This window comes from Rhododendron vialii, chromosome 5a (genome assembly GCF_030253575.1).
Source record: "Rhododendron vialii isolate Sample 1 chromosome 5a, ASM3025357v1".
Lineage (NCBI taxonomy): Eukaryota > Viridiplantae > Streptophyta > Magnoliopsida > Ericales > Ericaceae > Rhododendron > Rhododendron vialii.
In genome coordinates this window covers 33,625,122-33,697,210 of record NC_080561.1, presented here as the reverse complement: position 1 = coordinate 33,697,210, position 72,089 = coordinate 33,625,122, and the positions used below count along the sequence as shown (strand labels likewise).

At 37.9% G+C, this 72,089-nt stretch overlaps 1 protein-coding gene across 3 annotated transcripts; it reads right to left on the bottom strand.

The window, feature by feature from the left end:
• Positions 1–20,833: 20,833 nt before the first annotated feature.
• Positions 20,834–67,867, bottom strand: LOC131327268 (protein ILITYHIA). 3 transcript variants are annotated; one of them, XM_058360334.1, is made up of 60 exons: positions 67,490–67,867; positions 63,879–64,255; positions 63,652–63,783; positions 62,390–62,771; positions 62,057–62,203; positions 61,758–61,942; positions 61,523–61,649; positions 61,353–61,426; positions 60,683–60,759; positions 60,511–60,547; positions 60,270–60,436; positions 59,857–60,040; positions 57,258–57,335; positions 56,943–57,062; positions 56,791–56,850; positions 52,858–52,983; positions 52,679–52,763; positions 52,424–52,593; positions 50,959–51,261; positions 50,758–50,874; positions 50,546–50,647; positions 50,318–50,467; positions 47,512–47,676; positions 47,075–47,251; positions 46,318–46,440; positions 46,081–46,161; positions 45,873–45,989; positions 42,119–42,291; positions 39,330–39,407; positions 39,077–39,224; positions 35,785–35,907; positions 35,636–35,692; positions 35,436–35,546; positions 35,147–35,338; positions 34,891–35,064; positions 31,827–31,937; positions 31,660–31,729; positions 31,460–31,538; positions 31,091–31,193; positions 30,840–31,010; positions 30,612–30,734; positions 30,421–30,534; positions 28,465–28,571; positions 28,316–28,367; positions 27,921–28,027; positions 27,776–27,835; positions 27,576–27,690; positions 26,997–27,107; positions 26,784–26,921; positions 26,585–26,707; positions 26,368–26,439; positions 25,454–25,566; positions 25,091–25,249; positions 24,718–24,814; positions 24,453–24,635; positions 23,611–23,805; positions 23,360–23,539; positions 23,132–23,264; positions 22,894–22,972; positions 20,834–21,264 (listed from the first exon to the last, which is right to left on the bottom strand). In XM_058360334.1, the coding sequence occupies exons 1-60, from the start codon at positions 67,608–67,610 to the stop codon at positions 21,222–21,224; spliced, it is 7,878 nt and encodes a 2,625-aa protein (XP_058216317.1). In that variant the 5' UTR covers positions 67,611–67,867; the 3' UTR covers positions 20,834–21,221. The 3 variants fall into 3 exon arrangements, with proteins under 3 accessions (XP_058216317.1, XP_058216318.1, XP_058216319.1); XM_058360335.1 differs by having other exon boundaries at positions 52,861–52,983; positions 67,490–67,836; XM_058360336.1 differs by having other exon boundaries at positions 52,864–52,983; positions 67,490–67,836.
• Positions 67,868–72,089: the final 4,222 nt, after the last annotated feature.

The window sequence follows — 72,089 nt, the reverse complement described above, 5'->3', positions numbered from 1 at the left end:
AAGAAAAAGAAAGGGAGTTTAAGTTACCATTTTGCCCTTGGGCCGTTTTGTGCCTAAACTACCATTTTCATGTATTAACCGGTGAAGTTAATCTTTTATGTTAATTTTCTTTGAATTCTTACTTTTGGATCAGATTTTCATTAGTTTAATTTAGTTGATTAAAGTAGTTTGAGTCTACTATATTAAGGTTAATAGACTATTTTACTCTTTGGGAAGTAATTATATTTTTATACTTATTCTTTTTGACTAATTTCTTTTCTTTTGACATTTAACGTCTTAGTTGGTCGGTGTTTGACTTTGGTTTTACTTTATGTTTAGGTTCGGGTGTGCAAGGGTGAACCAGTAGGACGCGTCTAGCCTTAGCTACGTTGGCAAGATGAGAGGTGAAACATGCGAGGCTGATTTAGTATGCAATCCATCGGGTATCTTCACTGACTTTTTGTCTTCACCTTGCTTCTCTTGAATCTCATCATGAATCCTAGGTTGTGCAGTAATTGTTGCGCAGAATGCACTCATTCCTGCGGTAACTACTTCTACCTCCAACTGATTCATCTCTTTTAGTAACACCGGTTGAGCGGTTAGTAATTTGTTCAATTGACCTGTCGCCTTACGACTCAAGGCATTTACAACCACGTTCGCTTTTCTGGGATGATAGTTGATGTTGACATGATAATCCTTAATTAGTTTCAACCATCTTTGTTGTCTTAGATTCAACTCCTTCTGAGTGAAAAATGTACTTCAAACTTTGGTGATCCATGTAAATCTCAAATTCTACCCCATATAAATAGTGTCTTCAGATTTTCAATGTGAAAATGACTGCTGCTAACTCTAGGTCATGGGTAGGGTAATTCTTCTCATGTGGTTTCAACTGCATGGAAGCATACGCTAGTACCTTCCCGTGTTGCATCAACACACATTCTAAGCCTAAACATGATGCATCACTATAGATTGCAAATCCTTCTACTCCATTCGGCAATGCGAGTACTAGTGCAGTCGTTAATCTCTTCTTTAATTCTTGGAAACACTCTTCTCACTTGTCAGTTCATACAAATGGTTTGACCTTTCGTGTCAATTCGGTCATAGGCACGGAAATTTTCGAAAAGTCTAGCACGAATCTACGATAATACCCTGCTAGCCCTAAAAAGCTTCGAACTTCTGTTGTAGTGGTTGGTCTCAGCCAGTTTTGTATGCCTTCAATCTTATCTGGGTCCATAGATATCCCATCTCCTCCAATTATATGCCCTAAAAACATTACACTCTTTAGCCAGAATTCACATTTCTTGAATTTGGTATACAACCTCTTCTCCCGTAGTGTCTCTAAAACAATCTACAAGTGTTTTGCATGTTGCTCCTCATCTTTCGAGTAAATCAGAATATCATCAATGAAAATGATAACGAAATCATCAAGATACTTTGAAAACACTCGATTCATCAAATCCATGAAAGCTGCAAGTGCGTTCGTCACCCTAAATGGCATAACCAAAAATTCATAGTGGCCGTATCGAGTACAAAAAGCAATTTTCTCCACATCTTCCTTATTCACCTTCAATTGATGATATTCTGAGCTTACATCGATATTTGAGAAAACTCCAACTCCTTGTAGTTGATCGAATAGATCATCAATCTGAGGTAGCGGATACTTGTTCTTGATCGTGACATTGTTAAGTTCTTGATAATCGATGCACAACCTCATAGTTTCATCTTTCTTCTTTACAAATAGAACAGGCTCACCCCATGGTAAAGTACTACATTGGATAAATTCTTTTTCCAATAGCTTTTGCAGCTGTACCTTCAATTCTAAGGGCGCCATTTGGCACGATGCTTTAGAGATAGGTTGGGTTCCCGGCGCCAGTTCAATAGTGAATTCTATCTCTCGTTCAATAGGGGTTCTTGGAAGGTCTTCTGGAAATACCTCCAAAAAATCGCAAACTATGGGAATGTCGGACAACGTGAGACTAGACGCGGTTGTATCAATCACATTACACAGGTATCCCCAGCACTTACATCTTAAAAGGCGTCAGGCGCTAATGGCAGAGATTAAATAGGGGGGTATGGTTATTTCGCTCCCTTTGAATTGAAACTTCTCTCGACTCGGATCTTGAAAGTCTACAATTTTTCGATTACAGTCGATTGTTGTGAAGTTCTTGGATAGCCAATCCATGCCGAGAATAACGTCAAAATGTCCTATGTCCATAAGTACTAGATCGACGGGTAATCGTTGGTCCCCTATTTTGACATCTCAGTTTCTAAGAATTGAAGAACAAATGGTGCTTTTATGCTAGGGTTGATGGATCAGTAATTGATACCCTAGCGGTTCGGGTCGTCTAGGGAATTTTGAAGCTAGATTTAACGATACGAACGAATGTATTGATCCCGAATCTACAAGTACATATGCTGGTAATGAACAGATTAGCATATTACCTGCCACCACAACTTTCACATTCCTAGCATCTCCTAGCACTAATGCAAATGCCCTTCCTTGCTGTTGGTTGTTAGCCACTTGTACCTGATTGTTTCGATTCTGTCCCTGCGCATGGTTTGGATTGGCCTAATGGTTGTTGCAATTGCCCTGATTATTGTTGCGGTTAATATTGTCCTCCTGGTTATGGTTGTTTCTCTGATTGTTGTTGTTATTATTTCTCTGGCCTCCACCTTGCTAATTTCTGCCCATGGGTACTGCATTTGCCTCTGTCAGCCTCGGGCAATCCTTCCGAATGTAACCTTGTTGTCCACAGTTAAAACACCCTGGATTGTTGCCTCGGCAAGCCCCATAGTGATTCTTCCCGCAAGTCGTACATTTGGGTACTCCTCCCCTTGAGTTCCTATTTTGCAGATTCTCTTAATTTCCATTCCTAACGTTCGGTTTCTTGTTACTGTTATTGTAGTTGTTTCCTCCACTTGTAGACCTTCCTCTTATTATCGTGAAACTGGCAGAGAGATACTTTCCTTTGTTCTACTATCATCGCCTGATCGAACACTTGTGCATATGTCTCTAGCCTCATAGGTTTAATTGCTGTTGCAATATCTGGCCTCAATCCATCTTCAAACCTCCTTGTCTCATCTCTTCACTATCTACCAAATGCGAAGCATATCGGGACAACCTTGTAAATTTAATAGAATACTCAACTACATTCATTTTTTCGCCTTGCTTCAGTAGTTGAAATTCAGCACTCAGTGCATCTCGCGTCGTTCTTGGAATGAACCTCTCCTTAAACAATGCTTCAAAGTGAGTCCAACTTAGGTTTGGTTCTGTTGATTCTACAATCTGCCACCAAGTATCAGCATCTCCTTGGAGTTGATAAGTAGCAAAACTCGCTTGTTGTTGCTCGTTACATGGTAGGATTCTGAAGATTTTCCTTAGTGATACTAGCCACGCCTCGACCTTAATTGTACTAATTTCTCCATTAAAGGTTGGGGGTTTCAATTTCAAAAAGTCTTTAATGTTAACTTCTCGTGCAGGTTCGATTCGTTGTTCAGGAGGCATGTTTGGAGGTGAGGGAGGGGGTCCTTATGGAGGTGGATTCGGCAGTCCTATGGAGGTGGAATAGGCGGGCCTTGGTTTTGGGCATTTTTTTGTAGGGTTGCTACCGTACCAACTAAAGCTTATATCATTCAGTCCATACGATCTAAACGTTCGTCCCCTTGCGGTTGACTTGGTGATGCGGTATTACGAGTATCCATTCTGTTCTCTTTCACATAGGGTAGAAGGATACAATCACTAACTAGTTGACAATTGTCAATAGAAGATTAATTTAACCATAGGGATCATACACATAAAACCAGATACTTAATTATAACATCAACAAGTTCGCAGTTACATATTCCCAACTATATGGGTCTACTACAACAACATGAAACCAAAGTACTCATAACATACTACAACAACATGAAATCGAAGTACTCATATCATATTACAAGAAGTACTAAAATACTAACTGCATGAGTCCACTACCACAAAAGAAGTCAGGTTACTAACAAAACCATCCCCTAACTATAAGGGGTGTGACGATTACTCTCCTCTACTAAAACAGTGGCTCTCTGTTATCCAGTCCATTGACCGAATCCTCTGACCCAAATGACTGTGTGTCCCAGTAAGCAGCCTCGGCCGTGTCCTCATCAAAAGGCGTCTCCTCAGGGTCTTCTTCTTCCTCTACATTAACCTCATGGACAAGTGGGGGAACCAAAATTGGTGCAATATCAGGGGCAGCTACCAATGCAAGCTCAGGTGCAGGTGCGGGGATTGGCACCTCTGGAGCAACCACAGGTGCCGGTGGGAGAATAACAGGAGAAGCTATCAGGTGTTGGGGTGGCCTTTGTCCCAAATCTGCATTTTCTTTTGTTCGGTTTAGGATCCTATCAAAAATCTGTGGGTCAAGCACGTACTGCTAACATAGCTCAACAATATGCATTCGGGTTTCTACTCAATATAAAGCTTCTACCTGATTCATCATTTTGTGGTGCATAGGTCTAGCTTGGAAGACATGGGAGATTTCATCATAGACTATTTCCTCGGTAGCTATCTCATTCCTCAGACGATACAAGCTAGGGGTCAGTGGTGTGGCTTGCGGATGTGAACGTCAGTAACTCATGTGATGATCTCCACGTAAGTCGTATGTGTCAATAGAGTCCATCCTACAATTACAAAATCAATCCTAATCAAAATCACAAAATATTTATTTTAAGGTGTGATAGGTCTAATGCCCAAAAGTTCCACATATGTGTTGACATAATTACATTTAATCTTATTAACTATACAAGTATCACATAAATGCAAATACATATGTGTTAATCCCTATACCTTTGGATTTTAAATAAAGTTCCAAAACCTGGCTCTGCTACCACAATTATCATGACCCAAACCAATGAGATATGGGTCAGTGACCGACCAGTGCAATTAAGTCACTCTAGGTCTAAAGTTGTAAACAGTTAAGAGAAGATTTATTTAAAACCACTTCTTACTAGTTGCCTAAAGACTTAAAACTTGAGATTATAAGCGTAGCATTTTTATTTTTATTTTTGTAAAAGTTACGAGTTTTCATATCGCAAAATATCCAGAGTTCTAACGTGTGGATGCGAAAAGTCATACGAGTACATAGATTACATAGCATAAATTATCATAGACCGGAACAAATCAGCTAACAAAAACTATCCTATATAACAGATCTTAACCACAATAGCACATCTGAAAATATACACAACAAAAGAACTTCGACTTTAGGAGAAGCTTAGTCCATCTACTGTTGCTGACCTGAAAAAGGTTGTTTTGAAAATTCATAATCTAAAGCTCGTGTGAAACATGCACTATCTTTATTATGCTTTGTTTTTAATGTCCAAATCACCTTTGCATGCTATAATGAAAAAGAAATTTCTTATGAAGTAATGTTGAAAAGGAATATATAATTTTCTTGTCGATGCATCTGAACATGTGTCCCTACTTGAGGATGGTAAAAAGACAAGGTGGAATTGGAGTAATAAGGTTGGAGGATATTGATCAGATATCTTGATGATTTGACGTCATTCCCTTTTACGTAGAGGTAGCTCCTCTAAATTTCTTATTAAAACTTGTTGATGAAAGATGCATGAAATCGACGAATAGAAAGAATAATATGATATCTTGCATATCTGGAAGGTTTTCTAATGTAACCTATAAATGATAAGATTTCATTTTATCGATTTAACTTTGGGTTGATGAATCCATGACGTAACAAGGATGCATGGCTTTGAGAATAGAAGAAAGAACTTGTTGTTTTCTCAAGAAGTGTTTCAAATTAAACTTTGAGTTCGATAGTCATGTATTACACAAGCTTTAGCTTATGAATTTTCAAAACAACCCTTTTCAGGTCAGCAGCAATAGATAAACTAAGCTTGTAACGATCCGCTCCATCTTTGTACAATATTGTCCGCTTTGGATGCCCAAAGCCTATAGACTTCCCAGTAGGTCACCCATCCCTGGACTACCTCAGGATGAGCACGCTTAATTATGAAGTTCCTATGCGCTTTGGCCCGCCCTCACGGCTTTAAAAGGCCTTGTATAAGTAGGAGGGATCTTTTCTTATAAACCATGACTTGCCCCCTCCCGTTCGGACAGAGCCTGCCATCCTGCAGTACCGCTGGCCATCAAAAAGTGGGGTGTCACAAAGCTTCTCCTAAAGTCAAAGTTCTTTTGTTGTGTATATTCTCAGATTTGCTGTTGTGGTTAAGATCTGTTATATGGAATAGTTTTTGTTAGCTGATTTGTTCCGATCTATGATGACTTATACTGTGTAATCTATGTACTCATATGACTTTTTGCATCCACACATTAGAACTCTGGATATTTTGCGATTTGAAAACTAGTAGCTTTTTCAAAAAATAAAAATAAAAATGCTACACTTATAATCTCAAGTTTTAAGTCTTTTGGCAACTAGTAAGAAGTGGATTTAAATAAATCTTCTCTTAACTGTTTGCAACTTTAGACGTAGGGTAACTTAATTGAACTGGTCGGTCATTGACCCATATCTCGTTGGTTTGGGTCGTGACCGTTGTGGTATCAGAGCTACAATTTTGGAACTTTATTTAAAATCCAAAGTTATAGGGATTAACACATATGTATTTGCACTTATGTGATACTTGTACAGTTAATATGATTAAATGTAATTATGTCAACACGTATGTTGAACTTTTGGGCATTAGACCAATCACACCTTAAGAAAAATATTTTGTGCATGATTTTGATTAGGATTGATTTTATAATTGTAGGATGGACTCTATTGACATATACGACTCACGTGGAGGTCATCACATGAGTTATTGGCGTCCACGTCCGTGAGCCACACCACTGAACCCTTGCTTGTACCGTCTGAGGAATGAGATAGCTGCCGAGGAAATAGTCTGAAATCTCTCATGTCTTCCAAGCTAGACCCATGCACCATGAAATGATGAATCGGGCAGAAGCTTTATATCGAGTAGAAATTCGAATGCGTATTGCTGAGCTGTGTCAGCAGTACGTGCTTGACCCACAGATTTATGATAAGATCGTAAACCTAGCAGAAGCAAATGGAGATTTGGGACAATGGCCACCCCAACACCCAATAGCTCCTCCTGTTATTCTCCCACCGGCATTTGTGGTTGCTCCAGAGGTGCCAATCCCTGCACTCGAGCCTGCACCGGTAGCTGCCCCTGACATTGCACCAATTTCGGTTCCCCCACTTGTCCACGAGGTTAATGTAGAGGAAGAAGAAGACCCCAAGGAGTCGCCTTTTGATGAGGACGCGGCTGAGGCTGCTTACTAGGACACACGGTCGTTTGGGTCAGAGGATTCGATCAACGGACTGATAACAGAGAGCCACTATTTTAGTCGAGGAGAGTAATCGTCACACCCCTTATAGTTAGGGGATGGTTTTGCTGGTATCCTGACCTCTTTTGCAGTAGTGGACTCATGCAGTCAGTATTTTAGTACTTGTAATAATATGGTATGAGTACTTTAATTCATGTTGTTGTAGTAGACCCATGCAGTTGGGAATATGTAATTGCAAATTTGTTGATATTATAATTAAGTATGTGGTTTTATGTGTATAATCCCTATGGTTAAATTAATCTTGTATTGATAATTGTCAACTAGTTAGTGACTGTATCCTTCTACCCTATGTGAAAGAGAACATAATGGATACTCGTAATACTGCATCACCAAGTCAACTGCAAGGGGACGAACGTTTAGATCGTATGGAGCGAATGACACAAGCTTTAATTGGTAACCCTACAAAGAAATTCCCAAAACCAAGGACCGCCTATTCCACCTCCACAAGGACCACTAAATCCAGCTCCACAAGGACCCCCGCCCCCACCTTCAAACATGGCTCTTGAAAAACCAGCCGGACCCGCACGAGATGTTAACATTAATGACTTTCTGAAACTGAAACCCCCAACCTTTGATGGAGAAATTAATACAATTAAGGCTGAGACATGGCTTGCATCACTAAGAAAAATCTTCATAATCCTACCATATACCGAGCAACAACAAGTGAGTTTTACTGCTTATCAACTCCAAGGAGATGTTGATGCTTGGTGGTAGATTATAGAACCAACAGAACCAAACCTAAGTTGGACTCGCTTTGAAGCATTGTTTAAGGAGAGGTTCATTCCAAGAGCAATGCGAGAAACACTGAGTGCTGAATTTCAACTACTGAAGCAAGGCGAATAGATGAATGTAGCTGAGTATGCTACTGAATTTATAAGGTTGTCCCCATATGCTTCGCATTTTATGGATAGTGAAGAGAAGAAGACAATGAGGTTTGAAGATGGATTGAGGCCAGATATTGCGGCAGCAATTAAACTTATGAGGCTAGAGACGTATGCACAAGTGTTCGATCGGGCAATGATAGTGGAGCAAAGGAAAGTATCTTTCCACCAGTTTTACGATAACAAGAGGAAGGTAGGGACAAATGGAGGAAACAACTACAATAACAGTAACAAGAAACCGAACGCAAGGAATGGAGGTCATTGGAATAAGCAAAATAGGAACTCAAGGGGAGGAGAACCTAATTGTACGACTTGCGGGAAGAATCACTATGGGGCTTGCCGAGGTCACAATCCAGGGTGTTTTAACTATGGCCAACAAGGTTGCATTTGGAAGGATTGCCCGAGGCTGACAGGGGCAAATGTAGTACCCGTGGGCAGAAATCAGCAAGGTGGAGGCCAGAGAAATAACAACAATAATAATTAGAGGAACAACAACAATCAGAGAAATAACTACAACAACCAGGGGAACAATATAAACTGCAACAATAATCAGGGCAATCGCAACAACCATCAGGCCAATCCGAACCACACAAAGGGGCAGAATCGAAACAACAATCAAGGACAAGTGGTTAATAACCAACAGCAAAGAAGGGCGTTTGCATTAGTTGTAGGAGATGCCAGGAATGTGGAAGTTGTGGTGGCAGGTAATATGATAATCTGTTCATTACCAGCATATGTACTTGTAGATCGGGATTGGCACATTCATTCGTACCATTAAATTTAGCTTCAAAATTTCCTAGACGACCTGAACCGCTAGGGTATCAATGATCCATCAACCCCAGCATAAAAGCACCATTTGTTCTTCGATTCTTAGAAACTGTGATGTCAAAATAGGGGACCAACGATTACCCATCGATCTAGTACTTATGGACATAGGGCATTTTGACATTATTCTCGGCATGGATTGGCTTATCCAAGAACTTCGCAATAATCGACTGTAATCGAAAAATTGTAGACTTTCAAGATCCGAGTCGAGAGAAGTTTCAATTCAAAGGGAGCAAAATAACTGTACCATTCTACTTAATCTTTGCCAGTAGCGCCCGACACCTTCTAAGACGTAAGTGCTGGGGATACATGTGTAATGTGATTGATACAACTGCGTCTAGTCTCACGTTGTCCGACATTCTCATAGTTTGCGATTTTTTGGAGGTATTTCTGGAAAACCTTCTAGGAACCCCTATTGAACGAGAGATAGAGGACTATTTAACTGGCACCGGGAACCCAACCTATCTTTAAAGCACCGTGCCGAATGGCACCCTCAGAATTGAAGGTACAGCTGCAAGAGCTATTGGAAAAGAGATTTTTCCGACCCAGTACTTCACCATGGGGTGCGCCTGTTCTATTTGTAAAGAAGAAAGATAGAACTATAATGCTGTGCATCAATTATCGAGAACTTAACAAAGTCATGATCAAGAGCAGGTATCCGCTATCTCGGATTGATGATCTGTTCGATCAACTACAGGGAGCTCGAGTTTTCTCAAAGATCGATTTGCGCTCGGGATATCATCAATTGAAGGTGAAGAAGGAAGATGTGGAGAAAACTGCTTTTCGTACTTAATACGGCCACTATGAATTCAGGGTGACGAACGCACCTACAGCTTTCATGGATTTGATGAATCGAGTGTTTTCAAAGTACGTACCTTGATGATTTCGTTATCGTTTTCATCGATGATATTCTGATTTACTCGAAAGATGAGAAACAACACGCAAAACACTTGCAAATTGTTTTAAAGACACTACGGGAGAAGAGGTTGTATGCCAAATTCAAGAAATGTGAATTCTGGCTAAAGATTGTAGTGTTTTTAGGGCATATAATTGGACGAGATGGGATATCTGTGGACGCAGCTAAGATTGAAACCATACAAAACTGGCTGAGACTAACCACTGCAACAGAAGTTCAAAGCTTTTTAGGGCTAGTAGGGTATTATCGTAGATTCGTGCTAGACTTTTTGAAGATAGCCGCGCCGATGACTAAATTGACACCGAAGGGCGAACCATTTGTATGGACTGAAGGCTGAAGCCTAAAAAATACCTCTCTTGCGGCGTGATAAAAGACCGACTTTTGCGGCGAGATAAAAGACTAAAATCTAAAAATGATCTCACTTTTGTGGCGTGATAAAAGACTAATTCTTGTGGCGAGATAAAATACTGAAGCCTAAATTTTAGATACTTTGAAGTTCTTAATTTTTTTAACAACTAGTCTAAGGGATATAAAACTATGATGAACCTATATGTTTTGCTTTACTCACCTTTTAGGTTTCTTGGAAAAACTTACGTTTGTCCCCATTTGGTCATCTGGTTGGGATATTTGGATGATAGTACACAAGTTACATTTGTCAGAAATCAAGGATTTAAGTTAATTAAAACCTAACTTTAGATATTGAATTCTGTGTTTAGATGGTAGAAATTCTTTTTGTGTATGCTAGAAATTTTAACTAAGTTATTTCGGATGCCTTCAAAGTGTTTGACACATTAGGTAAAAGAGCAATCATGTTATTTTGGCTTAGCTTTATCTGAAAATGATTAAAATACAATTGGAAAGTCACCATTGAAATTGAAATTCAATATAAAAAAAAATCCACGTGAATTAGTTTATAAAAAAAATCTAAAGCTTGGCCATAATGTCATAATTTGCAGGTTGTGATAATTTTTATGAAAACTCAAATCGCACACTGACTAAATTTACCGACTAAAACTAATTTTTTCACCACAAGAAAATTCTTTGGCTGCCAACCACTAGTTTTGATTGGCAAAAAGATCTGTTTTCATATTTTTAAATTGTTTTAAACAATGTATATGTGTGTGTGTATTTTTTATTTATTGTAATATCATGTTAATTGCATTTCATTAATTCAAAAAAATTTAAGAAAAAGAAAAGTTTTCTCACTTTAGCAAGTAAATATAAATATTTTTGTTTTCCTAATGTAACAGAAGTTCTTAGCTTGCTTAGTGGTAAGTGCTTGGAAGATCAACCAAGGGTGCACAAGGGTGCATGGGTTCAAAACTCGACAACGCCAATACAAGATGGTCTAGCAGGTGCCAAGAAAAGATCACGCTAATCATTTTGAACTTTCAATCATGATTTATGTCCGTGATCTAAAGTATGAGACATACGATCTCACCCGAAAAGATCACGTTTTAGGACGGTGATTAAAGACATACGATCACACTATTAAGATTTTGAATTTTTCATCACGGTTTATCACCGTGATCTAAAGTAAAGAATCTACAATCACACCCAGAAAGATCACGGTTTTAAAACCGTGATTAAAGACATACGATCACAGTAAATAATTGTGATCATTATCGTTTATATCAATCATTAACATTGGCCCTGGCGTCATCTTAAGTGTACCTTATCAGTATCGTATTGGTAGTCGACGACATTGCATTTGTAAAACAAGATTTCATTTCCAGTGTATAAAAAAAAAAAAAGTAAAACAAGATTAAAAAGTTTGTTCTTGTGCGAAGAGAGCTAGTGGTAAAAAATACTCCAGTAAACGATCCTATTAATTTCTGAAAATAAACAACTAGAACAGCAATCAATAGAAATTACAGGAAATGAATTAAACAAGACGTACGAAAACTGTACATACACTGAGAATTGCAAACCAAGGCCCGTGTTTTACACCGTGCATGTCCTTAAAATAGATTCGCCGTCACGCCCCACCACATGCATCAATCCCACGTGCAGCGCACCCAATGTTTGGACATATGAATGGGAGATGCTGCCAAGCAGCACCCTGCAAAGCGGGTGCAGAGCGGCTGATCCGGCCTCTCATCTCGGCAATCAACGGTTCGGATCTTAACCGAGTAATGGACGGTTTAGATTTGCATGCGCTCAGATTCAATTCGAGTCGTCTGTGCCGAGATGAACAGCCGAATTGATCGCTTTGCAGCAGCATCCCCTGTCCGACCCTTGCATGCATGCATATCAATATCCACATAAAACTAACAACTACTCTCAACTACTAATTAATTTCTGCAATGAAATTATTAGATCGATGCTCAAGTATAACGTCACTAAGGCAATATTCATAACGCCGCTAGGGTAATATAACCTAACGCCACTAATGCAATATTCATACAGCAATTAAGGCGGCATTCCCAAGGCCACGCCATATATGCCACGCCACAAACGGTGGCGCGACTCACTCATATGCACAATTTTAATATCGAGTGGCACGATAATGTTTCATTGACAAGCTTTTACCCACGGTTATCACACCTTGCCGCACACATTCTTTTTAGTGTAATGCTACGTATATTCCAACCCCGCGACCACTTCCCTGATTACTCCTCTCTCATATATATGTCAGCTCTACACATTTAATTGTGGAATAAATCCCGTCCATATGTGAGGAGAAATTTTTTAGTGCTGAGCAGTTACGTACCACAGGGTGCCAGCTCGGCGAATCCGGGCCGTCCATTTCAGTTCTGGACGGCTCGGATTTGGAGAGAGAAACAAGAGAGAGAAAGAGGAGAGAGAGTGTTGAGGTGAGAGGAGAGAGTGATTCAATCCTAGCCGTTCAATACATTTTTGGACGGCTCGGATGTGTTGCTCGGGCACCACGTCAGCCATGTGACGTGGTACCCACCCGGCACCAAAGAATTTCTCGAAGAAATAGAGTCACCATGCATGCATGTCCCATTACTAAACAACATATATAATTCAAGTAAATTAATTAAGCATGACCAGTTAAGACGTGCACTGATCAGTATTTCATTTGAGAAAGAAAAGAAATTAGACAGTGCTCGAGCGTGCCCATTAATTAAAACTTAAACATGCATAAACTTCTGTTAATTACCAACAAATCCACCTTCTCTTCAGTATCCAATTTAATACCAATCTATTATATATCAAAATATCATCAATAACATCTTGTTATTATGTCTACGGGGCTTAGAGAACATATACTATATCATTAAGTATCCTTAATTCATTTAAAGCTGTAAGCATCCGCTCTTTCCGCTAATGTTTTTAATTTTTACGTACTTATATTTCGTTTTACGAGATAGATCATTCGCTCACTATACATCACTTTTAATTCGAAATATACGTGCTTACTTTATTTTCTTTAGCGGAATCGGTCAAATTATACACCTTATTGTTAATCGAGGCGGTTCAAGGGACACCCAAAAAAACACCTAAAAAAACACCACAAATTTCAATCTCACAGTTCCCAATCAAATTTTTATGATCCAAACCGTTCAATATATACAGAATATGATTTTCAGGGTGCCCTTAAGAAATTAACAAATCATATGACCGGAAAGTGCTTATTTTGAACAGTTTTTAATTGAACTGTTCATTAAATCTAAGGTAAAAACTGTTCAAATCAAGCATTTTCCAGTCATTTTTTTTGCTAATTTCTCGCGGGTACCCTTAAAATCACGTTTAATCACATTGAGTGGCTCGGATCATCAAAATTTGATCGGAAACTATGAGGTGTTTTTTTAGGTGTCTAATTAGTTGACCCTAGAACCGCTCCGATTATTAATTATGTTTGTTTAATTTTTTTTATTAGTGGCTAACGTTCTCTTTTTGTTGAGCATGAATTTATTTTGTGTATTTGCACAAGACAAGTTGACTAAGAGTTTGATTTGGTCAAACCACTATTAGGTGTATCCCATTTAACAAGAGTGCATGTGGATATATGGGGGTGATATTTATGATGATATCATGTAACATGCTTCCCTAAATAAAACGGTGGTTAAGAGAGATATGGGTGAGTGAGATAACCCCATCTCCATCTAAATAATACTCCCTTCGTCCCGATTTGTTTGTATCTTTTTTGACTTATATATGTTCCAAATTGATTGTTCAATTTCAATGGATGAGATTATGTAAATTTTCAAATCAATGGATCAGATTTGGTTTCCTTAATAAGTTGAAAATTTAAGATTGAACAAACAAATCGGGACAGAGGGAGATGGAAGCAATTTTCCATGTATGGGTATATATTTGTCTATATACGAAAACCCAAGGAGGGGAAATCCTATCACAACACAAGCAGTACAAAATTCTGCTCTATCTCTATACTGTTTTTTTTTAATGACAGAAGAACAACCCTATAGCCAGATCACTATATGGACTCGACTGTGCTACCTAAACCTCCGTGGGAGCTAGCGCGGCCACATCAGTCATGGCCCTCCACTTACGTTAAGGTACTCACCCGGTACGGAATCAAATCCTAAATCTTAAAAAGCATCCGCCTGAACCATTGGAACAATTGGTGAGTGAGTCATGGCCCTCCACTTACGTTAAGGTACTCACCCGGTACGGAATCAAATCCTAAATCTTAAAAAGCATCCGCCTGAACCATTGGAACAATTGGTGAGTGCAAATACATATTTACAGATTTTAGTTGAGAAGGAAAGATCGGAGGTTCCACAGCTTGAGGAATTCAGCGGAGGGAAGCCCAAGCCTCGACAAAACCAACAGTAACTACCAAAAAATAAGAGAGAAAAAACTCATCTAAATCGAAGAAGAAATTCCACAAATCAAAGAAATTAGTTTCTTGAAACATAATCTACATATGTCTTGGCGGATCAAAAAATAAAAATAAAAATCTACATATGTTTTTTCAAGTTGAGATACCAACTAGTAAGTACGCTACCACTCTTGTTTACACCCGTTTTTGACACCCAGTCCTGGATAAGCGTTGGAGGGTCATTGAATTATCTTTTAATTAAATTGGACCGAAAAATAGAAGTGTTCCGGGCTAAAATTAATGGGCCAAATTAATCCCATTTAGGCCCAATTAATTTTGATTGATTCAGTCGTGGGCTCAAGTCTTTTTGGGCTTATTCGTTTTTAAAGAGGCTTATGGACCATGAAGAATGGGAACATTCCGGAAAAGAAGAAAATTGAATTATATATAAGGAGGCCATTTAGTTGAACATGGGCAGTTGAGAATTAACCCATGATCACCAAATAACCTCTTGCAACTGCTAAAAACCGCAAGCTCAAGGTAGTGGGGAGTTATTTCGGACACTTGGCAGCATCTGGATTCAACTCGGGACACTTGTCAACTAGTGGTGAAGGCGGAAAACTTGGCTCAGATCTGGACCAGTGCAGTATCTGCCTATAAATACTAGTTTGCAAGACTAAAAAAGGGTTTAACACCTCAAAACTCATCGCTTAAACCAAAGTCTTCCCATCGAAACACCTATTTTACTTTCCTATACCAACTCAGTTACTTCATCAAGTAATTCGGGTTCTTTATTTTCCCGTTGTATCAAACTTTATTATTTCGATATAATAAAGTTCTTTTTTACGTTGTTATTTCTTTCCTACACGGTTAGGAAATTACTAAGTCCACGCTCGTCGTGGCAAAACCACAAACCGTCACTGCGATCTAGCCCTTAGATTCGCAGCACTTTCGCCGCTACAGTTACGAAGTCAGAAAAGGGACATCTAGTCCTTATGTTAGACGCGACAAGTCTTGGCACGCCCGCACTCAGCCCTTGAGCCATTTTGTGACCAAACAACTCCTCTGAACACAAACATGATCGTCCTCAAAATATTCAAGAAAATAATAATGAGTTTTGTTTCAATGAAAATCTTACACAACCACTAAGTTTAGTGTAAGACCTACCGCCTGTGCTCTAATCATAAATTGTGACGACCCGAATTACTACCAACATTGCTCTATTTATCTAACCCATCCAAATAATAAAATCGACTACTTTTCGCCACAAATTCATAAAAACTAACAGACGACGCCGAGCAAAAAAACAAACAGACGATTTTTGAAATGCCATGTCCCACACTTCCTTCCATAGTTACATATTTTCCATATGCACTTTCCACCATTTTCTATTCTTTCTCTCTGTTTTTACCAGAAGCGGAAATTCATACGTAAAAATTATGAGTACAAAGTTCTGGGGTACAAGACACCCCCTTGCATCATCTACCAATTGATCACAAACACAACTAGGCACAGAAACATAAAAGGATAGTTGGATCATGCATAGATTGAGCTTCACGCGCTAGGATGTATGTCTTCACGCACTAGTTGCCTTCACGGAAGGTATGTTTCAATGGAGGGGACCCGAGCTCCTAAAGAAGACACCTGCGCGCATTGATAAATTGCATCCAGAAAAGGATGGTTACGTACATAAAGGATAGTTGGATCATCCTCGTTATAGCCCTTTCGTGTTGTAGTGCTTTGTCATTTGTATCATGCTGGATCAACTGAATAATAAGACTGGAATCTACTTCAATTTCCACGTTGAGAATGTTTCTTTGACGTAAGAAACGAAGCCCCTCTTTCAGTGCTTCAAGCTCTGCCAAAATTGCGGGAAGAAGACCCAATTGACTACTGAAACCACTGACGTCCCAGTTTCCAGTCACGAACAAGACCACCCAGGACCGGCCCTAGGGCAAGGTCCAAGAAGCCATAGCCTAGGGCCCCTACTTTAGGTACAAAAATAGGACCCCAGTTTAGAAAAGGATATATGATATATACAACACAACTTTAAAGAAGGGCTCTTTAGCTCAGCAGTGGGAAGGCTGTTGGATGACATATATAGGAACTTGTGCATATGTCATGCACATTGCACACACCACAAATTGATTGCTCACACCACATGCACCACTCCCACTTGCAGCACACCCAATATTTGGACACACTAGGAAAAGGTGCGACGTGTTCGATCGCACGTTGTTTTGTGCTCATTGTTCATTGTTGTGCTCATTGGGTTGTTGTACTCATTGACTGATTTCAAGCTTAAAAAAATTTCTTGACGAGTTATGTAAGATGGACAATTCCCAAATTGAGAAGCAGTAAATACAAGTTATATACAAGAGGAACCATAAAGCATAAAATTTGAGGGTTTTGGATTCTAAGGAAACTGGTCAAGAAGAATGGTTGTTGGAGTTATAACCAGGAAATGTTGTTCTGTTCTGCGCAGGTTTTTCAATTGGCTTGACACTACTTGGTTTTCTCTGGCCATGGTGCCTTGTGTTGTGTTGTTGGCCCAGGACGTGTACTGGTTTTTAATTTTGGTTTTCTTTCTCTTGTTTGTGTTGCTGGAATGTAAATGAATTACTTAACTTCGTGTGGAAAAATTATTGGTTATAAGAATTAGCTCCTATAATTCAATTCAAATCATGCATCCAATGTAAAACAAAACTACCCAAATTTGTCATTCTTGAATATACGTATTGTAGAGCAACATATATAGGAATTCAAATTAGGCAACAGTGAGAGAAAGCTGATATATATGATTCTTAAGTTCATCAATTACAGCCAACATCAAGATCGAGCTTACCCAAAACAAAGTGCATCGAAGGTATTAACTTTACAAAATGAACGCAGGGGGGGGCGGTGCTGTGCAATCTCAACCGTTCAAAAGTGTTTTGGATGGTGCACGTACAGCACCGCTCCCGTGTACTAACAAAATATTACGAGGTTGCACGAAAAATGTGTTTATAAACACCAATACATAGCACTGTCACACGTGAAGATTGTATATCCCTTGGTCTATTCTTCATAGCTCCTTTTCAATAGACACTTTTTAAACTTATATATATATATATATATATATATATATATATATATATATATATATATATATATATAAGAGTTTGTAATTTTTCCCTTTTTAAACTTTTTAAAGCTCATTTTTTTTCCCTTTTTCCTTCGTAATTTTTCTTATTAATACCATGAGAGTTTTTTCCCCTAAGTATTTATCATGAGAGTTTGTTGTATAGAGTTATAACGGAACATTACCACATTAATGATACGAAACCTCATATTTAACTATCTGTTCTTGAGTATACATAGCTAGAAAACCGGATAGATCAATAGCTGGGACTGGCACCACGAATTAGGTTCAAAATGCTCAGAAATTCAAGAGTGTTTGTGCCAGCATACTCGCATCTCATCAACATTTATATGCCAATTCCACCATCTACTAGCAAACACTCTTTTGAAGTGTTCATAGCACCTACAATGTTTTGAACTATATACCTAAGAGATAAAGAACCCAAAAGTTTTAAGTTTGGCTTTACTTTGGGCCTCCGAGGACCCCCATTTTGTACGGTTTTCAGTAAGTCTTTTCTCCACTTTATTGCTCTCGTCTCTCTATTCATCTCTTATCCACTTATTATCCAAAAAAATTCTCTTAAAATCTTTATCAAACAACCTTGTTTGACAGTTAAATAAAATTTCATAGTCAAATTTTTGAAAAAATATAGGTAGGAAAAATCAAATCTTGTATCTTTCTTTGACTAATAAATTTTAGCACAATCAAAATGCCAAAAAGTCAAACGGTTATTTCCACACGTGTTTAACAAATTCCGTCGTCCCATCGACTTCATTCCAATAAATAAAGAAAGAAAAATAATTTTTACACTCCCCTTTTAGCTACCCACACTCATTCTTTGTTTTCATCCACATGAATTTACAATATTGTCCTTGAATGTGTGAAAAAGTGTATTGAATAGGGGGCAAGATAGTAAATTCAAGTAGATAAAGACAAAAAAAGGAATGTGTATGGCTAAAAGGAGAGTGTGAAAATCAATTCCCTAAATAAATCAGTAAGTCCATAATATTATACTCCATATATAAGAATATAAAAAGATAATATAAATCAGCAAGTATTAAAATGCATTCTCCCCAAGTATAAAATAGGTCCTCTCTAAACCGGAGCCCTAAAATTAACGACATGACTAACAAATACCAAAAAAACAAAAACTAAGTATAACTAGTAAAATACATACCTTAATAACTAAGTGTGTATTGTACCAAACATTCTAAACCAAAAATGTTTGCATAAATAACTTACGAATACATAGTTTTAGGGTAACTAGCACCCCTCATGTCTTCCAGAAGTTGGAACTTAATACAAAACGGTACTGAAAGATAAAGTAAGTAAGGGAAAAGATGCTCGATCTCTGCCATCTTTTGCGAGTAAGTCCGCGCATTTGTTGCTCTCCCGCAATGTGTGCTTCACTGGTGGTTGGCCCAATTCTTGGAGAAGGGACCTGCAAATGGTAATCAGAGTATAGAGGTGGTGATCAGTTGTAACCGAGTTGAGCAAATTGACAAACAGTACTCATTGCATCTGTTTCTATTTGAACTGGGGCAAGGTTTCTTTGCTTAAGAAGCTGCTGAAGTCCGTGATAGAGAGCCCATATCTCGGCTGCTAAGCTAGAAATCAATCCGAGTTCGCAAGAGAAACCCGTGACCCAGTTTCCTTTGTCATCTCGGACGATACCTCCTGCACAAGCCTAGCTCAGGGGAGATAGAGCTACCACTACCATCAATGTTGAATTTTGATTTATAAAACAGACAGTCATTCATTCTCTGATTCCCCTTGCCGACTCTGAACTAACTCATGCTTCAATTAGAATCTGACCACCCCCAACCCCCCTTTAGCGCTCGCTCGTGAACGAGCCACCCAAGAAAATGTATATATATATATATATATGAAAACTTCTCTGCCATTTAGATCGGCAGGTAGGGAATATCCTAATATCCCACAATGACAGTTCACCGAAATAGGATTTCAAGATATAGTGGCTGAGCGTGTACCCCCAGTTCCATCTGCATTGAATGCATCGTGAGACCCATTTACAGCCAACAGCCCGCTTCCCTTACCCCTTTGCCAGCCCCCCATTGTTTTTTGATCTGCTTGCAAGTATCAGGCTTTCATCCTGTGGATAAACTAGCAAGTAGGGTCTTGCCCTAGAAGGCTTGCTTAATCCGATCTTTTGCAGTGTATGTTGATGCATTTTTGCTCAAAATGCACATTTTAACTTGAAAACAATTGACAGAATCCAAGCGCCCGTTTTATAAATCAAAATTTAATTTTTAATATATACCTATCAATGTCCAATAAAACTGATTTTTTTTGCATGAATATACTAGTTTGCAAGCTCTACAAGACGAACAGTTCAAATTATCACAATGAACGCACGACAGGGCCCACAAATGGCAATGGCAGAAACCCCACAGTTTCCGCAACTAACTCTCAAAAAGGAAACCTCTGTTCTTTTCCTCTATAATATTTAATTAATCCCAGAAAATGACTGTTTCTGCTATATTATCGAACCACGGAGCGTTAGTTTTTCTTATTTACGGAAAAACACCGAGTTTTTTTAAAAAATAATATTATTGTTTGTAAATTCTCATTTTGGGAAGAAGATAGTATTAATTTGAGTAGATATTACAACAATAACATTCAGAACTCATATGATATTAATTTGAGTAGATATTACAACAACATTCAGAACTCATATGACCACTTCTGTCTTTCAATAACAACTGATATGTTATTATCATCTAACTCATGTAGGTTTTCTCACGACAATTTAAAAACATAAGTCAAATATATCTTATTTCCAAATATATATGGGGACCACTTACGCAATTCACCATATGTATTATATATATACTGAATCAAATGAAAGATTCAGTGCCCCTAATTTGTCGTCATAGTATTCATCAATAAGACTGGGATTTGGGTAGTGGCAGTTGGTAGTGACAGGATAGAATGCAAAGTTTAGGGTTTGCTTAAGTTAAGAGTTTGGGGATAGAGAAAATTGTTCAACAATCAGCCTAAGTTTTATTATAGAGAGTTACGATAATGCAATCACAACATGATCTCGGTTTTATCTATATGGGTTTCACTTTAAGCAACCAAAATTCCAGACAAAAGCCACACAAAAAATAGGACAACTCTATGCCTTCATCGGTCAAATACAACTCTTGTGATGTCAGATATAGTGATTAAATTGACTATGAAAAGAGGACCCTGTGAAAAAATGGGTGTAATCCTCTTCTATCGCTGTACAACACAATTTCCTCTCAATTACCACAAAACTGCCGCGGGTCTTTTGGCTGCAGCTTCTGGATCATTTCGAACAGAACAAAGATTTCCATCCTTGCGGAAGAACCAAAATTAGTACCGACCATGGAACCAACATTTTATCAGCCACTCGACAAGTCATCTTCACTGTCTTCACTATCATCGCTGCAGAAACATATCCCACAAATGGCTTAAGAAACCAGAATTCGATAATGGGATCACCATATTATCAAGTATAGTGCTGTTTGATAAATCTGATAGTCGAATATTGAGAGCTGAAATTTTAGTACTCGAAACTGAATATTGAGCGTCTTAAGCTGAAAATGGAGTGTGATAACAAAGTGCTTGATACGAAGTTGAAACAGGTATTTACTGTTAATAATTGTGTCTTAGAGTCTTTACATTATATTGGTGATGTGTTGGTGGTGGTGGTGGTGGCCCTATGAAGAACGAACAAGCCAGGTGAAGGTGGTGGCGACTGGCAACACCGGTGGAGTGGTGATTATTGAAGTGGAGGAATGGCAGTGGAGGTGGGGTGTCACTGTGTTAGGGAGGTGGTTTATAGGCAGTGATAAATCGGTTGTGACTGTATAAGAACTCATGGTAGTCAAGTGGTAGAGAGGTGGTTTACGAAGCAAACATTTCTACGAAAGAGGCACGTCGTGACGGACACGGACAACCGTAAAAGCGTGTCCGACACTTCATTAACGTGTTCAAAGTACCAATCTACACAATCCAAAAAGTAGGAATAACTGATGCTGTGGGATCGGATTTCCTCATGAATTCCCTCTCTCTGTTGGTAATTGTGGAATGCCAATTATGAAACTCAGAAGGATAAAAGCCCTTTTATCTTTGACACGAGGTCAGAGAAAGTGGGGAACCCACTCTTTTAAACAACCGGACTCAAAGAAAGCAGTACAAATGCAAGGGCACTTTATAGACACTCCATTATAGGGAACGCAACTGACATCCACATCATAAATATTGCAACATTTTACAATTGTATTTCATTAATTAGAATGTCATTATTACAATAACTATAATACGCTATTATGGTATGTTAAGAAATGTACCACTTTTCAAGTTAGGTAGATTTATGTTGCATTAACTCTGTACAGGTTATTCAAACACAAGTAATGTGTCCCATCTCTATGGAATTGCAAAGTCTGCGGTGCGACTCTGGTTTCTTAAAATGTTTGTCATACCACATATGGACAAGCTGGTCTCCCTTAGTTTCCTCCTTTATTCTTCTCTACTTTAATGAACATATTTCTTTTTTATAGATAACATACATACATTTCTTACCATGGAATAAAAATCTACTTAAATAGCTTTTAAAAAGACAAGCATTAACCATGGTAGATTTTGAACTGTATACGGAAATTTTAAAAAACTTACCAATTATTTTCCGGTCGCTAGTTTGTTTATTTATATACCAGATTTACGTTTACATTTGTCATTTATTCGTGTGTAGATCGAACCAAAATGGCAATCCATACTATTTACACAGATAAGTTGTGCATGGCACATAATTTGGTCCATAAACACGTGTACAGACCAGAATAGTTTGAGTATGGGCCACAACGATGCAACCAGGTTGAGCTTACTCCGTTAAGTTTGTTTTTCAGTTTCTTCCCTTGTGTTTAATTGTGTGGTTATATGCACAGGCACATATGTAAATATTCGGCCGTTGTGCATGTATTTTATTGGTAGTTATAGAGCATCCAAGGGTAGCATACTTCCAAGGTAAAGGGAAGCTGCATAATCAAAACAAAGGAACGGGTGATTACATACCTGTGTTCTGCAAACTTCGATAATCGTCTTGCATCCAAGCCTGATATAAATCTCTGAGCAGCTTGAACATTGTCAGTGCCTGGAAAACCAGGAATAAAAATGTCAAATTCCACTCTATTTGTTCAAAGATATACAAAGTCGCACTAAAAATGGTCAAATCCATTTATCAGATTACATAGAGAAGGGAAATGGATCAATATATAGTCAGACACAACAAAAATGCAGCAAAAGAATATACCCCTTGCCAATTGAAATGAGTGCAATGCACATCTTTCTGCAGCGAGTCTCACAGGAGTATTTCCATCTTTCAAACATTCTGACAGTGCAGGCCCATATATCGCAACATGGTTCATAACTGCTGTAGGATTAGCCTGGCATATAACTCCAATGTTAAACTACCTCAAAATTCTTTAACGAGGTTCCAGAAGTACATTACAGTTCAAAAGGCAAATGGTCAAGCATGTACTTTGGCAACTGCTTTCAGTGCAGATAATGCCCTTCTTCTGACTTCACTTGAGTCATCTTGCATTGCTGTTACCAAGGATATAAGAGTTTCCAGATGTGCACTGGTGTTCGAGGGTTCACTCCGAGTTCGATGGAGTAGAAGCCTTCCTAATGCTTTCGTTGATGATTCACGAACAGGAAACTATATGAAAAGTTCATCAGAAACCAAGCATATTAACAAAACAAAATGTCATTTCGAAAAGATGGTAATACCTTGTCATCTTTCAAGCTCTCTTTAAGAAAATGTACGACAATTGAGAACTTTGGAGATGCACAAAGCATCGAAGGATTATGCCTAAGCATGGAAGAGATTACAAGTACTGAACCATGCCTAGCAGACCAGCTAGAAGACGAAGCTGAATTTAAGAGTTCATCAAGCAGCTCCGAGAGTTGACCGTCTTCCATGTACTGCCATATCAGGAATTGAGAGTAAGGTTGATAACTTAAAGGTATAAAAACATAATTAAAACTTTAGTCTCTGAAACAAATCAAGAGAGGTCCTAGGATCATGAAAATGAAATCCCTTTGCTATCTGGAAAGTAATGAGACAGCTAACGAAGTATGCGCATGCTCTAGAATGTGGTAAAAGTCAACAAAATTCGAATTAAGGTGCTTTGGAGGTTTTGTTCTGACAAGAAAAGATACACAACATTAATGTCTTACATCATGTATAACATATTTCTAGCAGCAATATTGCCCCATTTATTTTACATTCTCTGAATAAACACTCCACTCTCTTGATTGTTCCTTAGATATGTTTTAATCTCTCTCCAAAGGAAACCTTTGAAAAAGGTAAAAAAGTTTTGGGATCAATCTCGATCACTATATCTATGATTGTGGACTCTCTGAATCACATTTTAGAATGCACGTCTCAATTTTAAATAACTTGAGTAACAAAATTTTGGTTGACATTGTACAACCCAAAGTCATTGTTTGAATCTTATGCCTGAACCAACATCAGCACATTCTGAGACTGAACATGCATAAAAGAGGAAGAATTAATTCAGCGTTCAACAATTGTACTTGAACAAAATATGAGTCTAAATTGCACAAACCTTTGAAATGATGCCCAACATACTTGAAGCAGAGGCTCTAATTTGGTCTTCATCATTATAAATTAAATCTTTAAGGGCAGTGTAGACACGAGTTCTAAAGGTACTGCTCACACTCTTCCCAGCATGCTTGAGGACACCCCTTAAGGCAGCCAAAATAGCATCTTGGACACCACCATCTGATGCCTGATAAACAAATATCACTAGAGTTAAAATGTGAAGCTCATAAAATCAAATAAGTGGAAAGGCCAAATGATACGAGCATCACCTGCAAACTAGATAAAAGATCCCCAACTAAAGGGTCAACCCTGGTACTCAGTGCACTAAGCTTCCCTAATGCTAGGGCAGCACTCGAGCGAACAGTCCTGGAATGGCATGGCATTTCATAAGCATAGGAGATAAGGGCCAAGCAGGCTGCACTATTTATAAGCAAAAATCAACTAATGCATCGTGGTCAAACAACCAAAAATCCACAAGTGACAACCAAGCAAACAAAAGTTCCACTGAGTAGTCTACAAAAGTAATCAACAAGTGCATATGCAATAAGAAAGTGATCAAATAACATCCGGACAGTAATTATAACTCAGTGAAGGCCCTCTTGTTTGGCGAAAAAATGCTAAAAAGAACACTTTCAAACCTACCTTGTGTTATCCTGCAGACACTTGATAAATGTTGTTTGAAGCTGTGGAAGAAAAGGTTTGAGGGCCATTCCACCCTTCGATATCATGACACTCAAAGTTGACAAAATAGCACTCTTCACCTGCCAAGGGAACCGATCACCTATTATCCGGATAAGAGGCCTGCAAATAAAAAAAATGCATCACAAAGGTTAGTATTCGAAACAAAAAATTTACCAACTCTTTGACAGAGCATCCTCAAACTGCTCTAAAGCTTATTGAAATCTCGATTTCCATGAAAGTCACAATAGATGGTTCTATTAACTGACATGAAAACATTTGACGTACAACTTGAACTCCCATCAACAAAAAAATCATCATTCATACCCAGTAATGGGGATAACAAACTCCTTGAGTGCTTGTTCGCTTGTCACTTCAATTAACTCCCCAAGGCCTTGAGCTGCCTGCTCTCTCAATTCTGCTGATCCACTCATAAGACCCTGGAGATGAAACAGCAAATCAGAATCCAAAATATTCGGACAAAGATAGTCAGAAAAGGACACAGATCCTGTTGTCAAAAATGCCAAAATTTTCAATTTAAAAAAATGCAACGGCTGCATCTGTTTTAAATAGGAGAAAACATAACCTAGTGACCATAATGCAATAAATCATCTCAAAACCAAAATATTTGCCCATCAACAGATCCTTTATTTATTTATTTTAACTGTATCATGCATCACCTGATATCCATATAAAAGAAGTACAACAAATGATTTCAAGTTGGATGAATGAGTCTGCTTGCATTTGAATTTATGCACACTTACCTAACACACAGATCATAACCCAAACCTCTATCTAGATTTTCTTGTGTTTTTCTTGTACCATCTTTGCATGTCAAAAGCTTGCCAAAATCCATGTCCACGGTTTTAGTGCTTTTCTTATTTCCCAGGCGTCCAAGAACAGGAAAATGGTAAAATATTTCTTACTCTATGTGTGCTTCTTGTCCAGGGTAAAATATTGTTTATAACGTGCCTCAGACCATTTCATCAATAATAATAATAATAGAATTTAAACAAAAGAATGTCCAAAGATACATGACAGACACATTCCTGGAGTCGATAAACAAGTGACTCAAGATTTTTAAGAGAGTCCATAGACCACGAGTATGTTCATCAAAGCATGGAACATTGCTTCAACATTTAAACTAAGCAAATGGAAAAGACATGAAATTACGATAGGAAATATAAAATTATCCAAAAGCATCTTCAGGTAGAGAATACAACTGTGATAAGCAGGAATACCTGGAGAAAGATAGGAATCAAGGGTTGAAGAGCTTTCGGGAGACACAACCCAGGTATAACAACTGGCCCTCCCTGCATGTCGTTTTACAAAAAGAAAAAAGGAAAACAAACTTGAGGACACTCAAATTACATAAGAGTCTAAGACCCAAGAAACTGACTGCATGCTCACAGCATTCTCCATTTTGGTCATCCTTATGCAGTGCAACTATGCACTTACCTTCCTTTTCCTACGCTCTTTGTCTCGGGATGTAGAAACAGCATCACGAACTAACTTTATATACGAAGGAAGAAGTTCCTTCGGAACTGAAGTGACAACTCTCGACAAAGCTTCCCAAGCAACCTGTCGGGTATTTGATAAGACCCTAATAGCAACATAGAATAGGAAAAGCAAAACAAAATTAATTATAGGGAATTACCGCAACAGTAGTTGAATCTGAATCACTGAGCAAAATGATAAGGGTGGATATCATATTTGGTGCTTCATCGACCAAATATAACTTGCTGTTTTTGAAGAAGTATCCAATCAAATATGAAGAACTTTGTCTAATAGAAGCCTGCAACCAAAAAGAAGTGAGAGAGAGAGAGAGAGAGAGAGAGAGAGAGAGGGAGGGAGGGAGATCACCAAATACCTGATGATCGCCAACTCCTTTGAGAAGCTCTGATATCAATGGTTCTATGCCTTCCTCACCAATGACTAAGACAACAGTCTCTGCAGCCTTCTTTGCCAAAGTTTGAACTTCCTAAATTTCCAAACAGAAGCCAAGCAATGTCCATTACCATAGTAAAAGGATCAAAACAACTCGATGACTATCATATCAAAAATATTGTCATCACAAGCAAGTACAGCTCTGTCCCATTTTGTTTGCTCATCTTTCCATTTTGGGCCATCATTTGCTTCATTTCCGAAAATAGCAACCAAAATAAAGCAACCTTCCAATTTTACCCCACAAAAAGTTTAATTAGACTTAAAGTGCATGGGGTTGCATTTTTTTTTTTTTTTTTGAAGGGTGCTCATGGAAAATCCCCATAAAAAACAAACAAAATGGGACGGAGGAGTACTAAAAAATTACAATCCCCATCTCTTTTGGAAGTTTTAACTTTGTGAGGCAACATCCATATAAGGCACTCAAATTCAAATTAGAAAGGTATTAATATCCAACATTGCCACCTTCAGTACCATTTGTCAGTAAACTTAAAATTTTCCATACCATGTTATCATCACCCATTGCAGCAAGTAATGCAGGAACGATAGTACTGAGATGGAAGTCCAAACCAGGTCCTGCAACCTCAGCAAGAGCTCCCAAAGCATGTGCATTGAATGCACTAGAAACAAAACCAAAAGTCTTAGCACAAAGCATAAAACTCAAATATATACCAATGCCAAGGTAAAGGAGATCTGTATACGTACGACAGAGGAAGATGAACAAGCTTGGGCAAAATATGAGGCAAAACAGCTGTAGTCCTGACACTAAAATTCACGAATAAAGAACTTTTAGGACAACAAAACATCTAAAAAAGTGCACCAGTTAATGCAAGACATGGAATATCCTAACCTTAAGATCTGTTTGAGGCCATCAAGAGCCGTATCAGAGGTTTGATCATCCTCCAAAGCATGCAGTAGTGTTGGGATAATCTCATCAATTGCTTGCATTCCAGCACTCTACATCATGATGATTGAGTTCATTTGCAGGTCATTTGTACTAGGCAAAATAAACATCTAAGACCCCGTTCGTTTAAGGGTTTTGGAATTTGGATTCTAATCATTATCCTATTTTCCTCCAATCATTACTCTCATTTTTCTCTCTATCTCTCTCCAATCATTACCCCTATTTTCAATCATTACTCTATTTCTCTCTACACTCATTACCTACAAATCCAAATCCAAATCCAAAATGCCAAAACAAACAGGGTCTAAGACACTTGAAATTTGAAAACATCAGAAGAGCACCTTATAAAGTGTGCTGAATGCTAAGCCTGCTGACTCACGAACCTCGGGCATGCTATTAAATAAATACAAGCACCATAAGATCTCATTCACCATGAAAGAAATATGATCTACTATGGGCAACATCACATACAAAGAAGATATCAACAGACCTATCACAAAGAGCTGTACGGATAGTAGGAATCAGCTCATCCATGAAACTTAATAACTGACTCTTGCCAGCACTGGCCATCACTTCGCTCAGTCCAATGCACACACCCTGTAAGTGCAGAAAAAATTAGACTTGCAGACTAACACAACAGATTGACAAGATTAGAAAGAAAAGCTCATACTTGTTGCTATTCTGGACCAACAAATAGAACTATTTGTTTATAGAAAATAAAACCAAGAAGAAAGGGGCTGAAGAGGAATAAAAAGAACAAATAATAGAAAAGGAAAATCCTGCACTAAACATTTATCACAACCATCAACTGGCATACTTTCACGACATAAGACATTCTAACCACTCTCCTATGAAATTTCTATTCCCCAGACTCTGATTCCACATATACGAGAGTTTTGTGCGTTGGACACGCCCTTTTCATATTCCTTTATATCCCTTCTCTCTTGGAAAACACCACCTTTTTGCTGATAAGTTCTTATTTACGTTCATGCCTTACCAGTTACCACATAGATTAACATTTTCATAAAACTTGTGTAAAGATTCACACTTTACCGGCCCACATAACAGTGTGGCCCAAAATGTTTAACCCCAAATTATTTGGTAGTACATCGTGACGCATTCTAAATCATTGAATCTTCTTCTAACCCACCGATGTGGGACAAAGATAGAATATTACAAATTTACAATAACCACAATAAGAGAACATGAGTACACACTCCACAAAACAACTAATGCTCACTATCAGATGAGATAAAAGTCATATGTAGAGTCAGCAGCTTAGATTCAAAGCAGTTATGAATTACCTTACATGCAAATAGAATAATAGAACATCAGTACAAACTCCACAAAACAACAAGACTAACTACCTCCCCGATCACTTTTTACCCCTCCTAAGTCTCTAATGATTAAACCTTCTCCTACATACTCACTCATACCAAGACAGGGGTATTACGGCAATACCATCTTAGTAGTATAACCTGCTGTTACCTTGGCTGCATATAACAAGTATTTATAACCTAGGATTTAAATCATCTATTACTGGAATCAAACTTATTTGGGAAAGCTTAACCTAGCATTTTTTTCCTTGTCGGCAACTCATTTGAAAACATAAAAGATGGAGATATTGAAACCTTAATGATGTCTTAAGAAAGTATAGAGAACGTAACATGCAATTTAAAGTATAGAGAACGTAACATGCAATTTTTTAGGAAAAGAAATATGACGAGGATAAATTAAAGCCACTCATGTTACGTGAGAGGATAAAATTGAATTGACGGATGAAGAGTGGAACTGAACTCCAAGATACCCCTAATATCTTTTGTCAAGTATCTTGTACGGTAGAAATTCATAAAATTTATATCCTCAAATTTGCCATTCAGATATGGAATAGATTATGTATTGTATGTTGTGTAACTAACTGTCCAACTTATACTTACTTTCCCTGATACGTGACACATCCCAGTTCAATACATAAAAGATGAAACACAAAATGTCTTCTGATTTGACAATACTGTATATACTCAAGATATAGTATTTTACGAAACAATTTAAAAGGAGGAAGTTGAAAATCTACTTTACTGTCTTTTGTATTACAAGTTGAGCACCCATCAACCACGAGCTTATGAATATCATTAGGACCCCAAACCAAGTTTCCTACCAAAAATATCTAAGTTGCATTCAGCCACAAACACCGACAACAAGAAGATTCATAACAGTATAAGAGTGTAAATGGAAAAAGCTTATTATTGCCACCAGCCGTATATTTTTGTTGAGTTAGTGAGTCACATAATTATGTGAAATTAGTCGGTCACGACTCACAACAGTTGCCAAAAAAGAAAAAAAGAAGCATATTTGTCAGCCACATCCCCAAGAGATATTTATCAAGCCGGAGCGGAAAGGAAAGCCAAGATCTGTAAACTGGAATTTAAAGGGGAAAAACCCTCACTTGTCTTCTACTTCCATTAGAGTCATTTAGCCCTTGCGATAAAATTGGAATGATCAAAGGTAACACTCTCTCTCCAAGCTTCCTAACAAGCTCACCAAGTGATCTCCCAGCAACCTGAAAAAATATACATATCAGTATCTACTGTGGAAGCTCCATGATAGCCAAAAAACACTAAAAGAGCAATGGCAGACCTGGCGCCTTTCAGAGGAAGGCGATGCAAGAGAAGTAATCAAAGTATTCATTAACACTGGCATAATTTCCTTCAGAGTCTTAGGAGTATTTGCAACTATGGTCTTCCACACATGTAAGGCAGCCTGAAAGAGGAAGAGACTTCAGTCTACATGACCAAAAAGAAAAATCTAAAAGGGGACAGAATATACTAACAGCAAATCAAGTCATTTCATTAACACAATAAGTACCTGGCGCACTGTTATGCTCACGTCAGTTCGAACCATATACAATGCAGCAAGAACCTCATTACGCTTCTCTCTTCCAAGAACCTCAATGATAGCGCGTCCTTGTGCCTCGGTACTTGCACCTTCATCATCACTACCACCCTCAAGAAGTGCTTTTCCAGAAGTTCCAGCTACCTAAAAGATATCAGCCATCTCAGAAAATAGGAAAGATATATTCCTTGAAGATAACCTTGACAAGGATGAGTAGCATGTACCTTGAACAAGAGATCACCCAACAATTCAACAGAACTTTGTCGAATACGCCAACTATCACTGAAAATACCATCTTCAACAGCTGGAAGGAGCAGGGGCAATGACCTGACATGGTCAGAAAAAAGTGTTAATACAAAGCAAACTGATTCCCTAAACATGATGTCCATCATTTTCATGATAATTAACCAACTTCTATCATGCATATTCAAGTACTTTATTACAAGCTTAAGCTACCAACATGATACTAATTACCTCCATGAATTTTGTAATCCCTAGAACTTAATTTTGACATCACCTAGATCAACTTCAGAATTATGTAGAGCACGTGTGGAAATTTGGAACAATTAGATGCACAACCAAAAAGCACGTACGTTGTTGCATAATGCTCAACCAGGACATGCCCAGCACTGAGTGCGGCCTCACGTACAGACTCATTCTCATCCGCAAGGCCTGTACAATGGTACAACCAGACAACATCTCAAAGCAGGAGCAAGGATTATGAAGAGTACAAATGACTTAATAACTGAACACAGATACAAAACACAAAGACACGGAGAAAAAGATTACTTACCATCAAGGATAGCAGGCAACACCTGTTGCAAATAGTTCTGGAATTGGATACCTAATGACCTTGGCAAATACTACAAAAGAAATACATTTAGAAACAAATAACAAAAGAAATTTCATGAAGCAATTACAGCCATTGCATATCCCAAATATTCATTTTATCTTCCTCACCTTGAAAAGTGTCAAATAACCATCACGCACGGATGCTTTCTGATGAGAACAGTTGCGAATGATATCAGGAAGTATCTGTTCAAAATAGAGCTTTCCTAGTGCAGCCAAAACCTAGAGAAAAGGGACAGCTCTCAATCATCTATAATAATCTTAACTACAGATAGCCGGAAAAATGACAAACCAAACATATCTATCATCAACGCTATAATCACACAACACTCAAGTACTCTACTAATATCCAGGAATCTATTCAATAAGAAAAGTGTCTAACTTCAAGTGGTGTGCACTGGAAATAATATTTTTTCAAGCTCTCTAATATAGTTTTTACTTGATCATTCCACGCTAATGCATATATGTATTCAGGAAGTTGCTGCCTATGAACATATAGATGACCTCTGTTTCTTAAAAACTTAATCATTCATTGGAAGGGGAGACGTTTCCGAGCTGTAACATCAATGAAAATGTTAAGTCTGTGTGGTTAATTTTTGTGCACTTTCAAATACAATAAAATTTCATAATTATCTAAAAACTCCCAATCATATTGAATTAAGGGAGCTTTGGTCAAAAGTCCATGTAGATGTAGAATTAAGGGAGCTTTGGTCAAAAGTCCATGTAGATGTAGTTTGAACTCAATTAGTTCATCCAATTCCAAAAAAAAATTAATGCCAAAAGCTCTACTCACTTAAGAGGAGATAGAACCTCAAAATTTGGCCTAATTACTTGCTACTTGAGTGCTCCCAGTCCAGGCACAGGAGTGCAATTTGCGCTCCATAGTGAGATTCATGACTGGAACACGACTAAATCTAGATAGGAGCGCGATCTTAAACACGATGGGAGCGACTAGCGAGCTGTGCCCATGCAAAGTCTTAGACCAGGACAACAGCAGTAACAGATTGGAGCAGCACGACAAGAAGGTCAGACAAACAGCACCAGCAGATCGAAGGAAGAAAATGTTGGAAATGATTGGGTTTATAGATGGGCTTCTATATTAAATGGAAGAAATGATGGGTCTGTTTGGGCTACTATATTAAAAGCGGCTTCCATTTGGGCTGTTATAATGACAGGCTTTATATGTGAGCTTATATTCCATCTAAAAGGAAAAAATGTATACGTAGAACATAAACGCTCCTCTCGGTGCTCCTAACCATAGGCGCTTCTACTTAACTCCTCTCCCACGCTTCCGCTTCATGCAAGTAAGAGCTCAACAGTAAAATTTATCGTTGTAGTGGGAGGTTAAAAGACACCTAGTAGCCTCTAGTACAACAGGTGGCCAACACGGTTAGAAAACCTGAAAGGAGGGGCGATGAAGACAACAATCAGAACTCCTCTGGTCTTTGCTGCCATGTTGAGGTAAGGACGCACATAGCAGACAAAGTATAGATAAGAGTGTATTCTGACTTCTGTTCTCCATTGAACATCTTCATAGGAAAGAACCGTCTTCAATACATTTAGACGCAGCCTGTAATACCCCGAGCTGCTTTTGCCTAGTGGCATGGTAGTACCTTTTGATGAACGTATGGGAATTCTCGTAATTGAAGTTAAGCTAACACATTAACAAATTTGCAGGTGACATATGTGATAAACAAATAAGGTTGCAAAGAATTTGGCAAACGAAATTCATGAAAGTACTATAGGATTTCATAAAGTTTTATAGGATACCAAAAATTTGTGGAATACTTTAAAAGAGTCTGGAATTAAAGAATCTGGAATGTTATAGAAGGTTTGAGAATGACCTAGAAGATAATAGAAGATGCAAAAACCTCAAAGAACATAGAGCAGGGCATCTTGGAGCATTAAAGAGAAATCTACCAGGAATAGAATAATGACGGATATAGTCTTTTGGAGAAGAATTTTTTGTGTGGATAACATCATACATAATCTAGAATGCTCTAAGGAGGTGGTGGACATATCTAGAATATTGACGCATGGAATGTTGACACGTGTACAAATTCCAGAATTATAAATTGGAGAATGCCACATTGTGCACCCGATCCAGGAAACCAAACACATTAGAGAGAGAGAGAGAGAGAGAGAGAGAGAGAGAGAGAGAGAGAGAGAGAGAGGGCTTCAGGGACTGGGGATCAGTGACTCCCCCAATTTCCGGAACCTTTTTCACCGTGCTTCCTTCGAACTTTAGGTGAGTGGATTAACATGCTTTCCTTTCTTTGGTCTCGACTTGGTCCTTAAATCTTGTTGGGATGATTGCACCTATGGCTTATCTACCTTAGAGACGTACCTTTCTACACAATTGATAGCATGCTGATGCATATTATGTCTTGTTTGGATATTCTCTCGTCAAACGTCATTGAGATTGTCACACTATCCATCTTGTTCAAAGTTCAAACCAAAATAACTTGTCTCTTGGATTATGTGTTATATTCCAAAAGACAATCCCAGTCATTGCAAGGAGAACGTGGTGATTCTGGTGGCTAAGAGAAGCCACAAATGTTGACAGGTCCAGTGCTCAATGAATTGAAAAAAGGACCCTGAATAACTCAATATCATGGTGACTTGTTCATGATCAAGTAAGGCAAAAGACTAGGGCACCATGCTGCCATCCTAGGGTAACCTTAAGCACAATGTTGAATCCAACAGGAATTTCACCACTTGGAGCTTGTTGAATAATGTTGCACACACTCGTATTAATGAGATATAAATCGAAGTTGCTATAAATTTTATGTTATCACCTTTACTCGTATGGAACTATGCTGTATTATCCAATTGTGGTATGTTTTCCACTCGTTGGGCTTTGAGCTCACGAAGTTAAATTCATACATTTTTTGAGGTGAGTAATTGAAGTGTTAATAGTGGACTCTGGAGACATTTGTGGATCCAGTATTGTCACGACGTCCATAAGACACTTTGAATGCCCACCATAGGTTAATACAGGTATTGTTTTGCAAATATAAACGTGACTTGCGTATGAAAGCAACATCAAGGAGTTCATTCAAGTAGGTCGCTGATGAGATAATATTAAATTCTCCACCAAGAACCAGAAAACTACCGAGGATAACAGAGTTCCAAAAAGAAAGAACACAATAATCACTAGTCCACAAACTCTAACCTCACTTAGCCCTTGAGCGGCTCCAGACCGTTCTACATTGCTACCATCAGACTTGAGTGTATCTAACAACCATGGAACAAGATCTGGGAAGTTCTCTTCTCCCATTCCTCGTATGAGAGAACCAATGGCCCTTGCAGCAACTGACCGAACTTCAGGGATTGGATCCACAAGAACCTGTATTTCAAAACCGCCATGAATTATTACAAGCTATCATCAGATTGGGCAATGCACAAGCCACCCAAGAGTTAAATCAAACCTTTTTAACTTCAGGAAGTAGTAAACGTATGTAAGGAATCATGTCCTTGGGTTCTGTAACCAAAGAACACATATTTCCAACAATCTGTGCAGCTTTCTTTTTAGTCTCTGCACTCCTTTCTCTCAGCCCTCTATGAACTATTGGTACCAACAGTGCGAGCGAAGGAGCATCAATAGAATTAATGAACGTCGTCTGCAACAAATCAAAGTACCGTTTACGGATTCTTCAGTTGAATATATAACAAGGAATAGATGCATAATAATTGACAGCATGAAGAGGATATCCTTACTTGGAGGAGGATGTCAAGGGAATGTTTTGTGTAGTCATTGGGATCACTAAGACCCATTAGAAGAGTAGGAACAAGAGCAGAGATTTCAGGATTTTTTATCACGCTACCAACCTAGGAATAGGGCACATACTCAAAACAATAAGAAATTACACAAGAATGCAAGGCAAAATACGCAACAAAATAAAAACACCAAGTACCACCTGCTGAAGGGCAGTTTGCCCCGCTGACTGAACTTTAGGATGCGTGTCAGTTAGCACCTGCAATCAAAAGAGTAACTTTAATGTTTCCTGAAATGAAAAATTACCAATCAAAACTAGGAAACGACAAGATCATGTTTTGATGGAGGTACCTCTGTCAATTTTGGCACAACTTTAGGAAGGCATTGAGAGAGTTGTTGTGGGGCACAATAAGCCATAGCTCCAAGAAGTTGAACACTACTTTGCTTCGTTCGCCAAGCTTTATCATCAAGGCCCTGGGATAGTACCAACAGTAAAATGACATCTGATAGCATGCTGTGCAATCTTGAATCTTCCTTGAAGAAAATGGCGACACTTTCTGATAGAGAAGTATCCCAGTTTCTAAAAGGTCAAAAAATATTAAGATCCAAGCAGATCATTTAAGGTTTATGCTCTAAGATATTCTACAGGGGGACTACTATCAAAGATCATTAGGTCCAATATAAAAATAACAGAAAAAGAGCAGTTGCATTAACAACTTTACATATTGTCTCAAACATCACAAGCCATGTTAACAATAAGGGCAAAGTGCACGTGGCTACGTGGGTAGTAGTGGTGTTGAAGTATAATTATATTAGACTAGGGTTTTACTATGAGAACTTTTTGGAGATCGAGCAGCGACAGGGTATGTTCTTTGAGGTGGTCTTAGACTGTCTGAGTTGTCCTTGGTTCTCTAATATAGGATTGAAAATTAATCTCCATCAAATAAAATACCTTTCATCTATTTCATTTCATAGAACTGGTAGGTTGAACAGAACCTTTTTGGTATATTGATAAAATGGGTGGAGTTATGTGGTAGTGGTGCGGGTTGCTGTGACATGTGGTGTGCAGCTGTGTATGGTGAATTGATGCGCATCTTTTGTTTGTAGTTTAAATAGAAGCTAGTTTTATACTTATTATATAAATGTAGGGATTGTGTGTTTTGGTGGTTGTGTAAAAGAACAAGTGTGTTTTAGCATTTAGTAGACGTTATGAACTTATGAGTACATGGAACTATAAAACAATAGTAGATGAAGCTTCCCCTCCCTCTCACTCTAGAAACACTCTCCCCCTCTCTCCTGTCTCTTCGACCTGGTTGGCAGCTTGCCAATTTAGGTTCTCTCTTTTAGGTCTTGGATTGGCACATGATTGGGGTGTGATGCCATTTAATCCTTGTTCCTTTTAGTCTTTGCAATGCTTATTCAAAGATTAATAAAATTTACTTTGTCGTTCAAAAAAAAATGAGTACAGGAAACTTGGAATTGGAGATTTGAGTTTTGGGTTTTGTAGTTGTTTGGTAACTTGGCTTGATTTAGTTGGTGTTTAGTTATTTATTTTTCTTAGGGTAGTCCTAGATTGCAATAGATAACACTATACTTATTATAGTAAGTGATTATAGATGTTCCATTTTTGTTCAGGTTAGTCTCATTTTGCGTTGTTCGATTGCATCACCTTTGGACCCAGGTGATTGGTTAAGCATGTTACGTACTTTCGAAATGTCTCTATGACCCTTAAAATTATCCATTTAGAAAACTCATAATCGATGTTTGGAAACGCATAATTGATTATATTTGGTTCTTGGCATGCAATAACCATTTAGTGAAATCATTTATTGCTCCAAAACAGTGATTGAGAAAGCGCGAGTAGGTGATCGCCTAGGCACGACAAGGTGTGAGGTGACCCTGTCTCGCCTAAGAGGTGTGAGATGAGACGAGGTTGCATGAGGCAAACAACTAGGCGTGAGGCGTGAGGCGACTTAAAAGCTCGACTAGGCATCGGAGGTCAAAAAATTGATGCAACGGTCAAAAACTGATACAAATCAAGACTGTTCAAGCTTCTCAGAAATAAAAGGAAGTCCAGCGACCCTAGCCAGTGGCTAAATAACATCCAGTAATGTTCTCAAAGCTGTCGGGAGGCTGCTGGAAGCTTCCAGAGGTCTGAAGAAGCTTTGTGGCGACAAAAAAGAGTCTAACGATGGTCACCGGTGGCTGGGTGTTGCAAATATGAAATCAAAACAGTCAAAACAATTGCTCACAACAACCACCAGAAATATGTTATTGAAGATTTTGGGGAATAATACCTTCTCATAGATTGGATATAATGGACACAGAGCAAGAAAGACAGTCAAAGGACAGGGAAAGAATCCCTTTTACCTCGGGTTGATTTGATCTGGAAGGAAGGGATTTCTCGAAACAATAGGAGACAGACAGATCTGATATAGAGATCTAAGAAAGTCAATCAAGGGTGAATCTCATTGTGCATCTACTTCTGCTTCGCAAGGTTGCCGGGGACAAAAGGGGTCCGACAAGGGTCTCCGAAGACAGAGGAGGGTTCGGAGAATAAAAGACACGATTAATGAAAAAAAGCATTGTATAAAAGATAACAAAGGAGAATCGGGGATCGCTTGTCTAGTATTACACAAGAATTCATTACCCTATTTCTTCCCAATACTTAAATGGATCTCTTTTTTATTAAGTTAAACCTTTAAAAATCATATTTTACACCATGAAACAAAAATCTTATAACTGAAACATGACTGTTTTCCACACTATTGTAGCACTAAAATTTAACCTTTACATTGTGATCCATAAGTGCAACAAGGAAAACGTTTCTATACAAATCCACTATTAAATATGCATAGTGATAGGGAGCAGGAAGGATTGCTCCATTGGCCCATGAGCTATTTGTATATGATCCTGGAGGACATTGATTTTTGTTATTGTTATCTATTTAGATGTCAGGAGTTTAAGTTGTTATCATGATCTATTTAGATGTAAGGATTTTACTTGGTAGTTTGGCTTTATTTTGGCAGATATCCTACATAGGAATCTAGGTTATGTTTATCTTTTTGTTATGTTTTGAAAAGCCTATTTAGGACTCTACTCATTCCATTCAGTTAGTTAATTAAGTATAGTTAATTACAGAGATATTAGTACTTCCTTAGGTACAAGGATACCTAGGGTTCTTCCTTTATATCTTGTTCTTGTTCATGATTGTCCTGCATCACATAGACCTAAACAACTCGAAACTTGTATTGACTCCACAAGCATAGATATTTCCCAAGTCTCTAAACCACAGTAATTAAGGAGTTAATTGAATTCCCCTCTGCCGCAATTCCTTCATCCTAAATTCCTGCCCCAATTTTTTACAGTTCAGTTCCATTCACCATGAGTGACATGTAGGGCAGCACTGCATGGTTTGAGCAGATAGTCCAGGTGATAAGAGATGACAGAATAAAATGTTCGCGCACAATCAACAAAACTTTCATGCAATGACAGAACAAACCGTTCATTGAGAATCGCTATCATCACTTGATATATAAGATGGTCATGCAGACAATAATTGTCAAATCGTAAGGACCTTTGGAATGCACATCTTCAGAAGTTACAAGGTCAGATACCATAAAAGGCTATTCGAGATTAGAACCTTCAGAAGTGACGGAAGGACAAGCTTCACCCCCTGAGCGCTGAGCTGAGACATCATTGCACGAGCAGCACATTCAGCAGCTTCTCGAACAGCAACAACTTGATCAGAGAACGAAACCAAGAGTAATGGTAACATTTGAATTACATACCTGAAGAGAAAGGGAAAAAGGGGGGAGGAGGGCGGGGCGGATTAGCTCAACACGGTTACCAGCGGCGTCAAAATCCTAGTTTGACAATTGTATATGTGTACTTACGGTTCAAACAATCTTCCAAGTTTCTCACAAAGGCATTCAAATGCCAGCAGCGCTCCTTCACGGCTTTTTGCAGAATTCCTGCAATTTCAGAATTAACGAGTCTATTTTCCATCAACAATAAAGCCACAGACGAAGAAATCAACTCCCTGGATACAAAATTTTATTAATTGGCAACACAATTCTACTACTAAATTGAAGAGAAGTACAAGAAAAAGGAGCCACTAAAGACCACCTAAGGCTGACTTAACAAATCACTCACTACCCTCCATCTCTATAAATTGTCTTGAAAAAAAAAATTGTACACCTCAGAAGGGGAAGAGATTGAAGCCTAAAAAACTGACAAATGACAAACACTATCCCATGATTCCCATGATGCTCCTACATCCTCAATTGTGTCCTCAAACCCTAGCAATAGGCAACAGCCAGTGGGGAGGATGGCACTACTCGCAAAGACCGTCTCGTGAAAACCCCGCTGGCACAAAGCGTGGTAAACCTACGCCAGGGGAGCATTGCATAGGGACGCAGGCTTCAACCAAACAAGCCAAAAAAAGCAAGAAAGGGGATGAATTCTATAACACTTCCGCTTTGTTGTTGCATCAAAACCCCAATAGTCCATCAAAAGCAGTTGTTACAGGCCACAGGCACCAAACAAGAATCCACAAATTAAAATAATGTGTCACATGGTCATATCCAAAGAACAAGGCCAAAATAAAAGATCCAAGGACACCTCATTCTTCCTACACATCATGCACCATTGATGACATATTGCGATTAGGTCATATTGTTTAGAAGGTGAAAGTAGTCTTTAGACTACTGACCAGTGACCACATAAAACCTTAACTTTAGGAGGAACAACCTTTTTGCAAATGTTTTACTAAAACAAAAAGGAAGCAAATTCTAATCATCAACTATTTTTCCAAATAAAGACCGACAAAAAGATAACTCCCTGAAGAGTGAAGTGACTAAGTAACCAATAGGCCTCAAAAATGAAAAATCATCAAGAATGTGGTATGACGATGTTAATTTAATTGCTTCTCAATCATTAACATTTCTAAACTACTTGACATACTAAGAAACTTAGCCATGGAGGGAATAACATTATTAGTCCAACCAACAGAGACAAATTTGACACGAAAAGCAGAATCAGCCTCTTCACATCATTCCCCAACTGAACATTCTCAGCATTAGCCATAAAAGGATCTTCCCATTGTCTTTAACCCATCCGTACTCAAAGCGAAAAAACACCATAACAAGTTATGCTCAATTTGGAATCTCCATCATCACCTACCGAGAAAAAACAATGTTTTCTGCAAGAATGTTACCTGTAGAAAGATCATGTTTTTCTTTGGGAGATAAACCGCCTACCAACTCACCCAATGATTTTGCTTCCCCTAATCACAACCATCCCACAATATCCCTCATCATTTTTCCTATTTTAGTTGCAACCCAAAAATATCTCTCATCGTGCAAATGCTACACAAAACAGATTGGACCAGAGTATATCTTCCTCCTCTTGAAAACAAAAATCTTTTATAACCCGCCTTTCACCGATCTTCACTAAAATCTGCACAAGGATTCTCCGGAATAAGTTACAAGGTATGTGCTCTATGGGACATCCTATGGTTCCTGCCAAACTGCAAATTCAATAAGGTTTAACATTCATACCCGCAACAGAAGGTATGTTTAGATTGGTCTTTAGATCGATACAACTTGAACAATTATCAAAACTGAGAGTGTACTAATAACCTTAGACGCCTTCGTAAAATAGCAAAAGATATTATCGTCTGGGTACTCTATACCTGCCTATATATTTATCTTAGAATGTCATTTAAAGCAAAATCCTATCATCAGTATTCCAAAGGAAAAAGAGAGGATGGATGCTAGCCCTCTAGGGGGACCCAGATGACTTGTGGGCCTATCGTTATTTTTTGGTACGGGAGTATAGAGGTATATACGCGTATAATCATATAGAGGTATCTTAGGAGAGTCTTCCTTATTCTCCATCCTCTGACCATAACGGTTCTTACATTCTGAGTAATTCAGCAAAGCAAGACTACTCTATTACTCCCACCAGAACGTTGCGCGAGCAACCCTGCTTACTTCCTTAATTGGGCCAAGACAGGATATGTTGCTTCTTGGTGATCTCCTTACTTACCATCACTCCACTTTACACAACATGTCGGAGTTGGTAGAGAGAATGCATTCAAGTAGCACTACATAGAAAACGCAAGTTGACAAGACTTGACTATAAGTGAAAGCATCAACACAACTTTTCCTTTGCAGATTATCATCTGTAAGGGATGCATGCCAACAAAAGGTTTGTTATGACATCAAATCAAAGGGATCTGCGCCAACAAGAGTTTCAATGCAAAAAATCAGCAAATTGATTGAATATTGATTCTAAGAACAGTCTAAAAGAAATCAGATAACAAACCATTGTCCACTGAATGTAACTAGACAGATAACTCTCATACAATATTACACTCACTCGAACCAAGACAAGTAACTTGGGAGCCCAAATACTTAAGAGAACTTAACAAAGGGAACATGAAAACTTGGTTCTAAATTGTAGCACAAGTTTAACATACATATTCAGATAATATTGGACATAGAAAAGGTCAAAAAACAGCAATTGCAGCAAATGCATGTACATATACAAGCATGCACCCAGAGTTACATCTATGTATGCAAGCCTAATGCATGTAAGGTAAGATCCTTCTTTGTTGAATAAATCAGCGGAAAAACTGACCAAAAGTTATTCAATTAAGTAAGTTTAAAATACAACAAACCTATCAACAAGACCTTCTCGTAGCGCTGCGGCAATACCATACTTCTTGAGGCATGTAATTCCAAATCCTTTTACCACCCCAGCAAGTCCAAATGCTGCTCCACGGCGCTCCCCAAATTTATCACTTTTCATTAGCTGATTCAACAGCCTAGAAACAAGTGCTGGCGCATCTTCCTAAGTCAACACAATGAAACGAATAAGAGGAGAAAAGATAGTGCGGCACATTATATATGGACACAGACATCTAATATAATCAAAAGAAATCTAGAAAAACGAAACACAACAGAATCACAAAGCCAACATAAATGCCACCTAAAATCTCTAGGATTATCAAGTGCATAACCATGGTTCTATGCTTTGGTATTGGTCGTTGAGTGGGCAAGTAAGAAACATAAGATCATGGAAAATCGTAAACGACAGTAACACAATGGAACCACACCATCTAAAACATCTAAAATTGCCTATCAAGTTCAGTCCACAAAATCAGCAGAAAGGAGTAGTACTACTTGGACCAAAATGGATGGATGGAGTAAAGCATGCCCAGAAGTTGTAACACACCACATCTTTGGGCCGCTATAACTTACAGTCTTCAAACTCAAAAATCTCTGATGAATACTTCAAATATGTAAACATATCTGCATATGGACGAAGTATATACATGTACATATGATAAAGTTCATAGTTAGAAAGTAAAGTATGTGTGTCGGGAGATTGCATAGTGCAAGCACCCAGAAACAGTTACCGTACAGAGCGTAATTGTTATGATACAACATTTAGTTTGGCAAGGAAAAAAAGATATTTGGCTTGACCATAGGAAGGAACTAAAGTTGATCGGTACCAAACAGACAGCATGAAACATAATCTAGCACCGGATGCTGCCAGTGTAACTAACACACGTGTCCATATCCACATATATAAGCTGATTCCATATCCACAAATCCTGTTAATTTATCTGTTAAGTCCTTAACCCATCTTACTTGACTTACATTCGGCTATTTTATGATTATACATCACCAGAGCAGTTTGCCTGAATTGGGCTTTAATTTGGAGGTTTAAGGACTCTAAGACAGACCAGGTCGCAATTTGGAAAAGCCCAAGTGAGAAATATAAAGCAATAAGTACACTCCAAAAATACTTGAAGGACTTGGAAGACTTTGAATTAGTCAAGGAAACCAAATATAGTTTTGGAGAAAATATAGGATTTAAGTCAATCTCGGTTGGAAGTGGCTCAGAACAAATCAGTGTTTTGGACGTATCTCTCTTCCGACGTCCGATTGGGATGATTGAAGTTGGGTTGGAAAGATAATTTCATTGCCACAACTTTGCGTGAAATAAGAATTTCCCAATTCAGAGGTTAACTAGGTGGAACTGTGCCCGAAAGATGAGTTAAAAATGCAGGGATTATTCCATCAGAATTTCCTTATTATTTTTTAGAATCGAGCCTATTTAGGATTAACTCAGAAGTCTCCTATGCCAATAAATACATACACTATTCATTATTAGGGGGGTTGATTCTAGGGAGAGAAAGCGGAGGCTACAAAGACGTGTAGCTAAGGAACCTTTCCTAGGTATAGATGAAACCCTACCCCAAGTAACATTGTCTTGTATTTATGTTAAGGATTTCTTTTATCGCTGCCTTCAACAGTTGTATGAGATCAGCTTTTTAATAGCATTAATTTTCTTTGAATCTTCCTACTCATCACATGTGTTTACTTTCTGTGATTGTCAATTCATACATGGCAGCTTTCATTGATCTGCTTTTGCACAGTTAAGATAGGCTATGTCAGGAGAGACGAGTCTTGCTGATAAGACAAGTCATGCCTTTGCAAATATTTGTACCAAGCCTAAGGTAGATAATCCTAATCTGCAAACTGCAAACATGGCCTGGGCAATAATGTTAGGACTTGAAGCCACGGACAGATCATTGTTGAATTCATTAATAAATCCCTAGACAGCAAGTCAGCAACAATTCATGGTGGATTTGAAGCTCTAGACCTCTTCTATTTGATTCAAAACACTCTAATTAGATTGTATTAGTTTAGTTCGCCTTAGTTCATACAAGGTTCTCTCTTTTAATTTTTGAATGAAATGAAGAACTAATTGCGAATTAATGTACACTTAGCCTCTTTAACCCCTTTGAAATAATACCTGGTCTTGACCACTATTCGACGTAGTAGTAGCTAACTCTGGGTTTTATAAATATATTTGGATACGGAAACAACACGATCACGTATCATGACTCATTTTCAGTTGGAGTAATAGATACTATAGATGAGTTGGCCAAATAAACAAGGTATGTGCTCTCACTATGTGCAAAAAAGAACCATCTCCAATAGCTCAATGCCACAATCGAGAACATGCTAGTAACCCCAATGATGAATTTAGAACTATGTGACACAGACACATGACATGACACCGACACCTAAATTTAAAAAAATTGGAGGACTCGTTAATAATACTTATGCATACTAAACATGTTACACACCATATATACCTTAAATCATATTTATCATTTAGAAAAAGTATTCAAACAAAAACTATTTCCTAATGTATGTGTCTTTTTGATTAACTCTTTCTTCTGTATCGAGGATCATCGAAATAAACAATACTATCTCTACAGAAAATACCATTTATGGGCACATCAATTGAAATACCTGAAGAGGGAATATAAACCATTATCCATTACATAAAAAATACAACTTTCCTAAACTTTTAACACTCCTGGCTTGTTTTGTGAGTGTCTCAAAAGTTTCCGGAGCATTTTTTAAATTGTCCCAGAGTGCCCAAAGACTCCAAACTAAAAACGTTGAAAAAAAAATAGGACACTTGGGATTTGAGTGTCTAACACTTATCTGAAGAGCATTGATGACCGGCAAATGTTTGGCCCCGTTATGCGACCTCCAACAAAGCGTCCGTGTTACATAGATGTCAAACAAAATTGGAAGTGAAGTATTCAGGTTCTTCCAAGGTTGGCAAATATTTACGAAAGCTTAAAATATTTATATTTGTCTTTGTGAGCGGTAAAGAAATTGCAAGATAGAATTAGAAACAAAAACATTCATTGAATGGTAGGGTTAGGACTGGTAGAAGATAAGATGAAAATTAATAGATTAAGGTGGTTTGGCCATATCTATCGTAAATCGGCCGAAGTGGTTAGGTGGAGTGAGATAATCACGATAGATGGTAGCACTAAGGGGAAAAGTACACCAAAGTTGACATCACCACAACATTAATGAGTATCTAAGAAGTGGAATGCTTGCGCTTTCACTTGTTTCTCCTTCTTTGGTGATCTAGGGATCGGAAAAAGCATCAGGACTCAACCAATTATGAGTTAAGAAGATGCCATCTCTCTCACTCTCTTGTGCACGAGAGGAAAGATTCGTGTTCCTGGCAAAACCTAAGAATATAAAACTGGAACACGATCAAACACATATCAAGTTTGACCGACGCGTATCCGGGACATATCCACATGGGCCTGGGACATATGTGCGTCCCAAACGTCTGGGATGCGTATATGTGAGCCTCCAGTCTGTCGGCTCTTCTTAGTGACTAAGAGAAGATAGCTACATGTTATGAACACGATCAGCAACCCATAGAATTCAGTAATTCCTCAGAAGAAATCCTGATACTTGTTCCCAAAAGCTGGTGACAAGTTCAACTGCATCCAAATTATTTGGACAGACTGAAAGATAGGAAGATAACAAGAAAACAATTCACTATCCTGAATCCGTTCATAGTTAACACTTCAAACGTACTTGCTTTGACTGCATTAGTGGAGATAAGCAAGTTGAGACTGCCCGTTGAACTGATTCAGATGGAGTATTCAACACGTCCAACAATTTCTCAACAACGGTGAGGACTTTTGGATCATCCTGTTCCAAAATAATACTTATCAATGCTAACAGGAATAGTCCTGGAAATGCTAGACTACCTTTTAAAGAAATTAGGGATCATAAGTTCAACCTTTTCCAGATGCTTCGCCAAAGCTCCAGTAAAGATAACAACACCCTCACGCACCAAATCGTACCTTTCTTCGTCAGATGCCTGACCAAAGAACACAAGTCAAATAAGAATACTGAACCCCTCTACTGGCAATATTAATACCCAAAGGTAACTTTCTACTCCCACAGTAAAAAGAAAAACAAAATACACGCTGAACTTAATTTGAGCTGAAAGCTTGTCAGGTAAAATAATACTAACCTGTTTGTTTAAATAGTTCTCAAAAATTGGAAATAACAAAGCCACATTGTCTCTTCCATGCTTATCAATAATCGTTATACCAGCATTAATCATTCTTCCTCGAACATCAAGATTAGTATCAGCCTGCATTCCGCAAGTTTCTACAAACTGATTACAATTGAAAATACATAGCTGTATCCCAATCAAACTTCATGTAAGTAAAAAATCAAACCAGTAAGTGTATGTTGCTACCTAGATATAACAAGTCATCAATTCATGAAGTACTCTCTTTTCCTTTCTTTGGCCCAATACAATCATTCTACTTCAAACCCCTTAACGTCTGGTAATGCTTCTTGCTTGTGTGATGTATCCAAACATAAGTTTGTTTCACTAGTTGCATCGGGAAAATTTTGACTTATCAAAGGATAGATACTGTCAGAAAACGGGAGGGAAAAGGAAATGGAGTGTTGTGTTTGGGATAGGGTAAGATGTTTGCTGGGGCTCCATTTTAAAGACACAGCATTGTTGTCGGTACCAGCATTAATTTCTCGTAAACCATCTTCTAAGTGTAAGGGAAATACGAGAACCTAATTTTTTGCAAAGCACAGGTTTACTGCAATTCAAAATCCGGTGCCAAAGCAACACCAAGAACAAGTACTTGTCGTTTACCAACCCATCTCCAAACATTTCTAATTCACTAACAAAGTAAAGCAAAGCAAAGCAAAAGGAAATGACATTTTCCAAGAAAATGCAACCATAATACCAATACATATCTTACCAGAGCTCGTGATATCAGAAATGTGATTACAACAGGCAGGTCTTTGTTTCTAAGTACATCTGCCGCCGAATGTAACGCTAACGCAATTCCTTGTCTACCTATCCAACCAGCATCAATGTTGTCCTCACCGAAGCCAACATCACGGATGTACAATGAAAATAAAGTTGAAAGGGACTCCTGCATAATATAATTAATCCATGAAGAACATACACCAGGAATTTTATTGAGTCAATTCTTTGATATGTTAGATATTTTTGGCGTGTAGAGGGGTGTATAAGGCTTTTTATTATTTGACCTTTTCCTTCTCATTCCTTGCTTCATTTTCTGCATGGGTGGCATCCCCTTGATGCCTTTTCAATAACTTTTATTACTTATCAGAAAAAAAAGAACATACACCAGGAACTTGTTACAAGTTTGCAGGTCGAATTTATCACCACCTGTATAGTATCCAGGTTTTCATCCAAAGCAGCAGCCAACGCCTCAGCAGCAGCCGAACGAACATTGTAGTTAACATGTGAAAGTGCTTTGAAAAGCCCAGAATAGTCTGTCCCAAAGTCAAAGCCATAGCGATCCCATACATCCTCAGCCACATCTGCAACTGACTGAACCAATACAGGCAGGAAAACCATAAATGACAATTTTATGTAAGCAAGAATAACATAGCAAGCAAGATGAGAAAAATTAAACAAATGATACCACAGAGGAGATTGCAGCAGCACCATTAGACGAATAAGGTAAAGCACTAAAACAATCCAGAAACAAGGATTCGTACAAAATAAAAAGGTGTTGGAAATCAAAAGTTACCAATTTTGAAAGAATTGCTTCAGAATTCTGAAGTGGATTTTTGTCCTTAAGGTCAAAACTGGAGAATAAGCAAGTAATAGAACAGGCTCTATATCCAATTTAACTTATCGTGGTAAACGAAATAAGTTATACTGAGCAGTTAAAGGTCTAACATAGGGGTACAGGATAACGGAACATCAGATAGGTAAATGAGATGGACCTGAAGGACATTCTTATATCTCCAATCGCAAAGGCAGAGTAATTTTGGGGGGAAATCAAGTTCACTAAATATGAATCAATATGCAAGTAAACAAAGCAAACAAAAAGCAAAAGAGAGTATTTGCCTGATTCAATCTCTTGAAGTACAATCCAATGTGTAAATAGCACATTCTAGAATATAGAAGTTAAACCCCTGGAGTCTTCTAACCCAGCGAAAACTGAAGAAGTTTAATCTCCGGCTCCAGCGCTAGAATCAAAGAAATAACAGTATCGCTCCAGTACGGAGGCAGCAGCTACGTTGAGGAACGAATTACCGACCACCTCGAGGATGGAGCCCCAGTCAAGGGGTGTCATGAACCTCCCACAACATCCTTGGAGTCAGTTATTGGGGTTGAGTTATAACTCAAGGATGGAGCCCCAGTCAAGGGGTGTCATGAACCTCCCACAACATCCTTGGAGTCAGTTCTAGGGGTTGAGTTAAAACCTTTAAACTCCAAAAGATGATAATTGACAAAGACTAACCATCTCAACCTATGTAGCACGGACACTTCGTCGGAGGCCCCATACCGGCGTCAGACCCTGACACTCTATGGACGTGAGTCCAACGCTCGAATGCGAAGTGTCCTATTCTTTTCCAACGCTTTTTGTTTGGACACTCCAGGGACAATCTAAACAAGCGCTCCAGACACTCTCGGGACACTCGCAATACACATCGGGGGTGTTAAACGAATTAGTAGCTCTTGTTAAAGCTGTTTTTTTCTTTTATCGGTGACTCTTGTTAAAGCTTACAAAAATCATTCTTTTTTGAGTGACATATGACGGTATACATGGTGTTACGTATATAATTTAGAGCCTTTTTATTCATATAGTTGAACACAAGTATTTTGAAAATGTGTCCCCAGTGTGTCGTGTCCTCCAGTTTTTTAGAACTTGAGTGTCGGTGTCGTGTCGCGTGTCCGTATCAGTGCTACATAGCTCTCCACAAAACATGGAGAGGTGCTTCATACCTCCTTGTACACACTACTGTTCAAGCATGGAGTCCTTCGAGTATTTTCATGCCACATGCCCTCTTATCTTGACCCAAGTATGCTCGCTCTCTAGCCTTCCACCTTCACAAGCCTAGCACCATCTTGTTGCCAACCAAAATTATGCAACGGGCCACATCGCAAACCCCCTCACCACCAACTATCCACAGAACTCTTGGACCCTAACAATTTTACATATGCCTACTTCTAACAAGACCTGCTCCCAATTCAAGTATTCTTTCAAGCATATTGGAAGCTAAAAAACACCATTTCAGACTACAATTGGCCACTCATTAAATTGCCCACCCACTACCATTTGATGAGGTCAAGCTTAAATATCTTAGACTAGTCATCACAAGTGATTTTAGAATTCCAATCAAATACACAACAAAAAATATGTGCAACACGAACTTGAAATCCAAACAACAAGAACATATCAAGTCATACAGTTGCAAAAAAAAGTACGACAGATGCCATTTGATTGTACACACAAAGAATGCTAGCTCCTCAAAACACAACCATATTCCCCTTTAGTCAACAGGTATCCATTCCAAAACAAACATGTTGAAAGACACATAAGGCTGACAAGAAGCCAGCGAAGTCCAAGGCTCGATGAATAGCAGTCCATATCAATATAACATGATACCATGATGACACTTTTTCCTTTCATTTTTATCATTTGTCCCCTATGAACTCCTCCCAAAAACCTTCTACAAGGCCTACTTTTTTTAATTTGTCATATTGGCCAATTGAACCCCTGATTCGTGCAACGGAAAATATTAATGTTTCCTTTCTGAATTAATTAAGAAAATGACAGAGCCCATAATGGTAAGAACAGAAAAGCAAATATAAATCAACCACCCAGAAGGCAAATTTTCAAATTACTTGAAGACTTAGACCCAATGCCATGAAAACAATTAAAGCTACGACCAACACAACTATGTATAGCAAGGTACTCAGCATATCGGAAATAATATTTCATGTTCTCTGCATGGACAGGGTGAACAGATCTAAGTGAGGAAGGACATATTTGTAGGAATGGAGAAAAGTGACAAGACCAAGGTAAAAAAGAGAACAAGGAAAACAAAATACACTAACAATAAATAACATTCAACATACTAGCCACCATGGATAAGTTCACTCCTATTGACAAGATATTCATCACATTAAGAAGATTAAGTTCAATATAAGTAAGATGTCAATGAGCATGCTCCACCTTTTCTGGATCATGTAAAGCAATCCAAATGCTTGTTGCAACCTCAACATTCTGAGGAAGAGAACGGCTAGCAACAGCTGGTATGCATTTTACAGCATTTAAGCAGGCCATTCTTACGTGAACATCTTTGGCATAAACTCCATAAAGAGCCTACAGAAATCATAAAAGGAAACCTAGTGAGATTTAAAATCAAACATTTGAAAAAACAATTACATAAACAGCACATACAGATGCTACTTCATTCGGCTGTAGACCCAAACACAACTCATTTAATGCTGGCGCGATAGATGCTTGATAAGCAGGAACAGAACCAAGAACATGATAAAGAACCTGTAGAATATAAGGCAGAGATATAGCAACAAAAATTGAAACTCAATAAAAAAAACAACAAACAAAAAACCTACTGAAGATTATATGCCAAAATAAAAATTATACGTAACTGATAGCATGCGAAGCCTAGGAAGGGGCAAAACTGGATCCATATGTAGAAATAGAATCCGAAGAACATCATCATGAAGTCCAGTCTTCTTGGAAGACAACAGTATCCTCTCCATTATCTAATACAGCATGTTACAAGATAAATCAGTGACATAGTTGAAGTCAACAAAATGATATTCGACAGATTAAGTAGGATAACTTACAGGGAAAATAACAGTAAATGAGTCAACAGGAAGAGGTCCAGATTTGCAAGAAATGGATAGCCCATTAACTACTCGCTCAAAAAGACCCAAAGATGGCCTCTCATTAGCCTCCCCATTGCTAATAGATGGAACTAGATCCCATAAAACAATAACTTCTTCAGTCAGGATAAGGCGTAAAGCGGTGGCAATGTCAATGGCCCAATTACACAGAGGAGCAGCAGTACAACTGGAAAGCTTCACCATGGTTTCATATGCCACATCACTCACAATCGGCGACCGTAGTAAAGGGGTAACAAAACTTACCTGATATAAGAATATAAAAAAGAAGAGATTCAAAATTTGAAACGCAGTATAAAGAAAAGCTAGAATTTTCAGTAAAGTAACAAATCATTGAGCTTCATCGCATCTTACATAACATAAACAAACAAGCTTGTTTTTTACTTTGTCATGGCTTAAATGAAGGTATAGACACTAAGAAAGTTAAAAAACTTAGAATGAGAATATAAAAAGAATAACAGAAGAGAAAAGTAAACGTAACCATAAAACTGCAGTCAATATTGTGACAACTACTAACCAAAATATACTATTATTAACCAGAAAATAACTGTGTGGATCCAATTACGATCTTATAAGAAGAAACAAGAGATCTTTCTCGATCAATCCCTCTGCCCCTCATTCTTTGAGAATCAGAAAGATCCTCTTAAGTTTGAATCTGTTCAACTGAATTTGGGCTTTTCTACTTCTTCCCAGGAGGCATCCCATCAAAAAAAGTCCCTTGAGTAATGGGTAGATAAAGAAAATTGCATTAGCAGCTGCAATAGGAGCTGAATATGCAGCAATCCAAGGTCGTGTACTCAATCAAACAGGCTCTCAAATGTTTACACAGTAGTGACATTTTGTGTTATAGAGTGTTTAATGTCTTAACGAGTTAGAGGAGAAAGATTGTCTTCAATATGAGAGTAGTTGTTAAGATTTAAATTTGCCTGACCTGGCGCTGCTAAATATGATTGAAGCTGCCCAAGCTGACAGCTATCAAATACAAGTTCCTTGCTATTGTTTAGGAGACATAATTTTCTGTTGTTCCTTCATCAAGGGCACAAGGACACATATCTATACTCCTCATTACATATTTGCAGGGACAAATATTGACAATGACAAGATGTAGGACAAAGAAAAACAATGTCAGGTAAAATGTCACTGTATCATGCAGGTACTTGTACAACTTATGAGCCAAATACTACAATGATACAATCCCTCCTTAAAACCATGATATACATGTACTACAAAGATAATAAAATAAAATTAAGTTCAAAATTAGGGAAATTCAAACCAAAACAAAAACATCAAAACACTCAACTAAATACACATCCAAACATATTTTGAAAGTGCATTTGATGTCTAATATGAACCTGAAAATGGATTGTGATAATTCATAAGACTGGACAAAACAACATGAAACACGGACCAGAGAAGGAAGTTGACTGTGCGTGAAAATAGGATTAGCTATAGCCATCTCCCCTAGGGCTCTCAGCATCAAAGATAAATTCTTCTGTATGACTGAGACTTTTTCACGTGTCAATGCCTCATCTTTAAGCTGCATCTCACGTGCCTCTTCTTTTGCAGTCTTTCCCTTGTCTAGTTCATCAAAAGGAAACATTACTGCATACCAAGCAATAGAAAAATACAGGTTGAGCATATAAAGACTGCAATGAAAATTTACCAGCCTTCTTTGCTAACTTTCCACTTTCTTTTTTGCCAACACTAGCATGCTCTCGCTTTACAGAATGATTAGAACTCACTTCATCCTGGAAAGAAACAAAAAAAAAATACGTTTTTCAGAATTAATTTTTGCACCACACATCATTCGAAAACAAACAAAAAGAGGCAAGCAAAATTTACCACAACCTCTTGGTCATCATAAACCCGGAACCGGCCTTTAGCTTGTTTCGTGTTCTTAGAAGCAACAGACTCAGCAACATAAACACCTTGCTCACTAGAAAGCATCCCTTCAGGTGTACGGAAAATCTGAAGAAATGCAGGTGTGAGAACTTGTCCGGCAATAAATAACCAAGCATCGAAAATCCATAACACCATAGGCAATTGTAAGTTAAAAATGAAGGATAATTTGACCTATCAATTGTTCAAATGTCTTGATGCTGAGCACTTTTCAGCTCGTTCAAACTAATTTGGTCAGTAGAGCAGTAGAGCTCGAGTTTACTATAAAGCTCAACTATTAAACAACCCGAACTCAGTCTAAGGTGAGCTTGAATTGGTTGGGCTTGAATCCAATTTCGTTTAATAGATACATTTGTCATTTGTTTCTGTTTGAACCATTTAAGAAACCATTCATTACTTTAAGGATTATGCTGACAAGTCACTACACATTCAATGCCACTATAATGATTTAGGAGTATAACGAATGAGATGCCTCAAGCATTGCTCTTTGTATGATGTGAGAGAACTTCATAACGAATGGAACGAGTAATGTTCCTTAAATTCTTCCGTAGTTAAGGGAGAACAAAAGGATATCACAGAAAACAACGTATGATGCCGTCTATTAAAATGGTCACATCTTCGCATTAACATAGCCATCCCATATCTTGGAATGCATTTAATAGATCCAATGAACAAGAATAATTGGAGAAAGCAAAAAGAATGACCCAACAACTTCTGCAGCTGCGGGCTTTTTCAATCCACCAAGAAAGGTTTTCTTTGTGCTATGGTTCAATTGAGCTTTTCAACAATGCCATATTCACGTCGAGCCAGCATGAGCCAAGCTCAATCATTATTTTATCTCAACAAGCTGAGCACAAGCTACGCCAAGTTATCTTGACTCATGCTAAGCATGGACAACCTCAAACCAAAAAAAGAAACATACTCAAACACTGCAAAATAAACTTGGCTCAGCTCTTTTACAGCTCTACCCAGGAGTAGAAGGATCAAACAACCAGAACATCATCAAAATTCAATGAACTCAAAATGTGCTACATATTCATATAATTGAATAGAGATATATATTATGCAAATATGTATCCAGCGTGTCATGTCCTCCATTTTATAAAATTTGTGTCAAAGTGTCGGTGACGTGTTTATCTCGTGTCGCATGTCAGTGCTACATAACTATTCGAAGTACTTATTAACCACTGTAGTTATCTATATATGACCAGAAAAAGTTTTTCATACCCAAGATAACTACTACCTAAGTTGAAGAAAAACTTGGAACATTTTGTCCCGGGGTAGCTAATTTGGAATGAAGTTGAACCTAAAACAAAGCAACAAACCCCCTGCTAATATATGCTCTCTTTATTAGAAAACAATTCAAGAAGGGTACTACAATGTCCTGTGTACATCCCAAAATCAACCAGAATTGGCAACCCCAACCGTATCTTAGAAAGAAAAAAAGTCCGAAAATGAAAAGCGGTAGGAAGAATATAATCAAACCAGACCTTTCTCTACCTTAAAAAAACTCCAAAACAAACTAATTCAAAATCTCTCTCAATCCACAAGGTCTTACTTGAAAAAAACTAGAAGAGGCGAGTTGTCTTAAGAGCAATTGCCGTAGAATCAGACTGCCCAGTGTCCAAGATGCCGGGGTCTCCCTTGATAGAAAGAACCAAAAGAAGCAGCTGATACAGCTTCTGGGTTAGGGTGGGTAGGTGACTCAATCGTCCAGTGCCGTGGAAGCAGCCGAGCTAGAACCAGAACAATTCCCATTTATTTGACTGAAGATGCGGCTATCAAACCTACTTTCTCCCAACCACAATAATAAGCCCTAATACTAAAAGAAGCCTCGGACTGATCGCACTATGCTCCTATTTTCAAATGACATAGTAGTCCAAACTTTTTGAACTTCATATTTTGAAGATTTTTAATGTCCATCCTACCAAATGAAACTCTCCATCGGCTACTCAACAGTGGATAGATTTAAGGAAGAAAACAAAGGCCGGTTGACGCCATAATTCCATTCAACTCGAGAAGTAGAAGTTAAATGCTAATGCTGAGATGCTTTGTCGGCTAATTAACCTCGAAAGCAACATTGTTAAAGCATGTTCTTGACTTATTTCAAAATGCTTGCTAGAAACATCAATGATGACACTGTCAAACCACTCAGAAAGGATGAAATGAGCCTCAGTATCAATCTGCCATTTGAACAAGTTACATTAGTGAGGCAGATTAGAGATTTGAGTTTGCAACAACTATTTAGACATCCTACTTTTCCTACAAGTGTTCGCCTTTTCATTTGAACTTTCCACACATACCACGTCAGCCACAACAAATCTTGATTGTTCCTTCGTTTAATATTTTCCACCTCAAAAATTAAGCTGAGTTCATTTCAGTCCTTAACACACTTGATTGTTCCCTTGAAAGAGTTGACCATTGGTCCATTCTACACGTATGGAGTCCACGACTTTAAGCGGTATACTCTTAGCATTAATTGATGTCGTAACACCAAATCAATGAAGCACATCATACGGTAACCAATGCTGCAAGAACTGGAGAATCGCAAAGGAGCTGAGGACAACGCTAAAAACTTGTAAAAAGTAGTACCTAGGAGCAGATAATAGGTTAAGAAATTGATCATCAAGTACAACCTACACAATTGTGCAATGATTAGTGTATAAAGAGATGTTGACGAGCTTGAAAAATATACAGTGGACGATAGGTCACTTCCAGTGGGAAGACCAGACTGAACTGAAAATTTAGTATCTTGTGTACAATGTAGCTTACCACTTACAATGAATCGATATTGCCTTAAGTAACCAAAAAAATAAGACGTAGAATGGGTTAACCTTAGAAACTTTCAAGGAGATGATGATCTATTTTATGTACTTGCCAATGGAAAGAGGAGCATACGTTTCAACAAGATGAAAATCTTAAGCTAGAATCCTATAGAGACACTAGAAAACATCATCTGCAGCACCAACTGATCATTCCACAGAAAAAAGAACTCTAAAAATTTCAATCATTTATGGACCACCAAGTTGGAATTTAATAAGTTATCCTTTGTCAGGATATCTGAAATTAACTCTAACTAAACCCTACAAACATATTTAGTATATTTTTTCAAAATTGCACACCAACAGCGAAACCTAGTATTAAGCACCATGAATCTTTTAGACCACTTACATGAGAATGCATACATTAACAAAAATAAACCTTAAGGCATAGCTTTATATAAGCACAATCATTAGTATAAATTTGCATCATTATTTTAAATTTGCAAGCTTCAAATTGTATGGTCTATATCTCGTATCAAATGTCCACATCCCATACCTTCATTTACTACTACCTATGATAAGGACGATGGACATTCACAGATGAAAAATGCCCTGTCCCATCACACCTTTAAACAAGAAATTTTACAATTCCATCAACTTGGTTGAACCATAGAACTAACAAGGATAGAAAGCACATTAACTAAGTTAGAATCTCAACGACAAAGCTCCAAACCCTCACAACTTGGAAACCGTCACTGCATATTGGGGAAACAACCTGTTTTCTTACTGAAGATAGCTTGTTAAGATGACACACAGAGAGGATCAAAAACTTGGATAGTCAAGGCAACAAGAAACATGGAAATATTTCTCAAAAAGGACCTCATAAGAATCAGTAACCAATACGTACACTGAAAACAAGACTTTGCCAACCGAAAGTAGCATTATACCTTTGCCCAACAAATATAACAATATCATATACTTAACGTGGTAACTAAAAGTGGCAGCTATGCCAGCTAACATGTGAAGAACCAATACATACTAGTGGTTTGCCGTTCCATAACCCAGCAATACACATTATAAAAGATACGCTAGATTAGGTTCACTAAGTTCTAACCTGAATGTCACTTTCAGAGAGAGTGTCATGTGCAGAATGGTCGGGAAGATTGTGTAAGTGCTGGCAGAGAAATAAAGAGAATTAGAGTCAAGAAAAATATTATAGGCATATTGCTTCACAGAAACTTGCTGAAAGTAACATATGAAACTTACCTTTTCAAACTCTATAAAGGTGTCTCGGGGGGTAATCGACATCAAGGTCGACAAGGAATATATTGCTGCATCTTGGTTAAAAGGATTAGTACTCATCAGCCCTGTTGGTCCTAGCAAGCCCTGTTAAAAGGATTAGTACTCATCAATACTTTCAGGTGATTATATCAGAACAACAACAAAAAAAACCATACTCAAAAAATAAAATTGGAGATCTTGCAGTTACTGACAGACATTGCAGACCACCTGACACTTGCAGCACAAAGAATGTCAAAGATGGTATGCCTACAAAAAGCCAGCATAAGACTTAAAATATACCTTGCACATATTACCCACATCAGCACTAATTAGCCCAATGACATCAAAACCATTTCTCTGCAAACACTTCTGTAGCCTCTGTGAAGGAGGTATAATAGCCAAAGTAGATCCATCAGTAATATACTGGTAATTATAAGCAATTGCTTTGCCTTCCATGTGAAGACTACAGAAAGCAGTTAACAGCCAAAAAGAGAGAAGGAAAAAATATCTCCCACTAACTTAAAACACCAAATGCTAAAAATCACATGTCCAATATTTCTCCCAGTTCTCTTAGCAAAATCATTAAGAAAAACAATGATAAAGCTGAAGTATACAACCAACACAACTGAACATAATACAGTATTGTGTACTACTAAAGCATCATCATGAAGATATAATACAGACAAGGATATCACCCTGTCTAAATGACAAACTCATCGATAGCAGAGCCTATCATATGCTAATTACCCTAGAGTACTCTGCCAATGTTTAAGCTTCCACTTTCTTATTCCCAATTGTGTTTTTTAACTTTCTTAGTCAATCAAGAGTCAAGACTAGCATAATACTGAAAGTGGAAAGTGGAAAGTGGAAAAAATAGCTGGTTATCTTTTCTGGTAGAAGGCTTCTCTCCATATCCAGAGAAAGAGGGAAGGACTCAAGAAAATCACATTTAGACTATCGCACACAAGATGTTTCCAGTTCTGTCCTTAGAAGCCTGAAGTACATGGAAATTCAATTATTTCCCTGCGGTAACCCCAGCTTGGAACATGCTCATAGTTGATTCTATCCTCCTCTAACTACATCTTGCAAAAAGTTAAATAACTTTCAAAAGTACAGTGAATGTAGCTCCTACAAATGGTATGAAAGTTTCGCATTATATCCAATTATGGGCATTTGAAGCAAGTTCTAATACATCCTTCATTGCAGTTATACATACAAGGGGGTGTTGCAGCCATAATAGAATTCGAACCAATCAGTTTGTTTGCTGGTGTGTTCAAGAATGTCTCCAAAGTCTTCGCACCAAGACTGAAGAGGATGGTCGTTGGGTGGTTTAAGAAAGCCATGCAGAAGTTGACAGCCATGTTTGATGGGATCTTCTCCGGAACAAAAATTAGGTTTAGGGGGTCTTGAAGCAATTGATGTGAAGTCTGTCTTTTGTCCTGTTTCAATAGTACTGAGGTTGTGAAAGGGGATTTTCTGCAACCTCTATGGCCCTGAGAAAAGGGGACCCTCTTTCTCTATCGCTGTTTCTTTGATAGAGCTCTGAGTCATAAGATGGCTAGGGTGATAACAGGTCATGGGGTCTATTTCTGGGTTTGAGGCTTAGTTCCTAAATGACATGGGAGCATTTAGGAACAATTCATAAAATCATAAATTAATTAATATAGTACTACCTGATTTATAAATTACTAACCATAAAAGCTCTTCATTCGGGCAATCGCCACAACTAAGAATTTAGTCAATTGCAAATCTTGTTTTCCCCAACTTTACTTATGTTGATTAGTGGCGACTTCAGGAATTTACAAGTATGGGGTTATTTACAAATTAAAAGTTAAAATGTTTCCTTTTACTTACGACTTTTCCAAGCACAACTATTTAACACGACTGCTAAAATGATGAATTTCACATAGTGCCTTTTTTTTTCAAGAATGTGCCCATATTTTTTTGAACCAAAAGAAAAAAAAAAAACTAGAAAATCCTTATTTATAGGTACTCTGCATCAACTGAATCAGGAGAGCCAACTGAATTAGTGGCTAGACAGGGTACGCTTAATCAATGGATGACTCAAATTTAGTAGTGGGATAAACTATTGGGTGTTTTGCACCTCATGATGGGGTCAATGCTACATTTTGGTGGGTTCATTTTTCATCCAAGCCAATATTGTACGCAATAGTAGGAGGTTCCATCTTAGTTGGTTCATTTTAGTGGGTTCAGTTTGGTGGGTCAGCCGACCCCACAGCTTTGAATGTGGCGTCGCCTCTGATGTTGATACTAAAAACTAAACTACACTCAAGTAACTGTTATTCTAGTATCTGTACATTTCTCCACATTTTCTATTGCTTGGTAGTTCTAATCTTAATTCATATGCTTAAGAGGTTCCATCATAGTTGGGAATGCGCTTCTTTCTTGATGGACGCAAGGTTCCAAGGAGGTTGTCACGCGAGCGCAGTTCTGAGGTAAATTGAAGGAAGCATCCTGCAACTAAGGTTTGAGGTTCCAATAGCGACGGTTTCCCAGATTCAATGGACCCATATTTTTTCCTGAAGGATGCTACTGGCAAAGGATGAACAGGGGCGATTGAGATGTGTATTCTCGTGATTTGAGGTAGTGTGAGTACCGATTTGGCAAAAAGTGTTCTCATGTAGTTGGGAGGTGGCTACTTGTCCATGGCAACAATTCTAAAGAAGCAGAAAGTGTACCTAGGTCATGTTGATAACATAAAAGACAAAACATGGGCATAAAATACAATTTTACGGTCAAGAAAATTAAGAACATGTCAGAATGACTAATCACATTAAGAGAAGATAATGCAACTAAATAACACCAACTACGTTAAGAGTTCTTTTAATTGTTATGTTCCTTCAGTATACTATCACAGTTATAGTAAAAAGGATGTTACCCTCCACACTGCATTTCTTTTTGCCGTGCCAACTAAGCATGGATGATGCGCACAGGATATAAGTTGCACAAATGCACTGGGACTAGCAGTCAATACTGCAGAGGACAAAACAACTAAAGCCTTCACCAAAACCTCCACGGATGGAACTAAGGGAACATGAGCGTCCAATGTGCTTTCTGCGTCACTGCAGATCAACTATAAGAATCAACCCACGGGAAACAAAACAGCAAAGCAAAGAAAAGGGTCACGAAAATTCTGAGAGGAAGCACAATAACATTTGTGCATCTCATGTTTTCACTCTTTGATCAGCAATAAAATCATGACCCATCAAACAAAGCAAATCATAAGCTCACTACATGCATAGTCGCCACTAAAGAAAAGAATAGATAGACTCGTCATAAACAAGATACTACCTTGTTTTCAGAAGAACAACTTTTTCTCCAACGGCAGAAAGATAACACGAAAACTCAAGAAAAATTGCTTCAGATAATTGTGGAGCAGCAACAATAATCTTCTTGGTAGAATTATATGCCACTCTTCGGATGTCCCAATTTGGATGGCATAGTAAATAGAGGATAAACTGCATGAGTTCTGTAATCAGTTTAAATGCACGCTGAAAATAATAGATGAAAATGCTAGAAAACACTTGATCACCTGTAACAGTAACCTGACAGAAAAAGACTCCAACACTCTGGAGACAAAAAGAAAAGAAACCATTCGGGATAAGTTTGAAAATAAAATTGCAACTTTGGAGTGAACTAAAAAATAACCATCACTGGTAGTTAAGAACATATAGTTGCATATTTTCTCTATGGTAAATTTAAACCTCTGTGGATGATCCACCAGCAGCACCTCAAGAAGATCAAGACATGCCAAGCAGTCCTCAACCAACAGTTTTGAGGCCTGCAAAGAATAGAATGCATTAAACAACTAGCACAGGCAAAGCATATGCAAAAAATACAACAATAGAACTTGGAGGATGGATAGGCACTGAAACATCACAAAGGCATGGTTTTCCTAACGAAGCAGTTTCCCACCCTACAGCAACCGCCTACTCTCACCTGGAATCCTAAACCCATTCCAACAATAACAATGACTAGAAAAGCTGGGTAAGGTATAAAATAAAATAAAAAGAGTAGCATTAAAGCTAATAGATGTAGCTTGAAGTAGAGCCATCCAGATCTAGCTCAAAATCAAAACCTTTTTGCGAAAAAATCATATCTGATGTGTTTGCTAGTTTGTTTATAACTTCACGCAACCGCAAAAATGAATGCATAATGTCAAACATAACACTTAGAAGCAAAGCACACTTCAGATTGCCAAAAACAACACAAGCAAACACATGTATAATAACACACACCTAAATAGCAACATATATACATACACAATCAGAGAGTCCTGCAAAACTGTTCTGACATGTATACCCAAAATGTAAACTAAATAATGGTTCCAAAAAAAAACTCACAGAACACCAAGGAGAACTAACAAATACCTACCATCGTAACTGGTACAAGTGAAGGTTCGCTTTGAGCTATCAATGACCAAATCTTTTCCCTTAATAGAATCTCATCTGTGAGAGAGGAGAGACTCAAGTAAGCATAGTACAAAAAAACACAAGAATTTACACTTCAATATTCTGAAATGAAATGAACCCTTAGAAAAATACCGGCTTTGATGTCAATAACAGCAATTTTAGCAACGCAGAGCAATGCATAAATACCATCCAAACGCTGTGCCGCTTTGGTAAAACCACTTTTTACTAGTTGCGTCAGTGGCACCAGCAAAGACGATATCTGAAGGAATACAGTACAGACATTCAATTAAGTGGAGACTTTGGAGTACACCACAACCAAAATTCCACAGACAGGAATCTGGAAAATAAACATAATTAGTTTCCTTACCCTTACAACAGCATCCGCATTTTTGCACATCACCCGAAGACAGCGAAGATGACCCCTTCTCAAAGTTTCCTTCTCCTTGAGACCAGAACCAATAAAAGAAACTACATCTGGCTTAATAGCATCTGGACATCTTGCTCCCCATGAAGCCATAGCAGATAAACTGGCAAGCTTAACCTCCTCATTTCCTGTAAATCGGACCATCAAGAACGGAAACCAGTTTATGCAGATTATGAGTAAAAATAATGGGGTATGGCAGAAGCAGAGCAAATAGAAGAAAATAAACACATTTAACTAGATACCATCATCCTTGTAACAGGACAAAAGAAAGCTACAAATTGACTGTGACAGGCTGCTGAGATATTTCCCATCAGGGACACTGGATAGCTCTTGCACAGCATTTATCATTCCTACTCTCTGGTACGGAAATGTAAGTCTTCCTTCTGAGCCTGTTTCAGATTCAAGCGTTAATTACATAACTTTCTAACAACAACAAAATAAAAAAAACAGAAACACAATGCTACATTGTTCCAAAATGAAGTAATGGCATCAACCTCACAAATCAAGATAAAGGAATGTTCAATCAACTGACAGATGCTACAATGAAAACAACTTCCAAACAAGCAATCACAAACCTCCAATGACAGATTTGACAGCACTAAACATTGCTTCTACAGCATCTGGATTACTAGATTTCTCACTCAAACAACCAACTATAGCTAAGGCCTCAAGCCTTCTTCTTTCATCCGCATGGCGAGCCTGTGGTAATACCACTGAAAGAATTTCAGTGGCATACTTACTCAGATCAAATTTGACCGATTTCAAAAGAATCCCAACAGATTCCAACACCAGCTCTGGGTTGCGTTTCAACATTTTAACAGATGATGGAACCACAATACTTCTAAAATCTTCATGCGCCAAATGGGTGAACAATGGAAGCAAAGCTTCACTGAGACCCTTTGCTGGTTTTTCCCTTGCATTTAGAACTGCTTTAACATATATATCAAGAAATGTTGGCTGTGGAAAACAAAGCAGTGAATCAAAATACTACCAGATGGAAGTGAAATATAAACACTGGAATATAACCTCTGCATGACTAGATCGAGAATAATACCATTTTCATGTTTGGCAGCACTTATAAGATAGATTAGCTCCGTTTTACTATAAATGAGCACTTATGTATCAGAATTTTAGCAGTGTTCGGAAGTAAAATCCGATATTGGTTATGATTTGAAGTTTGAACCATGTAGCACTTGCCTAGTGGCTAGTGTTTAGTAATAAGATTATTAGAGAACATGTCTAACATCCCATTAAAATCTCCATTGCCGCTTAACTTTTAATCCGGTCACCTTTCATATTGCATTTTATTTATGTCGTTTAATCTACATTCACCCTCAAGATAACAAAACTACCGTCAAGGCAAGAATGAACCCCAAAGAAATCAATAAGCCAAATATGACAGATCAGACACACAGAGACATGCAAACACCAGAGCATCAGAATTAGACCAACAAATATTTCGATTAGTAACTGAACCAGGAACCGAACTGATGCTGACTATACACATATTTCCTCAAAACTTGTGAGCCCATGTTTCACATATGAGCTCTTATCTAAACTTGGACTGCAAAAGTCCTCAAGAGGAGTTTCCCAATTGACAATCCTTAGCCCTGTTTTTTGGAAATTCAATTTACAAAATCAGGGTCATCCAAACACCCCTTTTATAGAAATAGTAAATTGAAGAACCAAATATTTACCAATTTATTTTCTCGTTTCCTTTTCTTTTATTTTCCTTTTGGCTCGGCCAGAAATTAGAACTTTCCACCAGCAAGTAGGATCATCAACAGCCCACAACACATGTTTTATAATGCAACAGATAAAAGAAAAGCATTTCTACCTTCCACCGGTCAAATAAAGAAGGAACAGAACTTGAAAATTCTAGTAGAAGCCCCAAAAGTTCTGGATTATCATTATATGGGATTCTCATGTCCTTTAGTTCTTCAATGTAGGTTTTGAAGATGTCCGGCGACTGAAAGCAAAAAACATAGAATACAGGAGAAACTCAAGATTAAAACCCCATTGGCATAATTCAATCAAATCTCAGGAAAAGTTGAAGAAATAGACCTCTGAGAACAAATGAAAAAAAGCTTGCTTGCAAGCCCTTCGCTCACGGAAAGATCCTTGCATAGCAAAATGAAGAAGAGATGCCTGCGCTGCAGCTACTCTGCACATTGCATTCTTCGATACCGAGGCAAACTGACTCTTGCTTAATAGAAGACATGACCACTTCAGAAGTCTGTAACATCCTATATGAGACTGGAACTTCAACTGCTTTTCCATGAACTGTACAATGGTTGCTGCAAAACTTTTCATAAATGTAACCTCACACAAAGCTTTTGTTATCACATCATCAACAGCTTTCCTTGATCCTCGATCGTCATAAATATACAATGTTTTGAAAATTATCCCTACCACTACTGATGCAAGTTCAGCAGACATCTCTGCAAGTCAAAAATGACAACGTTATACGAAACTGAGAGCAAAAGTGCGAGAATAACAGTTTAAAGTAAATAAATCTTGAAAAAATATCAAAAATGATTTTCACACTCCTCTAATCGACGAATGTAATCTAAATTTCGTCCTTTAGTGTACTTTGAACATTGCGTTGTCTATGATTTCAAACTTTAAAAGACAAATTGTGGAGGGCATTCATCATTTAGGGTGTCTGAAAAAGAGCATTAACTAGTTTCAGTGCAATTTAAATCATTTTCCACAACAAATGGATTAGGAAGAAGGTTGGTGGCAAGAAGTTTCCATTTTTTTCTATAACCAGATTTGGTGGCTAGGAGTTATTAAATTAGTGGACAAGATGCTTTTCAAAATTGAGTGGTAAACCTTCAACTCAGTTAGTCGTTACAGACATGAAATGACATCGATCAGCTTCTACAGCAAAGTGCAAACAAATTAGTACCCATTGAAAGCTATAGAAGCACTAAGAGCAATTACATTGCTTTGGCCAAACCATTTGCCAAATTCAAAAACTAGATACCACTAACTATTAAAGCACCCCAATGCATGGCAAAAGGAAGGCCAAAATGTGGGAACGGGCAAAGCATAAGCCATATTTGGCATTTTGTTTGGCAGCCTGAAATTGATCAGCTTCTATAGCAAACACAAATGTACATGAAAGCTATAGAACCAGTAACAGCAACCAAATGCAACAAACAACCGCCCACTTTCAAAGCTCTCAAATCCATCGCACAAATCCATCGCAAAAGGCCAACATGGAGAAACAACCAAAGCATATGGCATTTTGTCTGTCAACCTGTCAAGTTGTGAAAAGAGGCTTCTCTCGGTCTACAAAAACACCGTGTTTGACTACCAAGGAAGAAATGGCATTTATAGAATCAAAGAAAGTTTGCTGAATTTTGGCATTTCTTAAGCAAAGTAGCATGGAAAAGTTTGAGGTTGGATGGCCAGGTTAGCTAGTGTGAGATGCCAAGGATTAAAATATTTGACATCCAAAATCAAACCGATGGTTATGTTAAGCAATTTGTCCTTGGCACGTCGATTCATCTGAAATTTATAATTTTTTAGAGCGCCTCGTGAAGGCCACTGGCATAGTAACTTGTTAGAAGCTACTACAAGAGCCAAAATACTTAATCTCCAGTAACTATCAGAAGCCCACATGGTTTACCATATACTCAAGATCACCCATATAGACTTCCAATGTAGGATGGGGTGTTACATATTCCTCACATTGTTATCCATGCGTCCCCGAGAGGTTGAGCAATAGAGTCGCCACTGCCTTACCCAAACTTTTCCCAATTGGCCAGAGTCACCATTAGCCTAACATGGGCTTTCCTTGTGCTTCACCTCAAACTCGCCGCCGAAACTTTCTCAAGCCCATTGGTCATGTACACGAATTACTCGGATACCACTTATAGAACCCCATGTATACCGTTGGCCTAGTAACTTGTTGAAGCCGAACAACACAGTCCAAAATTCTTAAACCCAAGTTACTAAGTAGTAGACCACACCATTTATCATATACACCCATACAGACTTCCACAAGGTGTGACAAAATAAGTCCCACATATCAAGATCAACATTCACTATTTGCTAATTGATTCCTGAGGCTGATTTGCGATCAGCTTGTTTTTGGATCTTTGTTTCGGCGATCAGCATTCAACCTTGTAATTCCATCCTGTTTCCTCTTTAGAGACTCACACGTTTCAATGTGCCATATTCAGTATTCAGTATTCAGTATTCCTTACGTACGTAAGCTTTCAATTTCCTTATCTTAGAGACAAAAAGCATATGTGAAGCTGACTTTAACCTCACAGGTGCTTGAGACTTTCGTAGACTTTGTCGACACCTTTCACAGTCAAAAGGGCAGGCCATTTCGTACATGTGACATGTCCTTAATCCCCATATCGCGATGACAAATTCACTCAAAACCTCATTCCTGCACTCCCAAGTCAAAACCTCCTAGTAACTTTGCTTCCATCGAGACAGAAGCGTGTTCCCAACTATGATAGAATCTATCAAACATATGAATCTCAAAGAAGAAAAATAAGAGCTACCAAACAAGAGAAAATGGAATGCAAAGATCCCAAACAAGAAGGTGGAACAATTGTCTGTCTTAATGTCTTTTAGTATGTAGAAGGTCAAACAAGAGTCAAAATTACCTAGGGGAGTCCAACAATTGGTTGATGAGTTTAGGGATCTTGCCCCACCTGAACTGACGGACTTCCTCCCATGAGGGATATAAAACATTGCAATATTGCATAGATCTTATCAAACATTGCCTCATGAGTCCACCGGAGCATGAAGAGAAGCATAGGCAAGTTTCAGAGTTGCTTAGAGCATGGAAAATCCCAATCACTGATTTTCCTTCGTAAGAGGGGGATCCAAATGAGAAAAGTTCCGTTTTCCCGGGTATTCGAATAAAAACGTCATTTCCCTTCGTAAGTGACATCGAAATCGGATCTTGTTTCGTTTTCACCTTATTTTTTATTAAAAAAGAGAAATATCGAAAGATACCAGGCAGGGGACTAAGAGAATGGAAGAAGGAAGAAAGGAATCCTCAACGAGATCTTATCCAAGGAGCTGGTTTTTATCGCAATATCTCACTCATTATATGGCTGTGATTGGTTTTCCAGTAGTTTATTGTCTATTTAACAACGATATCCATGCTAAATATTCAAGAGAGTTTCCGGATGCATCTATGACGATGTCCATTTCGAGTCATTGCAATTCACGTCCCTAAACCTGGAGCTTCATAAATCACACATGCAATGTTCTAAAATTCGTTAGGTGCTAGTCGGGCGGAAAAGGGGCACCTATGTGCCGACTAGTTGGCTGCCTAGCTCCTAGGCTGAGACTAGGCGCCGACTAGTTGGACCACTGCCTAGCAACTAAGTGGGGACTAGTCGGCCTAGGCAGCCGACTTTTGGAACACTGCACGCATGTAATCATAAAGATGTATAATTTCCACAGACGTATCCATATTTTATTTTTTTAGGTTTTCTCGTATCACCGTATCGGTGTCCATATCCGTGTCCATGCTTCAAAGTGAATCACACACCAAACGCATTATCATACTTCCTATTCTACAACGTCGTTCGGACAACTACAGAAATACTATCAAACAAAGCCAAGCAAAGCAGTCAAGTAAAAAAGACTAGTCAAACTCAGAGCTATCCGCACCGTACATTTACTCCGTATCTTACCCGTATTATCGAGAATGGACGGAATTTTGTCGCGGAAGATCCGAACACGCGCCTTGGTGGAGGGAGTCGAAACGGACTCGGCAACGGCCGCGAGCGATTCCACAGCTGAATCCGTCGCCATCGCAGAGAGTGAGAGGGAGAGAGGGAATAATGGGGGGTGAGATGAATGGAATGGGGGCTCAAACGGAAAGCTCCCGAGAGAGAGCTGAGAGCTGCAACGGGGTATGGGGAGTCGGAGGGTTATATATGTTGTTGTGTTGTGATGGGAAAGAGATGACGAGACGTATTTGTATTTAGGGTTTTACTAGCAGCTACTTTTAGCAGTGAGGTGAGCGTGTATGGCAGCCGTCATGTTGTTGGCCTTCTTTTTCAATTTTTATGATATATATTGTTCGGAAGTGATTTTTACACACACCTTTTTATAATCAAAAAATGATCCCTGCATATAGATGAATAATGCACTGATTGACTACGGTTCCACACAAATGATCTAAATCATTCGTTAGATTTAAAACATCTTTTTAATGGCTCCCGCCAAAAATTAGCTCAATCTGATACCTATAAGTATTCGATCTAATCATCTAACTTTTCGTTCAATTAATGATTAGATCGAATACTTATAGGTATCAGATTGAATTGATTTTTGACAATATGGGACCCGTAGTGGACTTCAGATCTCGATATGTGCATTATTCATCTGTGTGAATAGCACTGTCTGTTTTATAATCCACACTCTTGTTTTGTTATTATCCATGTGAATTTACTATTCTGCCTATTTTTCAATTCACTTTTTTACACATTTAATGACAATATTGTAAATTCACATTGATTGAGATTTTTAAAAAAAAATAGTGGATTGTAAAAAGGGGGTGTGAAAATTATTTTTCTTTTTTGTTGGAAAATGATTTTCACACTATCTTTTTTGATAAATGCACTTCGTTTCTTGTTTTATGTTAAGTAGGTTCACCTTCGTGCACAGCACGAATGCATGCCCGTTGAAGGAAACAAATTTTAATATAGGCTAGATATGTCTTGTTTGTAATTTTAGAGCCAGAAGCAATAGAAGAGTGAAAATAGCTAGGAAGATATATTACATAGATTGATTAAAGTAGCAAAAGCATTAGAGCATCCGCAATGTAATAATCAAAAGTAAATAATCAAAACTTGTTATGTCAGCTTTTGATTATTCATTTAAAGGGTTACTAAAGTTAGCAATGTGAAGTACCATATTGTTACTTTTGATTATTCAAATGCCCAAATTTGATTATTGGTTAGGAGGTTGCTAACTTTGATTATTACAATGTGAACATTTTTTTAAGCACACATTGCTAACTTTAACAATCTTTTGATTTTGATTATTACATTGTGGATGCCCTTAGATGATTTACATACAGACCACATAGAGCGTTGTTTATTTACAGACGTTGAAGGAGCATAACATCATTAAAGCTTGCAGTAGTCATAAAGAGCAGTAGTCATATTAAACCCCTCCTTCCTCTCCTGCAAGCTCTTTATCTGTTCTTTGTCCTGAGAAGCATGCGTCTACAACTCCAAAAGAATTCATTTTCATGTGCTCTATTTATGAGTGAAACAATACAATCATCTAACTCTGGATATGTTTCTTGTCCTCCTGTCTTAAACCACCATGTTTAAGTTTTAAAACAACGATTTCAATCTAGGACTAATGCCTTGCACAATGGTAATAATTTTAACCTAAGTAGCAATTGCACTCGCACACTTAAACTTGTAAGCAAGTCCAATTCTGCACTATCGTGCAATTATTCTTGCTAACATTCCAAAGCCAAACCCTAAATGAGTTAGGCACTGTTCCACTTTTACTTAAAGTTCCTTTTTTTTTTTGTCCAAAAGTTAGGCTTGTTCCAGATCTCTGAACCTTCCTTTTTTTTGAAAATGTTTGACCAAAACGACGTCGTATTGGCCTCTGTTCCCCACAGCCTCCCGAGTGAAATGACAATACTGCCCTTGCCCCATTTTTAGCAGGGTCTGTCTCCTCCATCCTCATTTCACAGTCCTCTTCTTCCACATACGACAAATCTCTATCCTTTTTGTCCCTAAAACTACCAATTCTTGCCCCCTTAACCTCCTCCTTCTTGCTACGTTGGCTCACTAACGTCGCTGGAGCAGCGTTGAGTTCAAGATTCTTCGGCAATGACCTCCGGGCAGGCAGGAGGCGGGCCCAAGAGACCAGCTGGGACGGCAATGCCGGCGGCAAGTCTTTCGGCTTGTCGTCTTCACCCTTGCGCCGAAGCGAATTTGGAGGGCCAAATTTGTCTGCTAAAAACCAGATTTCTTGGTTTAGGGGTTACCCACAAGTTGTTCCGAAAGGGTGAATGACAAAAATTTCTAGGTTGGCTTCGTTATTGTCACAGCCAAAGAGGAAGAAAGGAAAGTTTTTGAGGGGGGAGAGAGAGAGAGGGGGGGGTCTGCTCTGGTTGTGCATGGAAGAAGGGGAGGGGAGAAAGGCAGGGTGTTTGGGAAAGTTAAATTAATAAGTCCAAGGGGCAATATGGTCATTACGACAATAATAAGTATAAAAAAGAAGAAGTTTTTAAGGGCAAGTGGATCAGACTTTCGTTTCTTGTACTGTTCATGACCACAAAAAGAACTTTTGAAAACAGAAGGGAATCTGGAACGGCCCCGTAGTACTAAAGGAGCTCTCTAGGACTATGATTATGTCGAGCATTTGTACTATCCAATGGAGCCCTATCACCAAAAATTATCTTAATTTTTTCCCGCATCAGACCTCTTCTCAAATATGAAATACTCAACATGTAAATGAAAGAGGTGGAGTGAAGTAGTACATGACAAACAACATAGCAAACAATACCCCAACCAATCTGCTCACCCATGAATGGACTGCAATTGCGATGACATAAATGTTTATTTGCTAGGCAATAATTCGAAAGTGAAGTTTTTTTTTCTTATTGGCCAAATCAGAAGTAATACCTTACATTAGCCCTTGGGAAAAATATTTCCTGTATTCGTTACATGTTTCACATGTGGTCTAACATTGAGTCCATCTTTCTGCTGCAATAAATATTGCCAAATAAGGTCATCTTAAGCAATTCTGTATGGTAGCCAAATCCTACTCATAAAATGCATGAACAAAAACTACGATTATTCCGATAAATATCTCCTCATTTATATTTTAAATCCAAATCCTTACGTATTTAATTATTAAATAATTACTACATAAACTACGATTATTCAGATAAATTTATTAATCGCACAATCTTCACCTACACATGAATTTCAATACCACAATCCACCATAACTTCAATTTTTCTATGATGCCCCAATGTGGTATTGGGGCATCATGCCCCTATTTAATCTAGGCATTTAGATCAGGTTTTGGATGAATCTCAGCCCTTAGATGAAAACCACTCCCAAAAAGTATGGTGGTTTTGCCCTTTTTTTTCTGAAAACAACGTCATTATACTTACCATGAACACTGGCTCTACTAATCATAGTTTATGCTGATACTTACTACAAAATATTGTATACTTACAACAACAAAAGAGTAGACTTCAACGTTTTTTCCATTTCTATCTCTAACTTGTTCTTTAGGTAGCCGGTTTTGGCGGGAAAATAACCTTTTTGCAAGAATTTTTTTAATTATTGAAAATTTATAAATTCACACAACTTTTTGTCATATTCACCCTACTTTTTGTTATTTTCCTAATCATTTATGTAATAGACTATCAAATATTGGGTGAAAATATGAATTTAATTTAATAATATTTAATTTCTAAACAATTTTTTTATAACAAATTTTCGAAACTAAATACTTAAGCCAAAAAATTGCCTTGATTTTAGATTCATGTTGTTAATATATTTTATTAAATTATTTTTAATTAAAAAGTATTTTACAAATATTATTGAGAAAACATTTATTCATTTGCTGTTTTGAATAACTTACAATTAATGTTGTTAATATATTCCATTAAAATTTTATTTTGTGTATATATGTTTCTTATAACAAATTTTTTAAAATAATAAATATAAATCATATAATTGTAATAATCTCCTAATTATATTTAAATAATTTATTTGAAATGATGTATGCAATCATTTTATGTGATATTATAACAATTAGTAGTTATAATTGACATTAGACTATTCAATTAGGGGTAGGGTGGCGATTAATCTCTATAATCGACTATAGTAGTCATAATTATTTGACTGAGAGAGCTTAATTGATTGATCATATTCAATAAGTGATGATATAGTGATGATTGAGTATTAATATACTAGTTAAAATGAATTGGTTAATGTAAGTTAATAGTGATCAATGTTATTAGTAGAAGTAGTAGTTAACAGTAGTCTTAGTTGCAATCAATAAGTGATTGATACAATTGGCTAATGCAAGAGTAACCACTAACTATTGATCTCTAATGACCCACTCAATACATTATTTAGTTTCATTAATCATTAAGGTATTATGCTTTAATTACAAGGTAACGCAAATTAAGTAGAATTAAGTAACATCACATTTATTGTGGTAGTTACCTTGTTAACTACCCTCATTATGGCGCATTAGTTATGTTACATAAATACGTACCAACCTGTCATTAATGTC

What these genes read in the sequence shown, in the direction of transcription:
- LOC131327268 (XM_058360334.1), bottom strand. Translation starts at nt 67,610, where the DNA reads ATGGCGACGGATTCAGCTGTGGAATCGCTCGCGGCCGTTGCCGAGTCC. An exon ending in ATGTGGGTAATATGTGCAAG is followed by an intron (nt 57,063 to 57,257) that starts GTATATTTTAAG and finishes TCCTTTTAACAG; the next exon opens with GGCTTGCTAGGACCAACAGG. An exon ending in TGTCTGCAGGATAACACAAG is followed by an intron (nt 24,815 to 25,090) that starts GTAGGTTTGAAA and finishes ATGCCATTCCAG; the next exon opens with GACTGTTCGCTCGAGTGCTG.